The sequence below is a fragment of the Pleurodeles waltl genome, chromosome 2_2 (assembly GCF_031143425.1).
Source record: "Pleurodeles waltl isolate 20211129_DDA chromosome 2_2, aPleWal1.hap1.20221129, whole genome shotgun sequence".
Taxonomy (NCBI): Eukaryota; Metazoa; Chordata; class Amphibia; order Caudata; family Salamandridae; genus Pleurodeles; species Pleurodeles waltl.
In genome coordinates, this window is record NC_090439.1 from 291,411,835 (window position 1) to 291,483,923 (window position 72,089).

Below are 72,089 nucleotides of genomic sequence, written 5' to 3' on the forward strand. Positions count from 1 at the left end.
ACCGACTCGCAATATGTGAATGTGACTCGCAAATAGGAAGGGGTGTTCCCTTCCTATTTGCGACTCGCATCGCAATTCAGAATTGCTTTGTGACCGCGAATGCTGTCGCAAAGCAACTCGCAGTTACCACCAGTGTCACACTGGTGTCACACTGGTGGTAACTCATTCGCAAAATGGAAGGGGTCCCCATGGGACCCCTTCCCCTTTGTGAATGGCGTAAAAATATTTTTTCAGAGCAGGCAGTGGTCCTATAGCCCACTGCCGATTCTGAAAAAATGAAACCAAATGGTTTTGGTATTTTATTCATTTTGCAACTCATTTTCTTTTAAGGAAAACGGGCTGCAAAATGAAAAAAAAAAACTGCTTTATTTAAAAAGCAGTCACAGACATGGAGGTCTGCTGACTTCAGCAGGCCACCATCCCTGTGAGTGCAGGGACTCGCTATGGGGTCGCAAAATGCGACCCACCTCATGAATATTGATGAGGTGGGTCTTTGCGACCCCATAGCGAGTCGCAGACAGTGTCTGAGACACCATTCTGCCTCCGAGATTGCGACTCGGAAATTGCGAGTCAGACAGACTCGCAATTTCTGAGTCGCAATCTCGGACTTTACTACATGTGGCCCTTAATGTTTCCAATTGTATAGGTGTAGGAGGAGGTTTCATATCACAAAGTGTTTCTCATAATCTGTCTATAATTCTCAAATTAAATGTACCCCATCTAGGAAAGCTCAGTGAACCCTCTTTCTCGGTGATCTTGCACCATTGGAGAAGCCACACACATGTGTGTAACCCTTTTTCAATCATCACATGATAAGAAGGCTTACCCTCAGGAGGTGCCTCTTTACCCTCTGATACTACTATAGTCATTTCACCTCTTATTAGGCTTCTAGTAGCTTAATATATTTCATGATTTTGAATTTAAATCAACAAATGGCAAAAAATGAAATATAAATCTTCAATGTTTTGATTCTGTTCTGTATACGTCAGTTTTCAGTAAGCCTTTCTCCCAATCTCAGCATAGCTCTGTAACCCAACAAACCAATTACTGCACAGCTTTTCACACAGATATGCTCTATGATGCAACAACCTGCTCCTTGCAGTGGTTCACCCTCCTTTACAATTTCTTCATATTCACAATAAGCTACAATTCTATGCATAAATAAAAGTCTATGTCTGCTTCTTCTGTAGAAAAGAAAAAGAACATTTTTACAACTGGAATATTCAAGTTTTTACACACTCTGCCTATTCTCAATCAAAAAGATTTTTACAGGCACCATTAAATCTTGACCAGCTGGAAATCACCTAAATCAATGCAGTGTCACCTTTGCACATCAGGTTCCATTAACATTGACCAATATTAGTACAATCGCAAAAAACATTACTGTCCCTGTCTCAAAAGTGTAATCGACATCTCACAACCTGCACCACAAATCATTATCAGACCAAAAATCCATAAATCGAATATTGGTCTATTTCAGGGTGTTGGACTACTTCTTCGTCCAATAACCTCTTTATCTTCTTTAGCATAAGCATTAAGTCATCAGCTTCAATAAGTCATTCAACACACATACAGCAATGTAAATACTTAAATAAAACAATACTAATCAAGTTTCAATTTCGGAGCATAACTTTGTTGATACTCACACTTCCAATTCATCAGCAGCCTTAGAAAACCGCACTCTGCTAATCTTCAAACTCAGGTTTTGGGCAATGGGACATGGGCATTTATCCATCTTTGGGCATTGTTAAATTACTGCGCCTCCTCCAAAAGGTGTTAGGAGATAGATCAGTGGGCTGTGTTCACTAATGCACTTGAGAATGAGAACCGTAGGGCCTTTTGGAAGTTAGTTACTGCAGGTACTCAGGTCATAGACAATCATTTAGAGGCGGTAGCACTGCCAGATAAGTGGGTTACCAATTTTAAGAACCTTTATAGTGATTGGGGCCAAGAAGAGGAACAAGCAGTGAAGTCTTATCCACAAGAGCAAGAAAATGTAATTGGCTGTGGAGGGGGAGGAGATAACACTGAAAGAGTTGGATGCCTTGAAATTAATGAAGAAAATAAGGCTCCTGGGTTGTATGGTATTTTTTTGTCTCACCCTGAAGTGTGTGTCCCTTATCTTAACTTGTTGAGAGCTCTATTATGAGGGGAAATAAGATTTCTCCCACTTGACATGGGGCCACCATAATTCCAAGTTTTGAAAAGGGAAGCAGGGACTCGCCTTCCAATTATAGGCTCATATGCCTACTGGACATTAGGCAAAAAATCTTTATTAGGCAGGGTTTGGCAAGTCTACAAACATGGGCAATTGAAAACAATATTATAGAGGGTACACAGGCAGGCTTTAGGAAAAACGTGAGGTACTATCGACCAGGTCTTTTGATTCATGGTGATTTGCTGAAAGTATGTCAACCTTGAAAGAGACCATCTGTACATCACCTTCATAGGTCTGAGGTCGGCATTCGACCTGGTCCTGAGAGATAATCTGTGGAGGATATTGGATGCCCATGGGACACCTGGTGACCTTTTTGGATCCTTAAAAGTCTTCACTGTAATACTGACGCAAAGGTGAGGTGGAATAGCGGTGGCGACTTAACTGAAAGAATCCTAATTAAATGGGGGTAAAGCAGGGATGCGTACTAGCCCTGACACTTTGTAGTCTCTATATTAATGGGGCAGTTAAATGGCCATCCAACTGCAGGCATAATAGACCCAATTTAACAGGATTACCGGTCCCAATTGTAATGTTTGCGGACAGTACTCTTCTTCATTTAAGAACTCCAATGGGACTTCAGGGGGGACTGGACTCCTTTGCCGCTTTTCGTACAGGGAGGGGATTGGAAATAAATTCATCAGAAACTAAATATGTGGGAAAATATAGGTCCTTCAGATCTACAATGATGATTGAGGGTTCTCAGATAGAACAGGTCAAACAATTTGATTACCTAGGAATAAGATTGTCTGCCAATATAACCTGGGGGTCACCAAATGGATAAGAGCAAAACAGCCCTCAAACAAATGTATAAAGCCACGGTGGTGGTGGCTTCTACGTATGGGGCTGAGATTTGGGGGTATGCCTTACCTATGTGGAGTACACATTTATAAACTCCCTACGGGCACACCCTCTGCCCTGGTGAGATTAGTTTTGGCTTTAAATTCTATCCAACTGGTGGCTACTGTTAGGCCCTTACTAGACTGGATGAGGATTTGTTTTACCTTGGAGTTAACTCCTTATAGGGATTCACTAGCAGACCTAATTTCCTGCGACAAACAGTCCGCACTCCCTGGTTGAAAAATATAAAAAAGCAGTGCGAGCTGCTGAAAATTGGAGAAATTTGAAACTCGCCAGTTGCGCTTGCTATGGGTGCTAAGGGTGCTAAACAGAAATTTAGAAAAGTCCATTTGGGACAATGTTCTATTACAGATTTGGTCTGACCACAGTGATGGAAGACTAACAGGGCAGTTTTTAAGCTTTAAATGTATACCTAACTTTGAAGTATACATGGCTAGAATTTATCCGCTCCTAGCAAAACACCTGAATGTTCAGTTTAGATGTGGCACATGCCCCTTCTGTCTGTTGGTAAGGGAAACGGCAGAACATTTCTTGTTTTTTTGCCCTAGTTACACTTGGGTGAGTAAGAAGTGATAACTGATGTTTACAGATTGCAGGGTGTAAGACATTACTGGGAAGTGCTAAGAATTTTAAAAAGCAATGTAAAGGAATCAATAATGTTTGCTGTTGCAAGTTTTTTGAAGCAGGCTTGGGAGATAAGACTACAACGGTTATCTACTGAGTATCATTGATTGTGTTTGAATATTTAAAGACAGCATCTGATATGCTCTTTCCCAAGCTTAATGTCACTAGGAGGTACAGATGGAAAAGGACAAAATACACATTCTGAGAACGTATGGTAATAATATGCTTGTGGAAGCGCTAGCTTTTATTTGGGTTTTAGCTCACAATCTAATCTTATTGAGTTATATATATACATCCTCTTAATAGAAGTGCATAGTTACTATAATGGACCCTTCGTAGCCTATTATTAGGCTTTATTAGAGGTCCTTCTGTTTCTAATGTTCACATTTTGCATACACAGGGGGAGAGTCTAGGATGCGGGTTGTCTTTTAGGGTTTGATTTATGAATAGTGATTTGTGTTTGTTGATTGTCTTTTTAGCATGTTTCACCAATATATTTATATTTTGTGGTTTTTATTGTATGATGTACTTTTTATGGTCTTTTGACCGAAATAAAGTTATGAATAATACTAAAGCTCCTCTTTCTCATTATGTAAACCGTCCTCTCACTAGCAACTTTGGTGGAGTAGGGACTTTATATAAATATTTGTTTTACGTCATAATCTTACCAATTTATGAAATTAGCCGTCCCCACTGTTACTTGGGCTAAGACAACACACCTTTTTTGTAGATGAGAGTAACCAGGAGCTGCACATCAAATCAACTAATCATCACAGTTTCAATTTCAATGTCTTAAGAAACAATTATGAGAATTGGTGTGTGTTTCAAAGCTTTATTAAAGTCTCAAAATCTTGACTATTAGCAGAATCAGTATTAACTCTCATCAGTCCAATTAGATCAATCAAGGTAATCATAACCGATCAATAAAAGAGCAGTAGCATTTAAGCGTGTTCCACAAAGGTAAAATCCCTATTCTAATCTTGGGGAACAAGAGAAAGGTGTCAGTACTATCCCATAAAGAGCTCTCAATGGAGAGGTGAAAGCGTGAAGCTTTTAGCATCAAATCTCAAATCGTAATCCAGAACTTTGCATAGAGGTTCAAGAAACTCAGTAAAGTCACAGAGCACCATACATTTAAAGAGGGGAAATGAAAAGGTCTCTCAGAATGAATCTGAGAAGCATCTGCAAAAGGCTTTGCAAAGAAGTCTGGAAAGGGTCTAAGAAGAATTTCTGGGGACTGCAAAGAGAGGGATCTGCCTACTCTAGGCCCACACAGGCATATAATATTTTTATATCACTATTCGACCCAAGTTGTTTCCATCTTCAAGCAGGTCATCAAATCGGTTTGCAATGTCTCCATGGGAACAGGAAAGATTCCATGAACTATGCAGTCAAAGAACAATAGCTTCCAGCTATTAATATTCAACTGAAACATTAGGTGAAACATTTTGTATAACTCAGGAGAGTTTTCACCATTTTTCTCCTATAAGAAAAGTAGATTTCATGGTTAGGTTTTCACATCACACCATTAGATCATGGGTTGCTCACCTTTTTCAACTAATAGGACTATTGTTCATACAAAAATTACCTACAGAAATGAAACAGAACATTTTAATACATAAATATATTCTTCACAAAAAATGTCTATGCAAAGGTCATAATCAAACATTTTCTATTAGGTCACTCACTTCTCAGCACATTTGCATCATTGAAAGTTTAACATTGCACATTCCTGACTTTGCCACTATTCAGACTTAATACATGTAAATGTGAAAGTCTAGTGCTCTTACTTTCTATTAAAATATGGCTTTTTGTCTAAGGCCCACATGTTATTTTCGACATGTTAATTGCATTAATTTTCATTATTTAAATACACCTTCGAGCATGCATTGTACATAACATCACTACATTATCCCCTCTCATTAATACTAAGATCAGTTAAGGAAATGGAAGCCTAGAAAATAAGGAAACCATATTAATACAATGTTAACGCTGGAAAAAATCCTTCATTTTCACTTTAAGATTCCCCTCGCTCTAGTCCATGGGTTCTTCTGAACACCTTATATTTGCGTTCCAGCTCAACCATTATACTGAGTTAATGTTGGTCCAAGGCAACTGGATAATATTCAAATGCTGCCCAGTAACTCACCTTTTGTGCACTGCTTTCAGAAAAAAGTGCTAGCTTTGAGATATTCCACCTTTCTTCCCTTTCCTATGAAAACACAATTACTTTTGTCAACTTTTTAGAACTTAGGGCCTGATTTAGATCTTGGTGGTAGCAGGCCTGCCTTCAGTTTTCCATCTGAAAACCTGTCCACCACCATGACAGTCTGCCCTCGCTATTTAGATGTCAGCTGGAGCATGGGCAAAAGGCTGCTGATGGTCTACTGTTACCACAAAGAATCTCCACCCATGTCAATAGTGACTTAGGCAAAAGAGCCTGGCGGCACAAATTGGGACTAGGGCGGGGGAGTGGGAATGGGAAGTAGAGGGAGTGTCAGTGACTGTTGTACATGTATCTATTAATGCATGGGTGTGTGAGGGTCTGGTGTATATGGGTGTATGTTTTACTTTACATTTTTTACTGGGTGTCTGTTGTGTGGGTGAGTGTGGGCATTAGTGTTCGGTATGTGTGGGTTGTGAAGGTGCTGTGGGTGGTTTTAGTGCATGTCGGTTGTGGTAGGTATGGTGATTGGAGGTGTGCTGGTGGTGTGTGTCGGTGTTTGTGTCATGGTGGGTGTGGTGTCTGCATGTGTGCTGGTGGTGAGTGTTGGTGTTTGTGTCATGGTGGGTGTGATGCTGTGGGTATACTTGTGGTTGTGGTGGTGCTGGGGGGTGTGGTGTCTGCAAATGTATCCGAGTCCTCTCTTGTTGTTTGGGTGTGAGGATGTGTTACTTGTGTGTGTTGGAGTGGGTGAGTATAAAGGTGTGTGTGTGCTCTGGATAGGGCTGGAAAGAGGATTGCGGAAGGGAAAGGGTTGGGAGTTGGTGCACAAGGTTGGGGTGGGTGAAAGGCTGCAGTCAATGGGGAGGCCAGACACTGGAATGACCGCTGTAGGCCAGAAAGGGCATTGCAAATGGCCTCCAGGTAAGCCAGCGTCTGGGTATTCTGACCAGCAAGCCCCTGGATGCCATTGAATAGTGCGGGCGGGCCTACAGCGATAGTCCTTAAAGGATCAACAACCTACTGATTGAGCACAGGCTGGGACCAGGGTGGGGAGGAGGTGCCTGCAGCTAAGGTGATGCCACCCCTTTTAGGGGAGCGACTTCAGTCAACTGGGGGAAGCAAGAGGGAGGGTGGCGATTGGAATGTGGGTGGCAGATGACAATGCAGATGGAGTAGTCGCACTAGGGCCCACCACCACTAGGGACTGGTCATCTGTGGAGGCCTCCGACAAAGATGATAAGTCACTCGTGGCCTCTGTGGCACTGTATCCCTTGATGTCAATGGCGTCTGTACCAGGGCTACAGTGCCCAGCTCCTTCTCCACCTACGTGGCCGCTGTCCCCTCTGCCTTTCCTGGGTGATGCTGTAAAAGCAGATACAACAGTTTTAGGGTATCTGTGTAAATAGTGTTTAACATTAACTTTGCTCTGAAAACATTTGTCGAGTCTACAGATTGCACCAGCTTCAAGGCACTCCAACTTGGCATCTTTATCATAAGTATCTCATGCATGAGGGAAGAATTGCACAAACCATCTGCTCACAGTCTAGAAATTCCCATTGCTAGCTCCCATACCATGTATGCCTTTCGCCCCTTATCCAGTCTTATTTCTCTTCGTGACAAATGGATTTTACAGCAATAGTAAATATATAGGCCTAGATACATTCCTAAACCACTGCAGTACAGAGCAATAAACTCTTCAACATATCCAAAAGATACATGTTTTGGGACAGATATTGACACATCAACATGGGATATTCCAACGCTTCTGATGGTTGTTGACCTGTATGGATGACAAAAAATTACAAAAAGGTTTTGAGTGACTGTGGTTGTCTGTAGTGCAGTCACACAATTTAGTAGCAGTTCTCACAAGCCTTCCCAGAACAGATGTTACAGATTATCTACAAACATTTCAAAGTTCTAATTTGCAGTGATCTGTGAGGTAGCCCCAACATTTTTTACCTCATGTTACCAATACAGGACACAAACACCATTGAAGCCAGGGATAGGGAATTTGTCATGTAGTGAGGCCCACTTCACATTAGTTCAACTCATTGTGAGCTACTGAAGGTTAAACAACGTGTACATTATGTGCACATAACCACATGTACAGCTATGTTGGCTTAAAATCTAACCTTCTAAGAGTCAGATACTATGGTTTGCACCACATACAGTGACTAAAGGCAGTATGGGATGGCTGCCATGCATCAGTGAGGGCATGGTTTTGGGTGTTGTGCGAACAAATGTGTGTAGTAATGGAACATACCTGTATGGCTGATTATGAGCCTGTGTCATTTAGAATGGTGGCCCCATATGTGGCCCCATGACATATTTAAAACAAAACGTTACTCCAATTCCCAATTATGGCCTGTACATTCACTTGATAGAACAACAGAAGATAACTTCATAACTCTGAAATATCTACTTGGATTTTAGGTTTTTTACCATTTTGACCTCGGCTGTATGTTTCTACTAAACTAGTGGGACAGTGCCTACTAGCCACTGGAAGTAATGGGCTGGCATTTTGTCTCATTATTCCTGGAACTGTGAGCAGCATGAACTGAAAACTCTGCTAATTCTCACAGATGACTTTTCATTTCAATGCATAGACATTTCTAACAGCCGCAAACAACACCCTGTACCCAGCTAAAAAAAGAGGATGTCCTGTTGGATGCAGTTTTAGGAGGCAAGTAGGCTTTTTTCAATGCACCAAAGTACACGGTGTACGTGATCTGTGGCGGAGAGAAACACAGTTATTGGCTTTCATCACATAGCCGTCACATACGTTAGCCTATGACAGGGTCCGTCACAGACTGTTCCACCTACTATGCTGTCAACCTTCACAGACAGCCTTCAGGGATACAATGTCCTGATTGCAAGGTCAGGCAGCTGCCATTTTAGGGTGTGAAGCTGTGCATTTCATTTTATTAGTGCGTCACCAGTACTCAAAATGGAGGCTAGTGTCTATATAAATGTCAGATATGAACAACACTGTTTTTGGCAAGATATGACATTAAAAATTGAACTGTGGCTATGTTTGACATTGATAGTGCAGCGGGGAAAGTAATACCTCTGTTGACAGAATTTTGAAAAACAATCTAATTAACTGCAAACAATACATTTCACATGTATTAATTGCACATAATTAAAAAAATAGACATACAAAAAGTGAGTTTTGAAGTAAAAAAAGATTGATAATGTGTATACATGTATGACACAATGAGATTCCCAATGTTACCAAGACTTAAGATGTGTGTTAATTATAAAAGTATGGTATGACCATTTAAGCTGATATTTTCTTTTCCATAAATGCAGACATTTGAACTCAGGCATTGCTTGGAGACAACAGCCTCAGGTCTTCAGGCCATTTCCATACCTTGCCACCATGGAAATAAGAGATGTTATTAAGAAGTTTTGGTTAAATAGGCAAACAATCCTGGATTTGTGTCACCAGCAGGAGCCTCATCTCCTGCCTCACAATAGTGTTACAACAGCAATAACACCAATAGTGAAACCCATGGGAGTACTTCATTATGTGGCCACTGGCTCTTTTCAACACACTGTGGAAGTATCTGGGGCATGTCCCAACTAACTTTTAGTGGTGTGCTACGAGAAGTCCTTTCTTCAATGCTGAGACACGTCAACAACTACATCCAGTTCCCACCACAATAGAATTTGGCCACTATGAAGGTAGAATTGTATGCTTTGTGTGGACTACCACATGTGATTGGAGCAATAGATGGTACACATATTACCTTCATGCCACCACACGCAAGGCAACAGGTCTACCGCTATCGAAAGAACTTCCATTTCATCAATGTACAAGTTGTCTGCTTAGTGGATTTGTGCATCTCAAGTGTGTGTGCCCGCTTTCCTGGGACAACACATGATTCATTTGTACTACGAAACAGCACCATACCCCTGCAAAAGTCACTACTTGGACCTGAGCGGGCCTGGCTTATTTGGAAGGTACAATATGACTTGAGGATCATTTGTTTGAATCCTAATTTAGGAAGGCACAATGGCTTGATATGATATTAATCTATTGACATGTTGCTTCCATGTAGGAGACTCAGCTTATCCTAACAGACCATGGTTGTTACCACCCCTGAGTAATCCAACAATGCCAGGAGGAGTCCGCTTCAATGAAGCATATGGAAGAACATGGAGGCCAGTAGAGCGGGCTTTTCGGCTCCTCAAGGCCAAGTTTAGGTGCCTGGACAAGGCCGGTTGAGCCTTCCACTGCTCACCCAATAAGGTGTGCCAAAACATGGATGCATGCTGCATGCTTCACAACATCGCTCTGTGAAGGAACATCCGCGATCATTGTAGAGTACGTTTGCGTGTGAGATTGGGTTTTGGCGCTCTCTTGCGAGCACCATAACACTCCTGGGCCACTAGTGAGTGTGTGCAAGACTTTGCATTTGATCGCACTGTTTCTGGCCGCAGGCCAACACTTTGCGATCACTAGTGCTGCATCTGGCCGCGACGGCAGCAAAAACGGTCCTGCTCGTGAGTGCGCATTCACCTGGAGAAGATTTTCTACTCCAGATACATCTAAATGTAGTTAAAAAGTGGCTTTTGAGTGGATTTTCTTCTCCAATGGACCCTTCAAGTTTTTTTTTAGATTGAGAAGCCTTTTATTTTCAAACAGGAAGGAAGTGCCCAGAGACTCCAACTTCCTGTTTCTGTCCAGCAGGCTCCTCCCAGTACTTTATCCATCTCTTTGTCACTTTTCACTTGGATTTCAAGTATGAAGGATCACTCTCTTTGTCCCCTGGATCTACCTTTGGATTTGAGGAATTAGTTTTTGTGAAATCACACAAGTAAGTAAAAACAATATTGAATAAGGGTGTTGGTTTTTTTTGTTGCTTGGGCATGCACCAGTATTTCTTTGTACTTGAATTTGATTTTACAATTTTTATAGTGGTGGGCGGCCTAGAGTTTATATATTGGACTATTTATTTTGCATTTCACTTGATTTTTCATCTTTTGTAAAGGAACATTGTTGCACAACTCAGTACCTTTTCTACATGTTAGTAGAATTTGAGATATTTGACTATGTGGCCTAGATATCCAAAGGGCCATCTAGCCAGTAGGACCTGTACTAGTAATCAGTGCATAAAATACACGTTCAGCGATATATGTTTTTAAACTTTCAAGGAAAGGAATGGCATTGGATTAAATTAGAAATGCTAGGCATTTTTTGCATTTCATTTTTTTTGCAAAAAGTGTATATCTTGTGTGGTAATATATGATGCCATAGGAGGATGTGTGTACTGTTGTTGTGAAATTTTATAGCTGAGTTAATTTTCATATTTTGCATTGCTGAATTAATGTTAGTGTTTTCTTCAGTGTTACCATCATGTCTCCTTATGGCCAGTGTGTGTGTGTGTGTGTGTGTGTTTGTCATCCTCTACAATTTGTCTTTGTTCTCCAAGCCATGTGGCCAGGGGCCCTCTTGTATAGTCATGTCCCTAGATTTACATGTGTTCTTCGTTCTCCACGCCTCACTGTCCACAGTTGTTGTTTGACCATGGGGCTGGTAGCCATCTTCTGCATCCAGCCATTTTTTTTGTAATAGGCTTGCATGTGTTCTTCTTTGTTCTCCTTGCTCCTTGTTGTTGTTATTTGTGCACGTGGCTGACAGCCAGTTTATGTATGCAGCCAGTATTCCTTTGCCATAGTCTTGAATGCATTCTTTCTTTGTTCCCAATGCCTTGTTGTTGTTGGATCATGTGGCTGACAGCCATTTTGTGCATGCAGCCAGTGTCCCTTTGCCATAGGCTTGCATGTGTTCTTTGATTGCCATGTCTCCTAGCTCGTTCTTGTTGTTTGATCATGTGGTTGGCAGCCATTTTGTGCATTCAGCCAGTGTTCTTTTGTTATAAGCTTCCATGTGTTCTTTCTTTGTTCGCCATGCCTCCTTACTCCTTGTTGTTTGACCATGTGACTAGCAGGCAGTTTGTCCATCCAGCCAGTGTCCCTTTGCCATAGGCTTGCATATATTCTTTCTTTGTTCCATGTGCCTCCTTGCTACTTGTTGTTTGACCATGTGGCTAGCAGCCATTTTGTGCATGCAGTCAGTATTTCTTTGCCATAGGCTTGCATGTGTTCTTTCTTTGTTTGCCATGCCTCCTTGTTGTTGTTGTTTGACCACATGGCTGGCAGCCATTTTGTGCTTGCAGCCAGTTTACCTTTGCCATAGGATTGCATGTGTTCTTTCTTTGTTTGCCATGCCTCCTTGCTCCTTGTTGTTATTTGACCATGTGGTTGGAGTTCGTTTTTCCATCCAGCCAGTGTCCCTTTGCCATAGGCTTACATGTGTTCTATGTTTGCCATGCCTCCCTGCTCCTTGTTGTCGTTTGACCATGTGGCTGGTAGCCATAGTGTCCATCCAGCCAGTGTCCCTTTGCAATAGGCTTGCTTATGTTCTTTGTATGTCATGCCTCCTTGCTCCTTCTTGTTGTTTGACCATGTGGCTGGCAGCCATTTTGTGCATCCACTCAGTGTTGTCTTTGCCATAGGCTTACATACCAACATAGTTAATTATTGATCAATTGTTTATTTCAAGTTTCTATTTTTATTTTCTATTTTCATTTTTTATTTAAATATTTTTCTATTATTTTTAATTCAATTGTTTTTTTTATTTTTTTCAAATAATTTTTATTCAAACTTATTGAAATTTACCTGCAGGGTCCACTCGCTTTTTCTGGTTCCTCAGAACAGACCAGCCACAAATCTACACAAATCATTCCAGTTCTGTTTCTCTATTTATTCTTCAATAGCAGTGCACAGGTCTACTTTGCTTGGTTTGAGACTGGGGTGGAGTTACTCAGAATCTGGAGGAGGAGGATGGAAGGACTCATGGTAGGAATAATGCAAAAGCTAGAAGGAGAAAGTTATTGATCTCAAAAAGAAACAATGATGATGGCGAAGACTGCGGCCTAGGACTCACTCAGCTCTGAGAACTGGAGAGAGGTGCGTTGATTTGGAAATGCTGCTGAGTATGTGCTTTCTGCATTGCTGTCTCAAACGTGAAACTCCTCATATGTTCATGCTCTGCCTCTCAGTCATCGCGGTACACTCCTGACTCCTCATGAAGGTTACCTTGTTTCCTTTTGTCCTTATCCGTTACTCTATAATATAGTTACTGTTTATTTCAATAAGCAGGACTTCTTCTAAATCTCTCCTGTGGAAAGCTCAAGACTCCAGCTTATCTACCAGACAGGTACCCAAGAGTGATGGACATTCAAAGAAGAATGGAAATGATTTGCCAGTTTGGCAATACAGAATCATTTTCCTTTTAACAATCATAATTTTTAGAACTGGGTGGGTTAACTTCAATCTTCCATAATTTGTCATTTTCAAAACTAGAAGACATAACATTTAGAATATACTATCTGGGGTCTCTCTGGGACAGAAGGACTGCTTGCAATGCATTTAACAGAACTGTGTCATTTATCCCTTTGTTTCTTTCCTCAACAGATTCAGGATGGTGTGCTGCTCAGCGTCTCAATGATTAGTTTGGTTGCTTTTGTGTAGTGTTCGTCTTTGTCACACCTTTCCCGAAATCCCCTTTCCCATCCATTCATCAAGACCCTAGCCCTCTTCCCCCAGGCTGTGCGATTTATTGAGGTAGGTGTGACTTAATTTTACACCATAAATGAATCACACATTTGCAGGGGCGGATATGGTGAAAGAGACACTGACGCACTGCATGACCTTCTAACTTTCTAATATCTGAGCAATATTCCACACCGGCCCCAACAATATCATCATTCATGCCTTGTGTGTGTGTGTGTTTGTGTGTTCTGTAAACATTTATCCTGGTCTAACCACTCTTGAGTCTGAGCCAACTTCTTCTGACTTATTGCTCCCTCAAGTTGCTCAGCAGAAATTGATATTGCTAGATTTTATTAACATATCAGGTTTTCTTTTTGTGTGTCTTATGCTGGCATTGTCGCAGTCTAGTCTCAGTTTTCCTAAAGTTATGATATATGACCCACTCACTTTCTGTTTTCTTTCAATTTAGTGGACAGTGATGGATAGCCCTTTGATTAATCCTACAGTTGGAGTTCACATAGGTGCTGTCTTCTCTGTTAGTGCACTAGCCTGGTACGTCTACTACCTACCACCCTCTAAAGATGCCACCTTAGGAAAAACCCTGCCGTAAGAAGAATCCCTTGCTTCATCTATTTAGGTAAGAGACATACTATGGATTGAAGTGAAGTTGTTTAGTTAGTAAGCAACTCCTACTGAGGAAGATGTTTTCTGTCTGTACTAGGTTTTTAATAGGCATAATACGCAAATGGCAATTATCCCCTAGTGATCAATATATAGTTGTACACTTTTTTAGCAGATTAAAACAACAAGCTACACTAAAAGACAGCAGTGCAAACTAAAACACACAAAAAAAAGATTTGAGATGCAAATGAAGTAAAATAAAATCCCCTTTTATTATTTACAAATAGAAAACCCTCCCTCTCCACCCACAGCAGTCCCACCCCTCTCACTGAAAAGTAATAACCCTGTCCCCAAAAGGTCCAATGAAAAGTTCAAAGTCCATCCCAACTTCCTTCCTACCTTCTTCACTCACAAGTCCCGCCCGCCAAAACACAAAAAAAAATAAAAAAGGAGTTAGCAGAGGGGACTGTCAATATGGGTCCAAAGCTGGTCCAGCCTCTGCTCAATCCTGGCGAGCCAGCTCTCCATGTGGTCTATCCAGTGCACGATGGGGTCAGCAATGCTCTGTAGGAGCAGAAAGGTGCAGTAGCAGGTGCACTCAGGGACCCTGACTGCAGGTGCCGGCGATATACTGACCAGGAGTCAGAGGGCTGGCATGCTGCTGTGCTGGGTCCTGGGTCCAAGGCAGCTTTTTCTGCCTCTTCCTCCTCCAGGACCACCAGCTGCCAATAATTGGCCTAGGTGTTACCCATCCTCTGTTGCCTCAGACGGGCTGCTATCTCCTGCTTGGTTGTTTGTGATCGTCAAGCAGAAGTAGCTATAATGAGAATAAGAATAATAAAAAAGACAAATTGTAATCAATGCTCTGAAAAAAACACTTCTTCAAAAGTAGTTAGTGGGTGGCACAGTTGCACTACATTGCTGGTCCCCTAGGGACATAGGACTTTGATGTGATTATGAATAGGAGAGTCACAAGGCCATTTTTTATTTGTTTACTCACACATGCCTCACATAAAAAGCACCGACTGGTAGAAAAGAATTAAGGCAGAATAACACCAGATTAAAAAGACAGTGATTCAATTTCTTTTCTTTTGAAGGTTTTTCTAGTAACTAAAACAGGCACATTTAGTGGAAAAATAAAAATGAATTACCTCTTATTTGTGAGTAAGGCATTATGCGCTATGGAGTACAAGTTGTTGTGCCAAAATATTGGAGGCATGCTAGCCTGCCTTTTGAGTATTTTGCTACTGTCTGTAGCTGGGGTAGCTGTAGCTGACAATCTTTAATTCCAATGGCCCTGCTCTTCCCCAAATGCCTTTCATTTAGTTTCTATCCTTACTCCAAAGTGCCAGATGAATAAATAAGATACGTCACACATGTCATGCATAAAATGTGGATATATTTATCCTGCCTGCAGTAAGTAGACAGTGGAGAAAACAATGCACTGCACTACAGGGAAAGGAATAGGCTATATAGATTGTATTTGGGATGTTCATCAAAGAGTATCACTTAAGCCAAACTTTAAATCAAATTGGGCACTTACTACCCCCTCTTTACTCAATGGCCTCGAACACCACCACAAATCTTTTCAAATGTTCATTTGCTGGGCAGTAAAGAAATGACACTTGAATTACTCTACCGCAGAGAAAGGCAGAGTGATTAGGCGGGTATATAGAGCTTTTGCTGTAGAAGAATAGAGGGGCATCACTGATCATTAATTCATCATGTGCCTAAGCTTTGGCTTATTCAGTCACTGTATGCAAAAGTCTAAAGGGAAAAATCTGAACCAGTGTAAAATAAATCTGTTGTGGGAATACTGCAGTGCACTGCACTTCTTTGGTCATGGATTGCAAAATGCCATGGGCAGGAAGAGGTTGATGAATGATGATGGGATGGGATCCATATTTTCCTCATTTAACAAATACAGTGAGCCAAGAGACTAGAACACAAATTAAAATACACGCCACCTTTAACCATAGCTTTGATAACTATAAATGATAAAACACAAAGTAAGTGAAATAGGTGAGCAGCAGGCCCCTGTAAGGAAGAGCTCCCTTCTTCATTCATCCAAGCAATAATTCAATCATCCTTTCATTCTTCTTTTTATATTCACCCATCGCCACCATGATTTAAGCTTTACTTTCTCTCATCCAGTCTTTCACCCAAATTCACAATCCTTTATCCATCCATTCAGTACCCACTAACCACCCTTTCTTTCAAACATCATTTCACCCATCCATTTAACCAATACCCACCCATGCATCCTTTTTTTATCTACCCACTTAACCTTTTTCCTTTCAGTCTTTTACACATCCTTTCCTTTAACTTTCCATTCTTTCAAGTTTCCATCAAGCCACCATTTTCAGTGTACATTATGGCCCTCATTAAGACTTCGGCGGTCTAAAACATAGACCGCTGAAGTCCTGCCAGCCACAAGACAGCCAGAGATGGTGGTCTTCAGACCACCATATTATGACTGCTGGTGGCTCGCCTCCCTAAATTGGGTGGAGAGGCGCCAGCAGCCATACTGGTGGTTGGCAGTGCAGTGGAGGTTGCTATTATGACTTAGTAATAAGCGTGGCGGTGTTGTGGTGATAGGGCATTGGCGGCGGAGCAAGCGCCATTGACCCTGTTCCCTCCCGGATGTCCACCGCGACCACCAGGTAAGGCGATCGACGGACAGGGGAGGGGGGTGTTGGGTGTTGTGTACGTGAATGGGGGTTTGTGTGAATGGAGGGGGGTGGAGGAGCTGTGTGTGTTTGTGTGTATGCAAGTGTAAGTGTGCTTGTGTGAATGTGTGTATGCAGGGGTAGGAGTGTCGTCGCCATGTGTGCATGTGTGTGTGAATGAGCATGTATGTATGTATGTATGTGTGATGTGTGATGTGTGCCTGCGTGGATGTACGTGGGCTCCGAATGGGAATTAAGTGTGGGGGGCTTTGGAATGGGGATTGGGGGCAGGGTGTTCAGTATGGGGATTGGGGCGGGGGTTCGGACTAAGGATCAGGGGTGGGAGGTGTCACTGCTTGGGGTGGTGGGGCTTCTGATGGGGTGGTGGGGTCCTACATGGAGGGGGGATTGGGTAGTCCTGCAGTGGTGACAGGAATGAGTATTCCTGTAGCCAGTATCGTTACCGGCAGGGATTCCGTGGCGGGGCTGCCACCACGGAATCCCCGGTGGTAAGGATGTTCAAATTACTGTGGGCGGTGTTAGGTGGACCGCCGGGTCGAAGGTGGTCAACCTTCGGCCAGGTGGTCCCATCTCTCTAGCGGTACAGGTGGTGAACTGGCTGCAATACTGCCAGTTCACTTCCATTGTCATAATTTGGCGGTCCTGCACCGCCACGCTGTCGACGGTATGGCCACCACCACTGAAGTGGCAGAGCGGGACCGCCAGGGTCATAATGACCCCCTACATGTGCTTTTGCTGAGTTGCAAATAGAAGTGGCCATAAATAACCCAACCACCGTTGTAGCTATAATGCGGGGGGGTTCATGAATCCAAACACGACAATGTCCTTGTAGTTGGTGAGCAAAAGTAGTTGTCAATAAGCAAGCAATGTGACATTCCTTCACCTGCCCCTGCTGCCGCGTATTCCCCTGCTCCATCTGCTCCTGCAATGGTAAAACTTGAGCCGGCTCCACAGGCTGCACTGGATGGTATGGCTAGAAAAAAACAGTATACAGTTTTTAGTTGCCAAATACGCCTCTTCTTAATTTTTTTTGTCTAACAAATGCAACTGCAATACATCGCTATAGTTCATTTAGCACTGTAGTATCTTCTGTCAAAAATATAACTCTGGGCATTTTGTTGGAATGTTAGAAAAGCCCGGTAGCCAAACCAACCAAAAGCTTTACATAATTTATGGGAAGAGCTATAGCCTATGATGATGATCAGTCTGAACCATTCAAGCACAATGAAGGGGTGGAATACAAAATGGTCAATGAAAGAAAAAAATATAATGCAGAGATAACAGGAATTAAACAAAACTTAGACGAGCTAGAAAAAAGGGAAAACGTATAAAAATATAAAAAAACGCAAAATTAAAAGTAGTATAAAAGTGAGGATAGGTAAAAGTTAGGGAAATAATAATATTAAATAATAGGACTTACTGGGATGAGCAGAGCCATAAGCATTGGTGCTGGTGGTCAGCACCTTCCCAGCTCCTACCGGACCAGCCTGTGTAGTGCCCCTATTCTTGCCCTTGGGTGTTGTAAGAAATCAAGAAGATAAAAATACATTAGTAGTACCATTAGTCTCCACAAATGTAATATATAACATGCAAATGCAATAACATTGTACTTAAATCAGATCACCTATGGTACTAGCATAATCGACTATGGTTGAGTTGGCTATACTCCTAATTCCTATTCCAAATTTCCCTAACAAAAACTACATTTGGAACTTATGCAGAGAAAAGAATGATCTTTGATTCTTTTCCCATTTCTCCGCCCCCTTGACGGATCCACTCAGTCTCCCTTTTTTTCAATGCGTAGATGCAGAATCGCATCACTGTGAAATTGCTTGTAACTGTATGGCCTACATAAAGTCACAGAGAATGCTAACTCACTGATATCACTAATTCACTATGGAGACAGGAGGACAGAGGAGTCTGTATTGCAATGTCTTTTGAATTAATCATTCAAAACAAGTGGCTACGAGTACGATGAGGTAGCGCCGAGCACCTGCCTAGCTCTAACTGGATCACATAATAAATAATATTCTTAACATAAACTAAACATAACTTACCTCTGAGTGCAAGCCATATGCTATTCAGAAACAAAGTTAGCATTGTAGAACACAATAATATAATACTTACTAAGCCCCAGAATCACAATGCCTAGAAAGTTGAGCAGGTCCTTTTTGTGGTCAATTATATGTGCCCAGCGATGCATCAGTTGCTGGGAGGTGTGCTGAACCTGGGTGGTGGCCCTGACACACCGGCGCACCCTAAACCAACATAGCCGACACCCCTGCAGGAGGTAACTGCTGCCAGGCTTGCCATCTGTTGCCAGCATTGAGGGATGTGGCACTACACATAAAAGACCAGTGCTGCCACTTTCTTCCCAGAAAAGATTGGCTGGGGCTGCACCACTTGGAGGCACCACCACACACAAGGTAGGCAGCTGCTGGCTCTCTGGTAGAGCAGGGGTTCTGCAGCTCCCCTGATAGCCGGCACTGCCCTGCTCTGCCATCGTGCTGGGTGAAGAAGAAAATGATTTACAGGGAGAAGGAAGGAAGAAAAGGGAAAAATAACCAAACATACAAAAAGTCATGAAAAAGCACAAGCATGTTTTAGAGATGTACTGAAATGCTAAATGTTGTTTCTGAAGTGTATATTACATGTACTAGATGTTCAACCCAACACAGCGGTGAGTAGATTGGAGTATTAGACCATTCTAACGCCTAGCAGGATTAAAAACATTAGACAAACAATAGTTCAACTTAATAGCATAACTGGCATTTGTCATCATTTGAGCACTGCAAAGTAAATTGGATATCAATACTACATATATTCAGCATGCCACAGAACATGATTGGAACTCTTTGATTCAAGAGACTATGAATTATGTAAGCAATGACAACAATTCAATGGCATAAAAAGAGGGCGACAACATACTACATCACCATAAGAAATTACATTTGGCTGTATAGCATGAAATGGTGAATGAAAAATGCATAACACTGACATATGTGCGTGTATGGAAGATAAAGGAGGTTGAGCAAGATCACATTGCACTATTGTTTTCAAGAGACAAAAACAGGTCATCATGGCAGTTGTAGTCATTACTAAAGACCATTGACAATACTAATTCAAATGTGAGCTTAACAGACCTATTTCAATATCCCCATTGAAAATGAACATACATTTGCAATATGTACCCACGCAGATATGGGAATGATGTAAAAAGGTGAAAAGGGAACTTCCAAGCACTATTCCTTCATTGCAGACAGGTGGAGTTTGGAACCTGATTTTTTTAAGTACAACAACATACATTGAAATAAAGCAAGGAAATAGGCAAATGCAACGGATGATCCATGGAGAACAAATCACATCCTGACAAAACATATTCAGCATAGTTAAAAAGAGAGATACAACCATGATGCTAGTAATTTGAGTAAAACAGGCTGTTTTTGTGAATCAAGTTTAGATACATATGCTTAGATAAGGGTATTTTGCAACATCCTGAAGAGTTATCTTAAGGGCAAAAACTCCATTTGTGATTAGTGAGACATTGCTAAGTTCAACTTACTACTCTCCACTCCACCAGGGATTCCAGGCAAGCCTTCAGGATGTAGTATCTGCAAGACCTCCTCATCACAGGGAAAGAGTTGCAAGGGGGGGCTGGGAGAACCATCACTAGTCCTCTGGGTCTGCAGGTGAGGTTTGGAGGCCAGTGAGCGCACTCTCCCCCGCAGGTCATTCCACCTCTTCCTAATTACCTCCTGTTTGTGAAGATTGTTAGCTTAAACATTAATTCTGTCCACTATTCTGGACCACAATTCTCTTTTCTGAGATATGGTTGTATTTTGTACTTGTGCTCCAAACAATTGTGACTCTACTGAAAGGAGTTCATCCCACATGACAGACACCTCTCCCACTGTGAAGCATGGATTTTTCTTCCCTGCCATTGTGAATATTTGTGAAAAAATAACTAGTGGCCCAAAAGATAAAGGATAATCAAAAAAATGTACAATTAACAAAAAACAGAGAGGGGGAGAAACAGACAAAAAACTGGATCCTGTGTGGCAATTTCTGCTGGACAATGGTGTTCTGCAGTGTAATGGCAAAGGATTATGGTCTGAAATGGAGTGTTTTTTATAGTGTGTTTTGCAGATGTTTACATTCGTCCAATATACAACAGGTGTGGGCTGCTAGAATCCAGCTAATAGTCACAGCCGTAGTATTATACTGAACAGGTCCGCTATGGACTCCCGCCATCATGGGACTGCTGCTAATACACCACCAGCATGACTGTGTTATCTAAATAGGCTCGGTGATGGTGTGCTAATCATCAGCACTCAAGTCTGCTGCATCGGCTGCAGGATGTAGCTGGCAAGACAGAGTACACCCCGTTGTGGAGGTCTGTGGCTCAGTCTCAATAAATCTAAATACGGCAGGTGGAACACTGTCGACTTAACAGTCATTTTGGGTCTGCTGCAGCCGCGGACTGGCAGTAAGACAGACAAGCTCTATATCAGGCCCTAATTTTCCTAAATGAACAGTCTAAAAAATTATGCTTTTATTATTTTGCTCTTGACCAAGTGAAAAGATCACTTGTGTTTCCAGCCACCCACAAAACAACTACCTTTCTTTATGAGATCTTAAGGCTTCGTAAGCATGCCGAAGTGTCCCACACATTATAAGTAATAGTCAGCTGACCACCTAAAGGACAGCAGTTTGTCTTTCTACGTTAGGACAGGTATTTCCCTAATTGCTACTAGCTTGTCATATTTGGGGGAGAAGCCTTGTAAACTGATAAATCGCTTTTCTAATGGTGTGATTGCTCTAGATTCAGAGTTTAGCTTAATTTCATAAGCAGGTTTGATGTATGTTGAATACTGTTGCCACTCTTGCCATTAACGGCATCTGAATAGTATTTTGTTAAGTCAGCAATCTAAAAAGGATGATTGCATTGACACTCCATCGCTATGTTCTCATTGTCCCTTCCAGAAATCACAATTAGCTACAAAGAATTGTTGTGTTCCCCTTGCTCAATTACTACTCCCTTCTATGCATCTCTCAGCATGTTCTCTATTTCCTCTTTTAGAATAACTGTTAATCTTCTTAGAAGGTGTCTCACATGTATTGCTGCTTTTAGTTTTATTTTATGCTCACAACTTTGGAGGACAACAATGATTTTGTCAAAAACAAAATGTTGTGCTTCTCCACCACATCACTCATTCATTCACTCACAAACACACACACTCCTGACCTGGTTCAAGGATGCATTAAGGTGAAGTTGCCAAAATGTTAAACCAGAGGGGTCATTGAAAGATCTTGCTCTCCATGGTCTAGTCCTGTGGTGCTAGCACAAAAGCCAAGGTTTACTGATTTGTGGTTCTGTGTAGACTGTGCAGCCCTCAATTAGGTAACTAAAACCAATGCCCATAGAATTCCAATAGCAGATGAGCTTGTGGATCACTTAGGTGCTGCAAAGTAATTGAGTACCTTGGATCTGACCAGTTGATATTGGCAGATCACTTTACCACCAAATGACAGGGAGAAGACTGCATTCTGTATGCCAGAGGACTATATCAGTTCAAAGTGATGCCCTTTTTGGTGAACAAATCTCCTGCCACTTTTCAGCCCTTGGTGTACCATTTTCTCTCAGGGCTGGAAGAGTTTCGTGGGGCCCTCCTGGATGACACTGCGGTGTTCAGCAATTCAAGTCAGGACCACCTGAGACACCTAGAAAAGCTGTTGGTGAGGATACAGGAGGTGAAACTGACCATCATCGCATCCAAGTGTCAGGTGGGGCAGGCCTCTGTAGTCTACCTTGGGCATGAGGAATGGAACAGGAAGATTCACCAGGTGGATGCCAAAATTCAGTTTGTGTTAGAGCGAAAGGGTCCTACTACCCAAAGTAAGATTAGGTATTTTTTAGGACTCACAGGGTATTACAGGAACTTTGTGGTGAACTATGGAACTACAGTTACCCATTTGTCTGCTTTGACCTCCAAGAAGTAGCTCAGGAAAGTGATATGGACTGAGGAGTGTCACAAAGCATTTGAGGAACTGAAGAAGGTACTATCATTGCACCTGTTCGGAAAGCACATGACTATACTCAGCCTTTCATTGTGCAGTTGGATGCCTCTCCCAACAAAGCTGAAGCAGTGCTAGCTCCACTGGATGACAAAGGTAGAGAGAATCCGGGAGCCTTTATCAGCAGGAGTTTACTACCCAGAGAACAGAACTGGGCGACTATTGAGAAGGAGTGCTTTGCCATGGTGTGGGCCAATTTTCCTAACGTCCTTGTTTGACACTGACTTTGTTTTGCAAACAGACAATAAGCCACTGAATAAGCCGATGACCATGATGGGAGAGAATCCCAATTTGTTGAGATCTATTTCTTTGCATGGGTTATGCTTTGTAGTGGAGCACAGAGTAGGATTGAGGCCAAGGGAATGCTGATGGACTTTCTCACAGGTTTTAGCAAACTGAGCACCCAACCATTCCAGATTAGGAGTTGGTTTGGGGTGTTGTGGTCTGAGATGGGCATCTGTTGAACAGAAACATCCCTACTTGGAGATGAACATGTACCCTTGCCTGGAGTGCCCCAACTGTAATGATAGCTGAATTGCTGGTGCTGATTTTTGTTGTCATGGGCAAACATGGAACATATGTGTGCACCAAGACACAGGCATGTCTCACGGATTGCACTCTTTTAGGACTGGGAGAGGAGTCCAAAGCGCTACCATCCTATTGGTGAAAGGCTACTACATTTGCCATGAATTAAGCAGCACAAGTGTGGTGGTGGCAGAATTCCACGAGGTGATCAGTAGGAATGAACAGGTCCTTTTTAGGTCTCATGTTAGCCAAGACCTTTTGTTTTTGCTAAAATATGTATAATATACTTACGTATAGGGTCTTTTAGCCACCTCTCGTCATCTTACTGGCAAGCAGGTGCTGGAGCAATGCTGTAGAACAAAGACTGAGCCTATGCTCTCTCAGAATTAAATTAAATAACCATGTGTAATCATTTACTTTGTTGCCCGCACCCATCCATTCAGTGCCTTACTGGAAAAATCAAAACATTCCAAGTTTGTGTGGAGAGTTTGGTACAGTCCCTGAACCTCTGACGGTATTTCTCAGGAGTCAGCCCAAACTTGACAAGTAAAACGGTTTTCATGGGTGCATCTCTGTTTTGATCCCTAGGATCCAGTGTAAGAAGTGTGTCCTTTCCTACAGGTGGTACATACCACCACAAGGCCGCTCCCCATTGCTCCTTATGAAACCCATGAGCCCCAAGTGCAACTTCATAAGCAGCCAACCATTTATCAATGTCATCTCCCACCACATAACTGGGAACAACACTTTTGGGTAAACAAAACTTCCTTTGTCTAGCAGGTCCTGCACGTATGCTGCTGCCTGTTTTAGGTCTAGAGCTCGCCCCGCGTCCGCAGCACCAACCTGCTGTCTCCTGCCTCTGACCCCCGCCCACGCTGCTGCTAGCGTGTTCGAGGCTCTCTTGAGCCGTTGTGCCGTGTATTCCGCCGTCCTGTAAGTGGTTTCTGTTTTCTTCTGCGCCTCGCCTCTTGCGCGTCTGCCCCCGTTGTGCCCCTCTGATTGCTGTGCCCCGAATGTAGTTTGTGCCAATACTGTATTTTGTGACTGTTTTTCCGATTTTTGTGCCTTGTTTAAGTTGTTTTTTCGCCCCTTGGGCGCTCCCCCTTGCTCTCCGCTCCCTGCCGCTGCCTCCCTGCGGCCCCGCCCCCCTCGCGCCCCCATTCGCCGCTCCCTCCCGCCTCCCGCCTCCCAGCTGCTCCTCCCTCCCCCCTCCTTTCTTAATGGCTGGCGCTGCGCGTCGCGAGTGAGCGACCTCTGACCTGTTTTAGGTCTAGAGCTCGCCCCCCGCGTCCGCAGCACCAACCTGCTGTCTCCTGCCTCTGACCCCCACCCACGCTGCTGCTAGCGTGTTCGAGGCTCTCATGAGCCGTTGTGCCGTGTATTCCGCCGTCCTGTAAGTGGTTTCTGTTTTCTTCTGCGCCCCGCCTCTTGCGCGTCTGCCCCCGTTGTGCCCCTCTGATTGCTGTGCCCCGATTGTAGTTTGTGCCAATACTGTATTTTGTGACTGTTTTTCCGATTTTTGTGCCCGACTTTCTTGTGCCTTGTTTAAGTTGTTTTTCGCCCCTTGGGCGCTCCCCCTTGCTCTCCGCTCCCTGCCGCTGCCTCCCTGCGGCCCCGCCCCCCTCGCGCCCCCATTCGCCGCTCCCTCCCACCTCCCGCCTCCCAGCTGCTCCTCCTTCCCCCCTCCCTTCTTAATGGCTGGCGCTGCGCGTCGCGAGTGAGCGACCTCTGACCTGTTTTAGGTCTAGAGCTCGCCCCCCGCGTCCGCAGCACCAACCTGCTGTCTCCTGCCTCTGACCCCCGCCCACGCTGCTGCTAGCGTGTTCGAGGGTCTCTTGATGTTAGGGTTTGTACACAGCAAAGAGCATGTCCCCTCTCACTGCACTAGTGGGTTCTGTAATAGCTCCCTTTTAAACTTACTATTGAAAGCCTTTCTTGTTATCTCACCTTCCCCCCCCCCCCTAGGCTTCTGTGTATGTTGTTTAATGTGCTGTTTTGTTTACACATTGGGCCTTGCTTTTACCAAGGCTTCTTTAAAACACTCCTCCCTAGGCCATGTGTTAATCCAACTCATTTGCATAATAACTGAAACTCTGCACACCTTTCAAGAACATGTGCAGAATGTGAGGACCACACCCAGCTCTTCAAACCACACCCAGCTCTGCACGCCTTCCAAGAACATGTGCAGCATGTGAGGACCACACCCAGCCCTTCAAACCACACCCAGCTCTTCGAACCACACCCAGCCCTGTCTATAAAAGGCATCCCCCGAGCCTCACCCAGTACTTGTGCTCGTCTACCTCCCGCTTACCTGAGAACAGATCCCTCGGCGCTGGCACTCCTGCTCTTTACAGACTTTCTTTGACTTCAATGGGCGCAGCTGCTGGCTCTTCCTTCTTCTGGTTTCCGGTTCCTCCTTGCCTCAGCCTCTCTCCTACGAGTAACCTGCAAAAGAGAAAGAACACAAGGTTAGACTGATCAGTATCTCTTGCCAGCAACAAGTAAGTGCAAAACTTTTTATTACCTGAGGGAGCTTTGACGGCAATTTCTGGATTCGTGTATAGACAGTTTGAGGCGAAGTGCCTTCCACGAGCATTGTGATTCAGGCTCTTTGTTGCAGGAGTATTTTGCAGGACTTTGTGAAGCGGACATTGTTTTTTTTCATGGAACTTTTGGGAATCGAACAGTGGAAACCATTGACAGCAAGGCAAACAGTAAATCAAGGACTTGCACAAATTACATGCTGTATTTTGATGTAAAAGTACAGTATTTGTTTTATAAAAGATTCTGGAAATATGCGAAAAGTGAGTCTGCTATTGGGAATTTAGGCTTTAGTTATATTATGATGAATGTTTGATATTGGTAATTCTGATAATGGTATTTGTTTAATGTTTTAGAAGCTTTACAGTAATAGAAAACACATCCCAGAGCAGTAACACATTCCAAACCTGGAAACTAGAGACCAGGATCCAAGAGGTACTTTTAGAAGAGAATTTCTAATAAATAAAGGGATAGTTAGGAACCCATTTAGGAATAGGTTGCACTTATCTGTTCTTTGTTTATGTTTCATTAGGCACCAGTTTCTACAGAAGTCAGAAAGGGCCGCAGATTTGTGCAGCACTTCAACAGTGGAAACGCAAGAACGGTGTTGTCTCTTTTTTTTTTATTTTATCCACTTCCCCCCTTCCCTTGAGCTTCTGTTCTTAGTGCACTATTTTAAAAACTAGTGTGCTGGAACAAGCAGTTTCAGGGTGGGGTCGGATTGTCTTCAACCTCCATCAGAACTGAACAAGAACTCAGGTGAGCTGGGCTTTGACAGAAGCACAAGCCTTAAAAAAATTCAGTTCTGGTGGACGATGAATACCGGGGAAGAAATAGAGGGCATTGACGTCACGGATATGGCGCAGGCCCTAAATGAGGACTTGGCTCATAATGAATCAGTGTCTGGCATCTTGCAACATATGCAAGAGGAAATAGAGAGATTAAAGATGGAGAATACCTCTTTAAAACAGGATTTAAGCAGGTATAAATTTAGGGGATCTCAGTGGAACACAGCTTCTACGCCTTTGTTTAAAACCTCCTCAGAGACAGGGGCGCCATCAAAACATACAACTTTGCCTTCCCCGGTTGAGGTTACTGTTAATGTTCCTAATGTTGTGCCCTTAGCAGCACCTGAACGTTTTCATGGAGATAGTAACAAATTCCATGTTTTTATCAATCAATGTCAATTACACTTCATTTGTAAGCCACAACAGTTCCCTACTGATGATACGAAAGTGGCATTCGTCTTGTCTTATTTGGGAGGCACAGCAGCCAATTGGTCAATTCCTTTCGTGGATAGAGATGATCCCATCCTCCATAATTGGAATCAATTTAAACGTACCATGACCAGCCTTTTTGCAAAACACACTTTCATGCAGGCAAGTGATAATGAGCTTTTAAATCTTAAACAAGGTAACAAGGATTTATTGACCTATCTCACTAGTTTTAATCGTTTACTCACCGAGACACAGTGGCCAGAAGAAAAGCGTGTCTCCCTTTTTTATAAAGGTTTGAGAGACGAGTTAAAAGACGCGCTGGCTCATATCGTTGATTTGCCAAAAGACTATTCGGACTTTGTAGATTTAGTTGTGAAATTAGAACATAGACTAGGAGAAAGAAAGAGAGATAAATACAAACTGGAATCACGGTTAACTTTTATTAGACACAAGAAGAAAGACACAGATAATAAACTCCCTGAACCAGAGCCTATGCAAATAGGGACACTCAGAGGTCCACTCACATCAGAGGAAAAAGAAAGAAGGAGAAAATTTCAATTATGTTTATATTGTGGCAGGGCAGGTCACTTTGCCAGAGAATGTCCAGTAAAGCCTAAAACTCCACGAAAGGGTGCTGTTTCCTCCACCTCCTCAACTGAATCGGGAAACGATTAAGCTCGACAAGGGGAGAGGTTACTTGTTCGAGAAAACATCTTAATCAAACCTCTAATGCTGCAGCCTTCAGGGTACCGCACATACCTAGACATTTCATAATTCAGGTCGTTTTAATTGTTACTACCCAAGTGAGGCATTCTCTCCCTGTCCTACTGGACTCAGGCGCGACAGGAAATTTTGTGGATAATAAGTTAGCTGAAATCTTAGGACTTCCTATGTGCCTAAAGCCTTGTCCAGAAGCAGTATGTGCAGTGGATGGGTCAGAATTGACCTCTGGATTAATCACAAAACAAGTCCACTTGTTATGGTCTGTCAGAACGGGCACACAGAGGTGATTAGCTTTGATCTGATAGATACTCCTAATTTTGGTTTGATTCTCGGGGTACCCTGGTTAACAACTCATAACCCAAAAATTGATTGGGTGAATAGAACTGTTACTTTGGATTCCTCTTTCTGTAGAACCAATTGCTATCAAGAAGCAGGTACAGAACAGAGCACAGTATTACACTGTGCTAGTGTTACACAAGATGAACCAAGTCTCCCTCCTGAATATTCTGACTTTAAAGACGTCTTTGATCCAGTAAAGGCTAGTGTGCTGCCCCCACATCGGTCTTATGACTGCCGTATAGATCTTATCCCAGGGGCCCCTTTACCTAATAACAGAGTATATGCTTTGACTGACGAAGAAACCAAATACTTAAGAACCTACCTAGATGACCTACTACAGTCTGGGTTCATCCGTCATTCCACATCTCCAGTGTCATCTCCACTCTTTTTTATCCCGAAGCCGGATAAATCCCTGCGCGCGTGTATCGATTATAGAGGACTAAATAAGGCTACAATAAAGAATAAATATCCTCTTCCTCTAATACCTGTGTTGTTGGATCAATTAAGACATTCTACTGTATACACTAAACTAGATCTGCGGGGAGCTTACCACCTGGTCCGAGTAAAAGAGGGGGATGAGTGGAAGACAGCTTTCAAGACAAAGTTTGGTTTATTTGAGTACACAGTAATGCCCTTTGGGTTATGTAATGCCCCTGCGGCCTTTCAGTTCTTTATAAATGAGGTCCTACACGAATTCCTGGACGTTTGTGTCATAGTATACATAGACGACATCCTCATTTACTCTAAGAACTCAGAAGAACATACCCAACATGTTCGTGCAGTATTATCAAAGTTAAAAGAAAATCATCTTTTGGCTAAGTTAGAAAAGTGTACTTTTAATGTCAATAAGGTGGACTTTTTAGGATACTGCCTGTCACCTCAAGGAATAACTATGGATGTAAAGAAAATCAGTGCTATTGCTGATTGGCCAGAACCATCCTCTGTAAAAGATATTCAGAAATTTCTGGGTTTCGCCAATTTTTATAGGAGGTTTATTGCACATTTTGCAGACATTGCGGCCCCAATAACTACCTTGTTGCGGAAAGGGCAACGATTTCTTTGGACTGATGAGGCGGCACACGCCTTTCAACTCCTAAAACAAAAGTTCACTTCAGCCCCAATTCTGAAACATCCTGATCCTGACTTGCCCTTTTTTGTTGAAGCGGATGCTTCAAAAGTAGCTTTAGGAGGAGTTCTCTCTCAACGAGATGCAGTAGATGGCCAGTTACATCCTATAGCCTTCTATTCCAAAAAGTTATTGCCAGCTGAACAAAATTACACTGTGGCTGAAAGGGAACTACTAGCTATCAAAGTAGCCTTTTCAGAATGGAGGCACCATTTAATGGGAGCCAAGTACCCAGTTACAATCTTTTCTGACCATAAGAACCTACAGTTTTTTGGATCACTTAAAGCACTAACACCACGTCAGATGCGCTGGTTAAATTTTTTTAGCACATTTGACTTTGTTATAACCTATAGACCAGGTGCACAACAAATTCAATCTGATGTGTTATCTAGATACGGACATACCTCAGACATGAAACAAGATAAAATAGGAGAACCCATTATTCCTCCCCAAAAGTTTTTGGCACCAGTACAACAGAAGGATTTCATCACAGATCTATATAATGCACACATGCAAATAGCACCTCAGGATTGGTTAAAGGATTCCCATAACACAATACAACGAGGTTTATTGTATCACGACAACATGCTGTTAGTGCCCACCTCTGAATTACAAACACAGGTGATAATTTGGCATCACGCCTCACCGTTGGCAGGTCATCCTGGTTGGGTAAAAACCCTGGAAAATGTGCAAAAACACTTTTGGTGGGACACTATAAGAAAGGACATTAAGCAATTTGTCACTACCTGTCCAATTTGTGCAAGACATAAATCTTCTCATAAGGCTCCTGACGGCTTGTTAATACCAATGCCAACACCCAAACAACCTTGGCACACTGTGAGCGTAGACTTTATTGTAGGTTTACCACCTGTAAAATCCTTCACAACAGTGTTGGTTATAGGGGATTTTTTATCTAAAATGGCACATTTTGTACCATTACGGAAATTACCCACGGCGGCAGATTTTGCCGATATTTTTATAAGGGAAATTGTGCGTTTACATGGTTTGCCAAGCAAAGTGGTGTCAGACCGAGGGAGCCAGTTCAACTCCAGATTTTGGAAAAAATTATGTGAAAAACTGAAAATAGATGTGGCCTTATCCACTGCTTTCCACCCAGAGACAGATGGACAGACTGAACGACTGAACCAAACCTTACTTCAAACGCTACGTTGTTTATTGGCTGATTATTCTAGTGAATGGTTGGAAGCTCTTCCTGTAGCAGAGTTTGTTTATAATAATACTGAGCATTCAGCTCTACTTTGCTCACCATTCTATTTCTTGCAGAGGTATCATCCAAGAGCTATACCCATTTTGTTAGAAGATTCCCTGTTGCCTACAGTAACGGATAGACTAACGAGGTTAGGTGACATACAAGACAAAGCCAGGAAACATTTATTAAAGTACAAGGAAAGCATGAAAAGACAAGCAGACAAACACAGGTCTGAGGCCCCAATGTATAAAATTGGTGACAAGGTATGGCTCTCCACAAAAAACCTAAACATAGAGGGATCCCGAAAGCTGCAACCACGTTTCATTGGACCCTTTAGTATAACTGCCATAGTAAACCCGGTAACAGTAAAATTACATTTACCAAAAGAATATCCAGTACATACTACATTCCATGTGTCCTTGCTTAAGCCGTACAACTCAAAAACCCGACCTGAACCACCACCTCCACCCATACCAATTAAGGGAAATCTGGAATATGAAGTGAAAAGCATAAAAGACTCAAAAAGAATTAGTGGACGTCTGTTTTATTTAGTAGAATGGAAAGGATATGATGAATCTGAGAATTCATGGGAACCAGCATCATATGTACATGCCCCACAGCTGATTAGACAGTTTTATTTAAAAAATCCAGGAAAACCCCGTCCTGTAGGAGGGCCTTTGAGGGGGGCAACTGTTAGGGTTTGTACACAGCAAAGAGCATGTCCCCTCTCACTGCACTAGTGGGTTCTGTAATAGCTCCCTTTTAAACTTACTATTGAAAGCCTTTCTTGTTATCTCACCTTCCCCCCCCCCCTAGGCTTCTGTGTATGTTGTTTAATGTGCTGTTTTGTTTACACATTGGGCTTTGCTTTTACCAAGGCTTCTTTAAAACACTCCTCCCTAGGCCATGTGTTAATCCAACTCATTTGCATAATAACTGAAACTCTGCACACCTTTCAAGAACATGTGCAGCATGTGAGGACCACACCCAGCTCTTCAAACCACACCCAGCTCTGCACGCCTTCCAAGAACATGTGCAGCATATGTGAGGACCACACCCAGCCCTTCAAACCACACCCAGCTCTTCGAACCACACCCAGCCCTGTCTATAAAAGGCATCCCCCGAGCCTCACCCAGTGCTTGTGCTCGTCTACCTCCCGCTTACCTGAGAACAGATCCCTCGGCGCTGGCACTCCTGCTCTTTACAGACTTTCTTTGACTTCAATGGGCGCAGCTGCTGGCTCTTCCTTCTTCTGGTTTCCGGTTCCTCCTTGCCTCAGCCTCTCTCCTACGAGTAACCTGCAAAAGAGAAAGAAGACAAGGTTAGACTGATCAGTATCTCTTGCCAGCAACAAGTAAGTGCAAAACTTTTTATTACCTGAGGGAGCTTTGACGGCTATTTCTGGATTCGTGTATAGACAGTTTGAGGCGAAGTGCCTTCCACGAGCATTGTGATTCAGGCTCTTTGTTGCAGGAGTATTTTGCAGGACTTTGTGAAGCGGACATTGTTTTTTTTCATGGAACTTTTGGGAATCGAACAGTGGAAACCATTGACAGCAAGGCAAACAGTAAATCAAGGACTTGCACAAATTACATGCTGTATTTTGATGTAAAAGTACAGTATTTGTTTTATAAAAGATTCTGGAAATATGCGAAAAGTGAGTCTGCTATTGGGAATTTAGGCTTTAGTTATATTATGATGAATGTTTGATATTGGTAATTCTGATAATGGTATTTGTTTAATGTTTTAGAAGCTTTACAGTAATAGAAAACACATCCCAGAGCAGTAACACATTCCAAACCTGGAAACTAGAGACCAGGATCCAAGAGGTACTTTTAGAAGAGAATTTCTAATAAATAAAGGGATAGTTAGGAACCCATTTAGGAATAGGTTGCACTTATCTGTTCTTTGTTTATGTTTCATTAGGCACCAGTTTCTACAGAAGTCAGAAAGGGCCGCAGATTTGTGCAGCACTTCAACAGTGGAAACGCAAGAACGTTGTTGTCTCTTTTTTTTTATTTTATCCACTTCCCCCCTTCCCTTGAGCTTCTGTTCTTAGTGCACTGTTTTAAAAACTAGTGTGCTGGAACAAGCAGTTTCAGGGTGGGGTCGGATTGTCTTCAACCTCCATCAGAACTGAACAAGAACTCAGGTGAGCTGGGCTTTGACACTTGAGCCGTTGTGCCGTGTATTCCGCCGTCCTGTAAGGGGTTTCTGTTTTCTTCTGCGCCTCGCCTCTTGCGCGTCTGCCCCCGTTGTGCCCCTCTGATTGCTGTGCCCCGATTGTAGTTTGTGCCAATACTGTATTTTGTGACTGTTTTTCCGATTTTTGTGCCCGACTTTCTTGTGCCTTGTTTAAGTTGTTTTTCGCCCCTCCGCTCTCTGCCGCTGCCTCCCTGTGGCCCCGCCCCCCTCGCGCACCCATTCGCTGCTCCCTCCCGCCTCCCGCCTCCCAGCTGCTCCTCCCTCCCCCCTCCCTTCTTAATGGCTGGCGCTGCGCGTCGCGAGTGAGCGACCTCTGACCTGTTTTAGGTCTAGAGCTCACCCCCCCGCGTCCGCAGCACCAACCTGCTGTCTCTTGCCTCTGACCCCCGCCCACGCTGCTGCTAGCGTGTTCGAGGCTCTCTTGAGCCGTTGTGCCGTGTATTCCGCCGTCCTGTAAGTGGTTTCTGTTTTCTTCTGCGCCTCGCCTCTTGCGCGTCTGCCCCCGTTGTGCCCCTCTGATTGCTGTGCCCCGATTGTAGTTTGTGCCAATACTGTATTTTGAGACTGTTTTTCCGATTTTTGTGCCCGACTTTCTTGTGCCTTGTTTAAGTTGTTTTTCGCCCCTTGGGCGCTCCCCCTTGCTCTCCGCTCCCTGCCGCTGCCTCCCTGCGGCCCGCCCCCCTCGCGCCCCCATTCGCCGCTCCCTCCCGCCTCCCAGCTGCTCCTCTCTCCCCCCTCCCCCCTCCCTTCTTAATGGCTGGCGCTGCGCGTCGCGAGTGAGCGACCTCTGACCTGTTTTAGGTCTAGAGTTCGCCCCCCGCGTCCGCAGCACCAACCTGCTGTCTCCTGCCTCTGACCCCCGCCCACGCTGCTGCTAGCGTGTTCGAGGCTCTCTTGAGCCGTTGTGCCGTGTATTCCACTGTCCTGTAAGTGGTTTCTGTTTTCTTCTGCGCCTCGCCTCTTGCGCGTCTGCCCCCGTTGTGCCCCTCAGATTGCTGTGCCCCGATTGTAGTTTGTGCCAATACTTTATTTTGTGACTGTTTTTCCGATTTTTGTGCCCAACTTTCTTGTGCCTTGTTTAAGTTGTTTTTCGCCCCTTGGGCGCTCCCCCTTGCTCTCCGCTCCCTGCCGCTGCCTCCCTGCGGCCCCGCCCCCCTCGCGCCCCCATTCGCCGCTGCCTCCCGCCTCCCAGCTGCTCCTCCCTCCCCCCTCCCTTCTTAATGGCTGGCGCTGCGCGTCGCGAGTGAGCGACCTCTGACCTGTTTTAGGTCTAGAGCTCGCCCCCTGCGTCCGCAGCACCAACCTGCTGTCTCCTGCCTCTGACCCCCATCCACGCTGCTGCTAGCGTGTTCGAGACTCTCTTGAGCCGTTGTGCCGTGTATTCCGCCGTCCTGTAAGTGGTTTCTGTTTTCTTCTGCGCCTCGCCTCTTGCGCGTCTGCCCCCGTTGTGCCCCTCTGATTGCTGTGCCCCGATTGTAGTTTGTGCCAATACTGTATTTTGTGACTGTTTTTCCGATTTTTGTGCCCGACTTTCTTGTGCCTTGTTTAAGTTGTTTTTCGCCCCTTGGGCGCTCCCCCTTGCTCTCCGCTCCCTGCCGCTGCCTCCCTGCGGCCCCGCCCCCCTCGAGCCCCCATTTGCCGCTCCCTCCTGCCTCCCGCCTCCCAGCTGCTCCTCCCTCCCCCCTCCCTTCTTAATGGCTGGCGCTGCGCGTCGCGAGTGAGCAACCTCTGACCTGTTTTAGGTCTAGAGCTCGCCCCCCGCGTCCGCAGCACCAACCTGCTGTCTCCTGCCTCTGACCCCCACCCACGCTGCTGCTAGCGTGTTTGAGGCTCTCTTGAGCCGTTGTGCCGTGTATTCCGCCGTCCTGTAAGTGGTTTCTGTTTTCTTCTGGCCTCGCCTCTTGCGCGTCTGCCCCCGTTGTGCCCCTCTGATTGCTGTGCCCCGATTGTAGTTTGTGCCAATACTGTATTATGTGACTATTTTTCCGATTTTTGTGCCCGACTTTCTTGTGCCTTGTTTAAGTTGTTTTTCGCCCCTTGGGCGCTCCCCCTTGCTCTCCGCTCCCTGCCGCTGCCTCCCTGCGGCCCCGCCCCCCTCGCGCCCCCATTCGCCGCTCCCCCCCGCCTCCCAGCTGCTCCTCCCTCCCCCCTCCCTTCTTAATGGCTGGCGCTGCGCGTCGCGAGTGAGCGACCTCTGACCTGTTTTAGGTCTAGAGCTCGCCCCCGCGTCCGCAGCACCAACCTGCTGTCTCCTGCCTCTGACCCCCGCCCACGCTGCTGCTAGCGTGTTCAAGGCTCTCTTGAGCCGTTGTGCCGTGTATTCCGCCGTCCTGTAAGTGGTTTCTGTTTTCTTCTGCGCCTCGCCTCTTGCGCGTCTGCCCCCGTTGTGCCCCTCTGATTGCTGTGCCCCGAATGTAGTGTGTGCCAATACTGTATTTTGTGACTGTTTTTCCGATTTTTGTGCCCGACTTTCTTGTGCCTTGTTTAAGTTGTTTTTTGCCCCTTGGGCGCTCCCCCTTGCTCTCCGCTCCCTGCCACTGCCTCCCTGCGGCCCGCCCCCTTCGCGCCCCCATTCGCCGCTCCCTCCCGCCTCCCGCCTCCCAGCTGCTCCTCCCTCCCCCCTCCCCCCTCCCTTCTTAATGGCTGGCGCTGCGCGTCACTAGTGAGCGACCTCTGACCTGTTTTAGGTCTAGAGCTCACCCCCCGCGTCCGCAGCACCAACCTGCTGTCTCCTGCCTCTGACCCCCGCCCACGCTGCTGCTAGCGTGTTCGAGGCTCTCTTGAGCCGTTGTGCCGTGTATTCCGCCGTCCTGTAAGTGGTTTCTGTTTTCTTCTGCGCCTCGCCTCTTGCGCGTCTGCCCCCGTTGTGCCCCTCTGATTGCTGTGCCCCGATTGTAGTTTGTGCCAATACTGTATTTTGTGACTGTTTTTCCGATTTTTGTGCCCGGCTTTCTTGTGCCTTGTTTAAGTTGTTTTTCGCCCCTTGGGCGCTCCCCCTTGCTCTCCGCTCCCTGCCGCTGCCTCCCTGCGGCCCCGCCCCCCCTCGCACCCCCGTTCGCCGCTCCCTCCCGCCTCCCAGCTGCTCCTCCCTCCCCCCTCCCTTCTTAATGGCTGGCGCTGCGCGTCGCGAGTGAGCGACCTCTGACCTGTTTTAGGTCTAGAGCTCGCCCCCCGCGTCCGCAGCACCAACCTGCTGTCTCCTGCCTCTGACCCCCGCCCACGCTGCTGCTAGCGTGTTCGAGGCTCTCTTGAGCCGTTGTGCCGTGTATTCCGCCGTCCTGTAAGTGGTTTCTGTTTTCTTCTGCGCCTCGCCTCTTGCGCGTCTGCCCCCGTTGTGCCCCTCTGATTGCTGTGCCCCGATTGTAGTTTGTGCCAATACTGTATTTTGTGACTGTTTTTCCGATTTTTGTGCCCGACTTTCTTGTGCCTTGTTTAAGTTGTTTTTCGCCCCTTGGGCGCTCCCCCTTGCTCTCCGCTCCCTGCCGCTGCCTCCCTGCGGCCCCGCCCCCCTCGCGCCCCCATTCGCTGCTCCCTCCCGCCTCCCGCCTCCCAGCTGCTCCTCCCTCCCACCTCCCTTCTTAATGGCTGGCGCTGCGCGTCGCGAGTGAGCGACCTCTGACCTGTTTTAGGTCTAGAGCTCGCCCCCGCGTCCGCAGCACCAACCTGCTGTCTCCTGCCTCTGACCCCCGCCCACGCTGCTGCTAGCGTGTTCGAGGCTCTCTTGAGCCGTTGTGCCGTGTATTCCGCCGTCCTGTAAGTGGTTTCTGTTTTCTTCTGCGCCTCTTGCGCGTCTGCCCCCGTTGTGCCCCTCTGATTTCTGTGCCCCGATTGTAGTTTGTGCCAATACTGTATTTTGTGACTGTTTTTCCGATTTTTGTACCCGACTTTCTTGTGCCTTGTTTAAGTTGTTTTTCGCCCCTTGGGCACTCCCCCTTGCTCTCCGCTCCCTGCCGCTGCCTCCCTGCGGCCCCGCCCCCCTCGCGCGCCCATTCGCCGCTCCCTCCCACCTCCCGCCTCCCAGCTGCTCCTCCTTCCCCCCTCCCTTCTTAATGGCTGGCACTACGCGTCGCGAGTGAGCGACCTCTGACCTGTTTTAGGTCTAGAGCTCGCCACCCGCGTCCGCAGCACCAACCTGCTGTCTCCTGCCTCTGACCCCCGCCCACGCTGCTGCTAGCGTGTTCGAGGCTCTCTTGAGCCGTTGTGCCGTGTATTCCGCCGTCCTGTAAGTGGTTTCTGTTTTCTTCTGCGCCTCGCCTCTTGCGCGTCTGCCCCCGTTGTGCCCCTCTGATTGCTGTGCCCCGATTGTAGTTTGTGCCAATACTGTATTTTGTGACTGTTTTTCCGATTTTTGTGCCCGACTTTCTTGTGCCTTGTTTAAGTTGTTTTTCGCCCCTTGGGCGCTCCCCCTTGCTCTCCGCTCCCTGCCGCTGCCTCCCTGTGGCCCTGCCCCCCTCGCGCCCCCATTCGCCGCTCCCTCCCGCCTCCCGCCTCCCAGCTGCTCCTCCCTCCCACCTCCCTTCTTAATGGCTGGCGCTGCGCGTCACGAGTGAGCGACCTCTGACCTGTTTTAGGTCTAGAGCTCGCCCCCCGCGTCCGCAGCACCAACCTGCTGTCTCCTGCCTCTGACCCCCGCCCACGCTGCTGCTAGCGTGTTCGAGGCTCTCTTGAGCCGTTGTGCCGTGTATTCTGCCGTCCTGTAAGTGATTTCTGTTTTCTTCTGCGCCTCGCCTCTTGCGCGTCTGCCCCCGTTGTGCCCCTCTGATTGCTGTGCCCCGATTGTAGTTTGTGCCAATACTGTATTTTGTGACTGTTTTTCAGATTTTTGTGCCCGACTTTCGTGTGCCTTGTTTAAGTTGTTTTTCGCCCCTTGGGCGCTCCCCCTTGCTCTCCGCTCCCTGCCGCTGCCTCCCTGCGGCCCCGCCCCCCTCGCGCCCCCATTCGCCGCTCCCTCCCGCCTCCCGCCTCCCAGCTGCTCCTCCCTCCCCCCTCCCTTCTTAATGGCTGGCGCTGCGCGTCGCGAGTGAGCGACCTCTGACCTGTTTTAGGTCTAGAGCTCGCACCCCGCGTCCGCAGCACCAACCTGCTGTCTCCTGCCTCTGACCCCCGCCCACGCTGCTGCTAGCGTGTTCGAGGCTCTCTTGAGCCGTTGTGCCGTGTATTCCGCCGTCCTGTAAGTGGTTTCTGTTTTCTTCTGCGCCTCGCCTCTTGCGCGTCTGCCCCCGTTGTGCCCCTCTGATTGCTGTGCCCCGATTGTAGTTTGTGCCAATACTGTATTTTGTGACTGTTTTTCCGATTTTTGTGCCCGACTTTCTTGTGCCTTGTTTAAGTTGTTTTTCGCCCCTTGGGCGCTCCCCCTTGCTCTCCGCTCCCTGCCGCTGCCTCCCTGCGGCCCCGCCCCCCTCGCGCCCCCATTCGCCGCTCCCTCCCGCCATCCGCCTCCCAGCTGCTCCTCCCTCCCCCCTCCCTTCTTAATGGCTGGCGCTGCGCGTCGCGAGTGACCGACCTCTGACCTGTTTTAGGTCTAGAGCTCGCCCCCCGCGTCCGCAGCACCAACCTGCTGTCTCCTGCCTCTGACCCCACCCACGCTGCTGCTAGCGTGTTCGAGGCTCTCTTGAGCCGTTGTGCCGTGTATTCCGCCGTCCTGTAAGTGGTTTCTGTTTTCTTCTGCGCCTCGCCTCTTGCGCGTCTGCCCCCGTTGTGCCCCTCTGATTGCTGTGCCCCGATTGTAGTTTGAGCCAATACTGTATTTTGTGACTGTTTTTCCGATTTTTGTGCCCGACGTTCTTGTGCCTTGTTTAAGTTGTTTTTCGCCCCTTGGGCGCTCCCCCTTGCTCTCCGCTCCCTGCCGCTGCCTCCCTGCGGCCCCGCCCCCCTCGCGCCCCCATTCGCCGCTCCCTCCCGCCTCCCGCCTCCCAGCTGCTCCTCCCTCCCCCCTCCCTTCTTAATGGCTGGCACTGCGCGTCGCGAGTGAGCGACCTCTGACCTGTTTTAGGTCTAGAGCTCGCCCCCGCGTCCGCAGCACCAACCTGCTGTCTCCTGCCTCTGACCCCGCCCACGCTGCTGCTAGCGTGTTCGAGGCTCTCTTGAGCCGTTGTGCCGTGTATTCCGCCGTCCTGTAAGTGGTTTGTGTTTTTTTCTGCGCCTCGCCTCTTGCGCGTCTGCCCCCGTTGTGCCCCTCTGATTGCTGTGCCCCGATTGTAGTTTGTGCCAATACTGTATTTTGTGACTGTTTTTCCGATTTTTGTGCCCGACTTTCTTGTGCCTTGTTTAAGTTGTTTTTCGCCCCTTGGGCGCTCCCCCTTGCTCTCCGCTCCCTGCCGCTGCCTCCCTGCGGGCCCGCCCCACTCGCGCCCCCATTCGCCGCTCCCTCCTGCCTCCCGCCTCCCAGCTGCTCCTCCCTCCCCCCTCACTTCTTAATGGCTGGCGCTGCGCGTCTCGAGTGAGCGACCTCTGACCTGTTTTAGGTCTAGAGCTCGCCCCCCGCGTCCGCAGCACCAACCTGCTGTCTCCTGCCTCTGACCCCCGCCCACGCTGCTGCTAGCGTGTTCGAGGCTCTCTTGAGCCGTTGTGCCGTGTATTCCGCCGTCCTGTAAGTGGTTTCTGTTTTCTTCTGTGCCTCGCCTCTTGCGCGTCTGCCCCCGTTGTGCCCCTCTGATTGCTGTGCCCCGATTGTAGTTTGTGCCAATACTGTATTTTGTGACTGTTTTTCCGATTTTTGTGCCCGACTTTCTTGTGCCTTGTTTAAGTTGTTTTTCGCCCCTTGGGCGCTCCCCCTTGCTCTCCGCTCCCTGCCGCTGCCTCCCTGCGGCCCCGCCCCCCTCGCGCCCCCATTCGCCGCTCCCTCCCGCCTCCCGCCTCCCAGCTGCTCCTCCCTCCCCCCTCACTTCTTAATGGCTGGCGCTGCGCGTCTCGAGTGAGCGACCTCTGACCTGTTTTAGGTCTAGAGCTCGCCCCCCGCGTCCGCAGCACCAACCTGCTGTCTCCTGCCTCTGACCCCCGCCCACGCTGCTGCTAGCGTGTTCGAGGCTCTCTTGAGCCGTTGTGCCGTGTATTCCACCGTCCTGTAAGTGGTTTCTGTTTTCTTCTGCGCCTCGCCTTTTGCGCGTCTGCCCCCGTTGTGCCCCTCTGATTGCTGTGCCCCGATTGTAGTTTGTGCCAATACTGTATTTTGTGACTGTTTTTCCGATTTTTGTGCCCGACTTTCTTGTGCCTTGTTTAAGTTGTTTTTCGCCCCTTGGGCGCTCCCCCTTGCTCTCCGCTCCCTGCCGCTGCCTCCCTGCGGCCCCGCCCCCCTCGCGCCCCCATTCGCCGCTCCCTCCCGCCTCCCGCCTCCCAGCTGCTCCTCCCTCCCCCCTCACTTCTTAATGGCTGGCGCTGCGCGTCTCGAGTGAGCGACCTCTGACCTGTTTTAGGTCTAGAGCTCGCCCCCCGCGTCCGCAGCACCAACCTGCTGTCTCCTGCCTCTGACCCCCGCCCACGCTGCTGCTAGCGTGTTCGAGGCTCTCTTGAGCCGTTGTGCCGTGTATTCCACCGTCCTGTAAGTGGTTTCTGTTTTCTTCTGCGCCTCGCCTCTTGCACGTCTGCCCCCGTTGTGCCCCTCTGATTGCTGTGCCCCGATTGTAGTTTGTGCCAATACTGTATTTTGTGACTGTTTTTCAGATTTTTGTGCCCGACTTTCTTGTGCCTTGTTTAAGTTGTTTTTCGCCCCTTGGGCGCTCCCCCTTGCTCTCCGCTCCCTGCCGCTGCCTCCCTGCGGCCCGCCCCCCTCGCGCCCCCATTCGCCGCTCCCTCCCGCCTCCCGGCTGCTCCTCCCTCCCCCCTCCCTTCTTAATGGCTGGCGCTGCGCGTCGCGAGTGAGTGACCTCTGACCTGTTTTAGGTCTAGAGCTCGCCCCGCGTCCGCAGCACCAACCTGCTGTCTCCTGCCTCTGACCCCCGCCCACGCTGCTGCTAGCGTGTTCGAGGCTCTCTTGAGCCGTTGTGCCGTGTATTCCGCCGTCCTGTAAGTGGTTTCTGTTTTCTTCTGTGCCTCGCCTCTTGCGCGTCTGCCCCCGTTGTGCCCCTCTGATTGCTGTGCCCCGATTGTAGTTTGTGCCAATACTGTATTTTGTGACTGTTTTTACGATTTTTGTGCCCGACTTTCTTGTGCCTTGTTTAAGTTGTTTTTCGCCCCTTGGGCGCTCCCCCTTGCTCTCCGCTCCCTGCCGCTGCCTCCCTGCGGCCCCGCCCCCCTCGTGCCCCCATTCGCCGCTCCCTCCCGCCTCCCGCCTCCCAGCTGCTCCTCCCACCCCCCTCCCTTCTTAATGGCTGGCGCTGCGCGTCGCGAGTGAGCGACCTCTGACCTGTTTTAGGTCTAGAGCTCGCCCCCGCGTCCGCAGCACCAACCTGCTGTCCCCTGCCTCTGACCCCCGCCCACGCTGCTGCTAGCGTGTTCGAGGCTCTCTTGAGCCGTTGTGCCGTGTATTCCGCCGTCCTGTAAGTGGTTTCTGTTTTCTTCTGCGCCTCGCCTCTTGCGCGTCTGCCCCCGTTGTGCCCCTCTGATTGCTGTGCCCCGATTGTAGTTTGTGCCAATACTGTATTTTGTGACTGTTTTTCCGATTTTTGTGCCCGACTTTCTTGTGCCTTGTTTAAGTTGTTTTTCGCCCCTTGGGCGCTCCCCCTTGCTCTCCGCTCCCTGCCGCTGCCTCCCTGTGGCCCGCCCCCCTCGCGCCCCCATTCGCCGCTCCCTCCCGCCTCCCAGCTGCTCCTCCCTCCCTTCTTAATGGCTGCCGCTGCACGTCGCGAGTGAGCGACCTCCGACCTGTTTTAGGTCTAGAGCTCGCCCCCCGCGTCCGCAGCACCAACCTGCTCTCTCCTGCCTCTGACCCCCGCCCACGCTGCTGCTAGCGTGTTCGAGGCTCTCTTGAGCCGTTGTGCCGTGTATTCCGCCGTCCTGTAAGTGGTTTCTGTTTTCTTCTGCGCCTCGCCTCTTGCGCGTCTGCCCCCGTTGTGCCCCTCTGATTGCTGTGCCCCGATTGTAGTTTGTGCCAATACTGTATTTTGTGACTGTTTTTCCGATTTTTGTGCCCGACTTTCTTGTGCCTTGTTTAAGTTGTTTTTCGCCCCTTGGGCGTTCCCCCTTGCTCTCCGCTCCCTGCTGCTGCCTCCCTGCGGCCCCGCCCCCCTCGCGCCCCCATTCGCCGCTCCCTCCCGCCTCCCGCCTCCCAGCTGCTCCTTCCTCCCCCCTCCCTTCTTAATGGCTGGCGCTGCGCGTCGCGAGTGAGCGACCTCTGACCTGTTTTAGGTCTAGAGCTCGCCCCCCGCGTCCGCAGCACCAACCTGCTGTCTCCTGCCTCTGACCCCCGCCCACGCTGCTGCTAGCGTGTTCGAGGCTCTCTTGAGCCGTTGTGCCGTGTATTCCGCCGTCCTGTAAGTGGTTTCTGTTTTCTTCTGCGCCTCGCCTTTTGCGCGTCTGCCCCCGTTGTGCCCCTCTGATTGCTGTGCCCCGATTGTAGTTTGTGCCAATACTGTATTTTGTGACTGTTTTTCCGATTTTTGTGCCCGACTTTCTTGTGCCTTGTTTAAGTTGTTTTTCGCCCTTTGGGCGCTCCCCCTTGCTCTCCGCTCCCTGCCGCTGCCTCCCTGCGGGCCCGCCCCCCTCGCACCCCCATTCGCCGCTCCCTCCCGCCTCCCGCCTCCCAGCTGCTCCTCCCTCCCCCCTCCCTTCTTAATGGCTGGCGCTGCGCGTCGCGAGTGAGCGACCTCTGACCTGTTTTAGGTCTAGAGCTCGCCCCCCCGCGTCCGCAGCACCAACCTGCTGTCTCCTGCCTCTGACCCCCGCCCACGCTGCTGCTAGCGTGTTCGAGGCTCTCTTGAGCCGTTGTGCCGTGTATTCCGCCGTCCTGTAAGTGGTTTCTGTTTTCTTCTGCGCCTCGCCTTTTGCGCTTCTGCCCCCGTTGTGCCCCTCTGATTGCTGTGCCCCGATTGTAGTTTGTGCCAATACTGTATTTTGTGAATGTTTTTCCGATTTTTGTGCCCGACTTTCTTGTGCCTTGTTTAAGTTGTTTTTCGCCCCTTGGGCGCTCCCCCTTGCTCTCCGCTCCCTGCCGCTGCCTCCCTGCGGCCCCGCCCCCCTCGCGCCCCCATTCGCCGCTGCCTCCCGCCTCCCAGCTGCTCCTCCCTCGCCTGGACCGCGCCCAGCGCCACCCCCCCTGGTCCTCACGCCCCCGCAACTCCTACTTCCGATACTCTGCCAGCGATCTCCTCGCCCTCAACCCTGGCCCCTCCATAGAGTGCTTCCTGGCCACCCCGAAGCACACCAATGGACCTTTTTCCTGCCGCACCTGCAACTTCTCCTGCTACAGAACAATGAAGCCAGCAACAAACAACACTAACCACCTGCACTGCATCCTCCTCAACACACGCTCCGCACGAAAACACACCATCGAGCTCTGGGACTTGCTCGACACCACCGCCCCAGACGTGGCCTTCCTGACCGAAACCTGGTGGAACGACTCTTCGGCCCCTGACATCGCTATCGCCATACCGGACGGATACAAGATCACCAGAAGAGATCGAACCAACGGAATCGGCGGAGGAATAGCCATCACCCACAAATCCACCCTCAAGATCCACACCCACACGGACGACACTCTCAAGACAGCCGAACACCTCCACTTCCAGATCCACACGGACCCCAACACGACCCTCAGAGGAACCCTCATATACCGCCCTCCAGGACCAAGAGCCCCTTTCAGCGACACCATCTCCGACCTCGTAAGCACCCACGCCCTCGCCTCTCCAGACTACATCCTCCTGGGAGATCTAAACTTCCACCTTGAAAACAACAACGACGCCAACACCGCTTCACTGACCACCAACCTCCACAACTTCGGACTCCACCAACTGGTCAACACTCCCACCCACATCGCCGGTCACACGCTTGACCCCCTCTTCACCTCAAGCAACCACATCTCTTTCAGCCACACCTCCGAACTCCACTGGACCGACCATCACTGCGTCCATTTTACCTTCAAGAAAAACACCGAACACCACTGCATCCCTCTACCACCTCACCGCCGCTGGGGAAAAGTCACCAAAGACCAACTAACCAGCTCCCTCGTCAAACACCCACCACCCGACTCCAACGACCCGAGCGCCGCCGCCATCAACCTCCATCAATGGATCCTCGACTGCGCAAACACCTTAGCTGCACTCAAGAAACCCACCACCAACCAAGGAAAGAAAAAACCAGCCTGGTTCACAGAAGAACTGACCACCTCAAAACGCACCTGCCAGAAGCTCAAGAAGAAATGGATCCTCGAGCGCACTCCCGACAACCTTGCCACCCTCAAAGACGCCAACCGTGATCACCACCAACGGATCCGACTCGCCAAGCGCGCCCATTTCACTGAACGCCTCAACAACAACGCCCACGATTGCTAAGAACTCTTCGGCATCGTGAAGGAACTCTCCAACCCTAACGCCAACATCAACGACGTCCCACCCTCCCAGAAACTCTGCGACGACCTCTCCACCTTCTTCCACCAGAAAATCGCAGCCATCCACGACAGTTTCAACACCGCTCCTCCGCCAGACCACACCCCTGACGACGCCGCCCACGCCTGCCGCCTCACCGCCTGGACCCAAGTGGACGACGCCGAAACCCTAACAACCATGAATTCCATCCACTCAGGCTCTCCCACGGACCCATGCCCACATCACGCATTCAACAAAGCCGACGCCACCATCGCCCCCATACTCCGCAAGATCATCAACCTCTCCTTCAACACCGCCACCTTCCCGGACAGCTGGAAGCACGCAGAAATCCAACCCCTCCTCAAGAAACCCAAGGCTGACCCCAACGATCTCAAAAACTTCCGACCGATCTCTCTCCTCCCTTTTCCAGCGAAAGTCATCGAGAAGATCGCCAACGCACAGCTCGCCCACTTCCTAGAAGTCAACTCCATCCCAGACCCCTCTCAATCTGGATTCAGACGAAACCACAGTACCGAGACCACACTCCTCGCCGCCACTGATGACATCAGACAACAAATAGACAACGGCGAAACCTCAGCCCTCATCCTCCTCGACCTATCAGCCGCCTTCGACACAGTCTGCCACTGCACCCTACTGGCCCGTCTCCACGAAGCCGGCATCCAAGACAAAGCCCTCAACTGGATCTCATCCTTCCTCTCCGACAGAACCCAGAGAGTCCGGCTCTCCCCCTTCCGCTCCAAAGCCACCAACCTCATCTGCGGCGTCCCCCAAGGCTCCTCTCTCAGTCCAACGTTGTTCAACGTCTACATGGCCCCGCCTTGCAAAAGTGGCCCGTCAACACAACCTCAGCATCATCTACTACGCCGACGACACCCAGCTCGTCCTCTCCCTGACCAAAGACCCTCTCACCGCCAAAACCAACCTCCACGAGGGACTAAAATCCATTGCCGAGTGGATGAACAACAGCCGCCTAAAGCTCAACTCCGACAAGACGGAAGTCCTCATCCTCGGACGCTCCCCCTCGGCCTGGAACGACTCCTGGTGGCCCACTGCACTCGGACCCCCACCCACCCCAGCCAACCACACAAGAAACCTCGGATTCATCCTCGACTCCGCTCTCACCATGTCCAAGCAGGTCAACGCCGTCTCCTCTTCCTGTTTCAACACCCTCCGAATGCTCCGCAGAATCTTCAAGTGGATTCCAATAGGAACCAGAAAGACGGTAACTCAAGCCCTCGTCAGTAGCAGACTTGACTACGGCAACGCACTCTACACAGGCATCCCAACAAAAGACATCAAACGACTCCAGCGCATCCAGAACGCATCCGCCAGCCTGATCCTCGACATACCCCGCCGATGCCACATCTCCCCCCACCTGAAAGACCTCCACTGGCTCCCCGTGGAAAAAAGGATCACCTTCAAACTCCTCATCCACGCTCACAAGGCTCTACACGACACCGGACCCACTTACCTCAACACCAGACTCAACTTTTACGTCCCCACACATCAACTCCGCTCTGCCAACCTCGCCCTCGCCATCGTCCCCCGAATCCAGCGCAAGACATCTGGCGGCAGATCCTTCTCCTTCCTCGCCGCCAAGACCTGGAACTCTCTCCCCACCTCGCTACGCCAGACCCAGGACCTCCTCACCTTCAGGAGACTCCTCAAGACTTGGCTCTTCGAACGCTAGCAGCTCCCTCCCCCCCCCCCCTCAGCGCCTCGAAACCCTGACGGGTACATAGTGCGCTTAATAAGTTCTCTGATTGATTGATTGATTGCCACCACTACTGCTAGACTCAGACTGCTTTGTCTTAAGATCCAGCTCCTTGAGACTCAGCTCATGAGCCAACGAAAGTTTCTTTTCAGCCAAGGCTCTCTCAGCTGCAGCATCAGCTCTCTCAGCTTCAATTTGCTTGGCTGCTCTCTCAGCATCAGCCTGTTTGGCTTCTCTACCTGCCCTCCTCTCCTTCAGATGAGCTTCAAATTTTAACCTTGTCATTTGTAATTGGAACTCTCTCTCCTCACTCATTTCCTTTGCGGTCCGGCCACGTCAAAGACACTGCTCCCTGGATTGGCAGGGGGCAAATCACAGTGGTAACATTCTCCACTAATGCCAAAACATCCTCTGAGGGGCCATCCTCTGGACCCTCCTCTTCAACATTCTCATCAGAATGGGCTTCTGCCTAGGCCCTCAGCACCTTTTGGTACTCCTCCTTTGTGGAGGCACCCCAGGTAGGTACTCCCTTCCCCTTGCACAACCCCTTTGTTGTAGTTTAGCAGCGATTAGATTAAGCATTAGCAGAAGACATCTTGTATTTAGTAACTATTGTGAACATTTCGCGGAATCCATTTTGTATTCATGGCAGCCATTTTCTCTGCCACATGCTGGCATGTGCTCACCATGTGCTCTGTCCTACCTTTCTGTTAACTACTCTTGAAAATCTGCCTAGTGACAAGTTATATTTAGCATCTCCCACTTTCGCACATGCTCAGTAAGGTCTGCAGCTGTTAGTCCTTGAAAACTGTTAGCTCCTCCTACCCATTGACTGTGTATTTCCACATGACCTTACATGTATGCAAGTCTTGCTTCTATACTTGTACCACCTCCTTTTAGCCCCTGCATGGGTATGAAAGGACCATGCTCTCTCAGTTCAGTGTGCTACTTCAAACATTACCGAAGGGTGCTGTTTGAACTGTGGTACCACCTCATGAGGTTAATAAACTTTGTCTTTTATTTCAGTTTCTGTGCCAACTTCTTCCTACATGGTCTGAGAAAGGTGAACCCCTTGCACTAGTAGGCCTTGCTGAGGCTTACTTCAACAAATTGGCACCCGAACAGGGACTCATCGGCGACTCGGATGCCCAACGGATTGGTCGCGACGAAGGATTGGGATCTCACTGTGGACGATCAATGCCTGAGGAGACCCGAGTCTTGGCAACCACGGCGTTTTTCCCTTCTTTCTGATTTGACCATCCAGGTGGCACCGGTCCTCGACTGAGATCCTTTTTGTTCATTCGTCATGCAGTGACCATTTGGTCGATTTTAGAACTTGGCAGTTGGAACCTGGACACCCTGTGATTGGTATGAGCCGTTTTACGGCACTTGCTGTGGGTTTTGATGCCTTTGTTTGGTAATGTAATTTAGCACTACTTACTGTGGCTCTCGTGTTTTGGGTGACTAGTCAATTTGCATCTTTTGAATTGATATATAAATTGCAATTTATGTAGGCAGGTAATGAGGAGAATTTTCTCCAATTTAATTTTGATTTGAACGGCACCTTAAGTGCTACTTTGATTATAATATTGCATATTCTGCACTATTTTTGGCGTGCTGTTTTTAGCGCACTTCGTAGGATGTGTTGCTTTTGTAATGGTACCAATTTGAGACTGGAAGAATCGCAACCGGCACACCCAGAGGAGATGCCAAATAGAGATATGTATGTAAAACATGGTCTTTCTTCTTTAATGTACAGCACATTATGGAATAAATACACTTGTGCGGATCCTGAGTTACGTTGGCCTATGCATGGGTCATTTGATTTGCGAAAGATTGAGTATGTGGAACAATGTATGTGTAAGCGAAAGTCTAGGCAAAATATGTTTGACTGTGTACGAATGTGGGAGAAAGAAGTGCGTGGACGAGTGAAGCGTGAGCAAGCCTTGCTTGAGAAAGAGCAGCGGAAGAATGTATATGTGAAAGCATTGGAAATGAGAAAGAAAGAAATAAATGACTTAAAGGAGCTAGAAGAGAAAGAACGTAAATTACAGGTAACTGGCCAATACACCGTTAGGCAACCTCTCTATCCTATCCTTAATAAACCACATGATGATTTTTTGTTACTAGATCGCCCTCCACCTCCGTATGTCGTTCCTTGTGCCCCTCATGAGTTAGCTAAGGCCTCCAGTTCGGAGCAACAGAAGATGAGAGACAGTCGCCCTATGTTGCCTGCTGACCGTGCGTCTGAACTTAGATCTATTGCTCGTAAAACAATTCGTAGCGTTGTCTCTGCTTCTGAACTTTTAGACAACATGAAAGGGTGGACGGAAAAGGAACAGCTATATTTTACTGAGGCATTTGGCTCAGAAGTTATTGAACTATATCGGAAATATTGTGATGAGTTAGAGCCCGATGATGTAGCAGCTGATCATAAGCAAACGCGTGATGGTCTTTTTGTTTTCTCCCAGGTGGCTGATGCAATCAGGCGTTTGGTGAAATTATGTGTTACGGCAGTCCGTTTGCAAGAGGAGAAAAGGGCTGTGGACGTAGTTGCACGGACATCTCAGAACGGTGGGGTGCAAGCTTCCATCTTCGGAACAGATAAGACTATGATAGTTCACGCGAAACCAATGCGGGAGTCTGCGCCTTTGTATGTTCCTCCTAAAGGATTGGGTACAAGTGATGATAAAACTTCTGTTGCTGCTAAGGGTTATTTTATTTAAAATTGGGTGTATACTCCTTGGAATAGGGCTGATGTAATGGCACTTAAAACAGCATTACCTGACCCGCGGAAAAATCCAGCCGCCTTTTATGAGGAAGTTGAGGGAGCAATTAGTTCTTGTACTATGACTTTGGCTGACATTGATTTATTTTTCAGATTGATATTACTGCCAGATATGTGGAGAACTGTTCGTAAAATTGATGATCGTGCAGTTTTTGGGGCGTCATGGAAAGAATTAGAACAGATGGACGGGGATAGAGAACCTGCAAAAAAAAATATCAGTTGATTCTAGATCTTCCTGCAGCCATATTAGTTAAGTTAAAAATTATTATTCCCCCTAAAAAGATAGATTGGACTGTTTTAGCGTCTTGTAAGCAAAAGGCAGATGAATCGGTCTCTGATTTCTTTACACACTTTGAAGAAGCATTTCATGATTTTAGCGGCCAGTTATTGTCAGATGATACGGGCAGACATTTGTTTGTCGATAAATATGTCGCAAATCTGTTACCAGGAATAGCTAGTCGTCTAAAAGCTAGTGAAAGTTCATGGACTACCTCTACTCCGGTTTCTCTTTTGACTATGGCTCAGTATTATGAACGTCAGGAATTAGAAGCAAAAGGTAGCGAGGATAAAAAGATTAAAGAATTAAAGACGAAGGTTATGTTGGCTCAAGCTTATGGTCCGCCTTTTAGAGGTAGTGATAGAGGTGGACGTGGATTTTATGGTTCTTCTTACACTTGTTCGAATTTGTCTGTTGATCAGTGTGCGTATTGTTAGAAATTTGGGCATTGGGCTGCCGATTGTCCAGCACTACGTGTTCAGCAGTGTTCACGTGGTCGGGGACAAATGAGAAATCGCTCAGGATATTCAGGACCTAGAAGAAGCACGAATGATCATGCTAGGGTTGATGTTAATGTACGAGGGGAGGATGGGTTTAACACTTTTGATAGACTGAACCAATATCAGATGTCTAACCATGTGCAGCCTGATTTCCAAGATTCTGCTTATGCATAGGATTGCCTACGATGGGGTAAGGAATCAGTTGAAGTTCCAGTAGATCAGAGGGGTCCCTATGTTACAGCACATGTTTTGGGTTCTACTGATCCGTTTCTGGTTGATACAGGAGCTACTCGTAGCGTCTTGTCTAAACAATCGATTCCAAGTGCTCCCCTGTCTGGCTTAACCATTACATCGATAGGTTTCGATGGAATACCTTCCCCTAGCCCATTGTCACAACCACTTGCATTCCATGTTGATAAATTTACTGCTCCATGTCCATTTTTGCTTTCTCCAAATACACCAGACAATATTGTGGGTCTTGATATGCTCAAGTATTTCAAGGCTACAATACGATGCTCTCCTGAAGGGGTGCGTGTTATTTTAAATGATAATCATCCTGTGATGGAAAGAGTTTGTCTTGTTAAAGAGGATATTGCATTAGCTTCACTCCCTAGTACTTTGTGGGCTACTGCAGATACTGATGTGGGACAAATGATTATTCCACCGGTACATATTAGTGTCAAGGAGGGAGCTGTATTGCCACGTTTGCCTCAATACAAAATTTCACAGGAGGGTGAAGAAGCACTCACACGAATTGTGCATGATCTTATTGCAGATGGAGTTGTTGAGGAAGTTCTGTATAATGTTTGTAACAGTCCGATTCTTCCTATTCTGAAAAAGGATACTGATACCAGGATTTACCGATTCATTATTGATTTACGAGAAGTCAATAAGATTGTGATACCACAATATCCTGTGATATCTGACATCACAACACTTCTTACTTTGGTTCCCCCGACAGCAACTACGTTCTCTGTGATAGACTTGAAGAATGCTTTCTTTTCGATCCCTATTCATCCTGACAGCCGATATTTGTTTGGTTTTACTTTGAATAAACAATCATATAGATTTTGCAGAGTTCCTCAAGGCTATATTGAGAGTCCAAGTATTTATAGCCAAGCGTTAAAACGACAACTTGATTCTTTTGTTTTGCCTGAAGGTGTGGCTCTCATACACTATGTCGATGATATTTTGTTGGCGGCTGATACCCCTGAGCAATGTGAAAAGTGCACTCTGTCCTTACTTTCTTTTCTTGCTTCACACCATCATAAAGTGTCACAAAAGAAATTGCAATATTGTAGACCAAAGGTAACCTATTTAGGTCACCTTTTGTCTAAGGAGGGCCGTGCACTTACATCAGATCGTATTCAAGCTATTTTAGACACACCAGTACCCTCTACTCAGAAAGATGTTCATGCATTCCTTGGTCTTACTTCATTTTGTAGGCAATGGATATTAGGGTTTTCACACATTGTCAAACCTTTGCTAGCACTTTTGACTAAAGATACTCCAATGCCGCTCCCATGGACAGATGAATGTGAGACTGCTTTCCGGCAGCTGCAACAAGCCCTTTGTTCAGCACCAGTGTTAGGTACTCCAGATTACACGAAGCCTTTTGCACTTTACGTACATGAGAAAGATGGATGTGCATTGTCAGTTTTAGTACAGACACATGGCGATAAGCACCGTCCCTGTGCATATTTTTCAGCAGTACTTGACCCTGTCGCTCAAGCGTTGCCTGGGTGTTTTCGTTCAGTTGCCGCAACAGCTGTGTCAATACGTCAGAGTGAAGGGATAGTTTTGTCACATAAGCTGTTGGTGTTAGTACCCCATGCGGTTGATGCTCTTTTAAATCAAACAAAGACACAACATTTAACTAGCTCTCGTATAACAGGATATGAGTTGACATTGCTGGCTCCTCACATTACACTGAAGAGATGTGCAACACTAAATCCAGCCACTTTGTTACCATATCCGGTGACTCAGCCTCAGTCACAAGAAACACATGATTGTATATTTCTTACCGAAGAACAGACAAAGGGTCGTATTGATTTACAAGATACGTCCCTTCCAGATGTAGACGGGGAACTGTGGGTTGATGGGTCTTGTTTGAAGTTGCCAGATGGTACGACCTCAACTGCATATGCAATCACCACAATACACACGGTAGTGGAGACAGCTCATATACCACAGAAGTCAGCTCAAGCAGCTGAACTAATAGCTTTGACACGAGCATGTGAGCTTAGTACTGACTTATGTGTGAACATTCATACAGACAGCCGCTATGCTTTTGGAGTGGCTCGTGATTTTGGTTTGCTTTGGAAGGAGAGAGGCTTTCTCACATCCCACGGGATGCAGATAATGCACGGAGAATTAGTGCATAACCTCTTGACTGCACTGACATATCCAAAGAAACTAGCTATTGTGAAATGTAGTGCACACAAGAAAGTGACGGATAAGATAGGGCAAGGTAATGCTCTTGCAGACCGCATAGCACGTGAGACTGTGATGCAGCGAAGTACTACTTCTATGTATGTAGTGAAGTCACAAGCTGAACGTTGGCATAATGCTAGACAAGACGTATTAGATATACAGAAATCTGCTTCTGTGAAAGAACGTGAGCAATGGTCTGAAAATGGAGAATTGGATGATGAGGACTGTTGGCGGAATAAGCAGATGGATAAATGGAAATTGCCTATAGCTTTTGTACAACCTATGGTTCAGATGGCACATGGGCTGGCACATGTTGTAGCTTCAACAATAACGAAATTGCTTACGCAAGTTTGGGAGCATCCGGAAATTTCCAGTACAGCTAAGAGAGTAGTACAGTCTTGTTTGATCTGTTTACAATACAATCCTGGAAAAGGGACACGTACTCCTGCGGGAAGGTTTGCTACACCAACTGCACCTTTTGAAGTTCTACAAATGGATTATATTCAGCTTGAACGCTGCAATAATTTAAAGTATGTCTTGGTGGTGGTATGTGCCTTCACTAAATGGATAGAGGCGTACCCCACAAAGGATAATACTGCCATTACCACAGCGAAGGTGCTTTTGAAAGAATATTTCCCTAGGTTTGGTGTTTGCAGACTTTTATGGAATGATAACGGACCTCATTTTGTTGGGGAAGTTATTAAGTATGTCCTGAAAGGATTAGGGATCAAACAGAAGTTCCATGCGGTTTTCCACCCACAATCAGCAGGGTTGGTGGAAAGGTATAATGCTACTTTGAAGCTGAAGTTAACGAAGATACAGGCTTCCACATCCTTAACTTGGCTGGATGCATTACCGTTGGCATTATTGTCTATTAGGTCAGTGCCACACTCTCGACTCGGCCTTAGCCCATACGAAGTGGTTTTCGGGACGCCAATGAATATTTGGGGAGTTCCTAAGCCAAATTCTGTATATGATATACCTTGTGTCCTGATGAATGATTATTTGGCACAGTTAACCGACAATTTGGTTTCTATTCATCAACAGGTTCGAGAAGCACTTCCTGACAGATCTACAGGGGAAGGCCATAAACTCCGACCTGGTGACCAGGTGATGATTAAGTCCTTTGAAAGATCAAGCAGCTTGGAACCAAGGTGGCGAGGCCCAGAACAGGTGCTCCTTGCGACAAGTACAGCAGTTCGAGTGACGAACCGAAAGAATTGGGTCCATAGTACTCACTGCAAGAGAGTGCTACCTACCTTGGTGGAACCTGCTGTGCTGATCGATCATCAAGAGATTTTGACTACGGAGAAAGGCCGTGCTATATCACCTGACAAATCTGCAGAGGTCTTCCCGGATAATACGACTTCTGGAGTGTCGAGATATAATTTGAATCTGACATTTTTTGGGAAAAAACTGGTTGAGCTACCGCCCTGGCTTATTGAAACGGAGAGCCAATGTGGCAAGGGGGGGGGAGGGATCAGCCATGCATTAGAGTAGTGACACCCATCTTGGCCCGTGGTGAAGAATTCAGGGGCTGCCCAGGGATAAGAGCTCCAACAATTGTTTTTAATTCATTTCTGAAAGGGTCGATTATCACTGTTGCTAAAATGAATAAAAAACTGATCATTAGTACTATGGGATTTGTTGTTGTTTTGGTGATTATAGCAGTAATCACTTGGTTTGTTGAAAAGAAGGCTCCTGCTCATGAGTTTTTTGTTGCCACCACTCCAGTTCCAGAGGATCACTATTATTTTACGCTTCCCTATCAGGAGCAGAAGCACCGTCAATCGTACTTCAATAATACTTTCATTCAGATGTTGCATTATACTCATAATGCTACAAATACTACTAACTGTTGGGTATGTGGAATGATACCTGCGCATCAAAAGAAAGGAGGAACACCTTTCATTCCTCTTCCTTTTTCACACAATGGCTCTTGTCAAGCTTGGTATACGCTTTTGTTTGCATCTGGAAAACGTACAGAGGGCGGGCTTCTTTTTCGCCTTAATAAAGTATGCTACCAAGACAAAGATGGGTATCCCCAAGCCAAAGGAACTAAATGGGAATGGGAAGAGTATCAACCGGACAATGTTTCAATACCATACATCTTCACAACTATAAGAGACTCTGACAAGAAAGAACAATTTGTGATTTCTGTTACAAAAACTAAAGCAGATTTATGTATACGTAGCACTGGGTGAATTCCAGTAGGGATAAGCGATTGTACCTTGATTTTAACTATTGAGGGTGTAAATAATAGTAGTTTTACAGCTTCACATAATACATATTTGGTTTGTGGTAACTATGGATATTACCAACTACCTGTTGGGTGGTCAGGTGTATGTTATGTATCTTTTCTATTACCCCCTGTGTTTTTGGCCCCTGCATCGTATCACCGAGATTTTAAACTGTTCATGACATCATTAACAATAGATATAAAAGGGCAATAAGTACAAATGAGGTAGACCAAACGTATACTAGCCTGCAACAATATGTTGATTTTAATTTAGGGTTATTCCCCTTTGTGGGTGCTGCGTTAAACAGTAGGAAAGTGAGACGATTGACTAGGGTTGTGGAAGCTGTTACCAATCAGCCAGCTCTGGCACTTGGGAGTATTACTGAGGAGCTCCCAATTGCGAGGATTGTAGCGCTCCAAAATCGTATGGTACTAGATGTGATATTAGCTATCCGAGGTGGTGCATGTCGCATCATCGGTAGTAGTTGCTGTGTTTTTATTCCCGATCACTCACCTTCAGTATATGATGCAATATCTAAATTGCATAAAATTGCTGCAGAAATCCACACAGAGACTGGTACTTGGACTTTTTCTGGATGGTTTTGGGCTCTTGTTTCCGCCTGGGGCTGGAAACTACTGACTATCCTGTGTGTAATGATTGCAATATTTTTCACATGCTGTATCTGTATTCAATGTGGTCCAATGTTCTGCTCCATGTGTATTACTGCTTGTATGCCTACCAAAAGAAATATTACACATATTAAAGCACAACATATGTTAGATAAGGAAATAGCTGAAATGATGAGCATAAATATACAAGATTAATATTTAGATTATCCTAGAAAGACGAATGTCTTCAGCTAATGCTGAAAGGGTCGTCTGTTGTAGTTTAGCAGCGATTAGATTAAGCATTAGCAGAAGACATCTTGTATTTAGTAACTATTGTGAACATTTCGCAGAATCCATTTTGTATTCATGGCAGCCATTTTCTCTGCCACATGCTGCGATGTGCTCTGTCCTACCTTTCTGTTAACTACTCTTGAAAATCTGCCTAGTGACAAGTTATATTTAGCATCTCCCACTTTCGCACATGCTCAATAAGGTCTGCAGCTGTTAGTCCTTGAAAACTGTTAGCTCCTCCTACCTGTCGACTGTGAATTTCCACATGACCTTACATGTATGCAAGTCTTGCTTCTATAGTTGTACCACCTCCTTTTAGCCCCTGCGTGGGTATAAAAGGACCATGCTCTCTCAGTTCAGTGTGCTACTTCAAACATTACCGAAGGTTGCTGTTTCAACTGTGGTACCACCTCATGAGGTTAATAAACTTTGTCTTTTATTTCAGTTTCTGTGCCAACTTCTTCCTACATGGTCTGAGGACTTTGTGCAGAGAAAGGTGAACCCCTTGCACTAGTAGGCCTGGCTGAGGTTTACTTCAACACCTTCAGCTGGTTAACAGTAAATGTCTCCAGCTTGGCTAGGTCAAAATCTTCAGCTCCTGCTTGAGACCCAGTCAGAGACATGTTGAGTGAGGATTTAGTTAAAATATGTCAAGTAGAAAACGAAATTGCAGAAAAATATTAAAAATCAAGTTGACCTCAACTGTGGGTAGGTAGTGAACACTTAGGTATTGTATGTCACTGCACAAATACAAGTCCTATCCTCACCGCTGATCATTAATGTTAGAAATGGGGTCTTTGGTTGGCAGTCAGGTTACGCCCTGTCCAAGCAAGGACCCTCATATATAATCCAAATTATCCTGTGCCCACCCTCTGGTAGCTTGGCACTGAACAGTCAGGCTTAACTTAGAAGGCAATATGTAAAGTATTTGTGCAATAAATCATGCAATAACACAGTAGAACACCATAGAAATACATCACACAGTGTTTAGAAAAATATATAATATTTATCTCATAAGATGCAGGTCAAAACGATTAAAATGAAATAAGTATATGTTGAGATATCACTGTAAAAGTGATATAAAGTGTCTTTAGTCTTTTAAAAGCAATAAATGTCTCTTTCAAGTACAAAGTACCTGATTTGCATTCAAAATCTCTGCAAAGAACCGCAGACAAGGAGATACGTGGAAAACAGGGAGGTGTGCGCTGATTTCTCGGGCCGCACATGGCGATGCGTCATTTCGTTTTCATGCAGGGACGGCTGTGCGTTGCTTTCTGGCACTCGTTCGTGGATCCTCTTCGGATTGCTGAGTTTTCGGATGCCCCAGGGACGATGCGTGGAGTTTCGGCGCTGACAGGACAAAGTCACAGGGGCTGCGTCGAATGGGTGGGCGTTGGGTGGAAACTTCTACTGCACGGCAGGCGCTGCGTTGATTTTTCTCTGGAAGTCTGGCTATATCATTCTGGCTCAGCTGTGCATCGATCCAGTGGGCCGTGCGTCGAATTTCCGGTCGCTACGCTGGCGCTGCATCGATCTTCTAGTTGCAAAGTCGCGCTGCATTGTTCGGGTTCAACGTGCGGCTGTGCGGCATTTCTGGCAGGCTATGCGTCGATTTTCACTGCACAAGGAGTCCTTCTTGTAGAGATTAAGGGCCAGATGTAGCAAAGGGTTTTACCCATTCTGTGTCTATGGGAAAATATGTTCGTACATATGGCCCTAAGTCTTTTTGGTCCTGAGACTTCAGGGGTCAGGAGGCAAGCTCTATCCAAGCCCTTGGAGAGCACTTCTCTCCACAGCCAGAGAGCAGCAAGGCAGTAGGACAACAGCAAGGCAGCAGTCCTTCAAAAAAAAACAGTCAAGTGAGTCCTTTGGCCAGCCAGGCAGGTCTTCTTGGAAGGATGCAGGTTAAGGTTCAGGTTTCCTTCTCCAGGAAGTGTCTGTGACAAGAGTGTCTTGTCAAGAAGTGTCTGAGTTGGTAGGTGCAGAGGCCCTGTTTAAATACCCAAATATGCCTTTGAAGTGGGGGAGACTTCAAAGAATGGCTTAGAAGGTCCCCTTTCAGTTCCATCCTGTCTGCCAGGGTCCCAGTAGGGTGTGTGGAAGTCCTTTGTGTGAGGGCAGGCTACTGTCCTTTGACATGTAAGTGTCAGACCCTCCACCCTCCCAGCCCAGGAAGACCCATTCAATATGCAGATGTGTGCAAGTGTGACTGAGCATCCTGTGTTTGGGGTTGCCTGAGTGAATGCACAAGGGAGCTGTCAACTGAACCTAGCCAGATGTGGATTGGAAGGCACAGAAGGATTTAAGTGTAGAGAAATGCTCACTTTCTTAAAGTAGCATTTCTAAAATAGTAATATAAAATCCAACTTCACCATTAAGCAGGATTTTGAATCGCCATTCTGGCCTTACTAAATATGACCTGGCTACTCCTTTCAGATCAGGATCTACCACTTAAACAGTATATGTGGGTAGCCCTAATGCTATCCAATGAAAGGAGCACGCCTCACAGCAGTGTAAAACGAATTTAGGAGTTTTAAACTACCAGGACATATAGAACACACATGTTCACGTCCTGCCTTTTAGCTACGTAGCACCCTGCCCTAGGGGCTACATAGGGCCTACCTTAGGGATGACATATGTAGAAAAAGGGGATTTTAAGGCTTGGCAAGTACTTTTAAATGCCAAGTCGAAGTGGCAGTGAAACAGCACACACAGGCACTGCAGAGGCAGGCCTGAGACATGCTTAGGGGGCTACTTATGATGGTGGCACAACCAGTGCTGCAGCCCACTAGTAGCATTTAATTTACAGAACATGGGCGCATGTCGTGCACTTGACTTGGGACATACAAGTAAATTAAATAAGCCAATTGGGTATAAGCCAATGTCACCGTGTTTTTAGGAGAAAGCATATGTACTTTGGCACTGATTAGCAGTGGTAAAGTGCACATAGTCCTAAAGCCAGCAAAAATGAGGTCAGAAAAAGAGAAGGAGGAAGGCAAAAGGTTTGGGGGTGACCCTGCAGAAAGGTCATTTCCAACAGCATCCATCCACTACAGCATATAGCATGGGGCAATGGGTCAGCCTACTAAAGCCACTGGTAGACCTTTTAGGTCTGTGTTAACAAAGACCTTTGGGTTTTACTAAAGTTAGGTCTGTAACATAGTTACTTCTAAGGGTTTCAGTCGGACGTCATCCATTAGTCTGTGGTTGGCATCATTCACATTTTTCTTTCACTGACCCCCAGCATGCATTAAGAGGCAATGTATCACCCCACTTCAGCCACTGGCTGACTTGACTATAAGTTATACCATGCTGCCCTTTCACAAGGAACACATCTTCCACACAAAGTAGTTTCCTTCAGTGATAAAACACAAAGTACTATGGTAATGTGTGTGTTTTCTTTACTAAAAAAACTTTTTTTTGCCTATAGCAAATGATTTCTTTTTTAGATCGATGAGGGCCTAGCATATTCCCAAACAATAAAGTTTTGCAACAACCATGGTGAAACAAACCAAGAATTGCCAGAAGACTGGCGGCCAACATCAGACCTATTGGCTTTGCCAATGGTTTTAATTTGTGTCACTGGAGTGAATCTAAAGTTTAGCTGCTTACATCGGGTTGGTGTTTAGTGCTGCGCAGCGCATGAGCATTATACGTGAGCTGGGTGTATGAGTGCCTGTGGGTGGTATAATACCGGCATAATGCAGTGCTGTTTAATGTGTATAATATTATATGCATTTGCTGAGTGTTCATGTGCCCGTGAATAGAACAATATATGGGAGACTCTGGGTTCCAATTTGGAAGACCCAGGGCTAACTGGAGAAACGTTAGGAGAGGAGGTATGGAATATTCCAGACAGATTTGTGGATTGCTACATTCCTGTAAACTGGGAGGGACACACTGGAGGAATGGCTAGCCAGATTCTTCAATACACTTCAAAGAGTGCTTCTTAATTCAGAGAGAGGTCACTGGGAAGGGCCCTGGGCACATCTTGGGAAGGACATGGAGCTGACAACAGAATCATAAAGAGTAGTGCTGAGATCCTGGGGCAAACGTTTGATATACATATCACTGTGGTTGACATCCACATTTGAACATCTAGTCATTCCCTTGGCCTGAGCTGTGGGGCTATAAGATTTGGAGTTTCGCCAGTTGTAAGAGATTGCTTCCTGAAGCAAGGGCAAAGTAGAGGAATGGCGCATCAAAAGAAAGCATAGCACCAAAATGGATTTTCAGATTCTAAATCACATATGATGTCTGGAAATGGACTATAAGAAGGGGAGCTTGACAGCCCCAAAATTATCAACTGTGCGAGGGCAAAAAGCTCTGCAAGACTTCTGCCTGTAACCAAAACTGGAGACAAGGACTGCTAGTTTCTCAGCTGGGTGAGGTGATATCACCCACAGAATCCAAGACCACCTTCCCCTGGAGCACCAGTCCCTACCTGCTTGCCAAAACCAGTGTGATCTTTGAGGGAAAGGATAGAGTTGGAGGGAGTGAGGTCCAGTGCGGGATGCTGGCGATTGGATTCCTGTAGCGAGGTGTTAGAAGATAGCTGTTGCATCAATCAGGTTGTTTCCCATGTGCAGGCATAAGTTGGCGACCCCTGTATGCCCGAAGGCTGCAATTAAGTGAACCATGACTTGCTGTATCAATCGGATCAAAACCTTGTGCAGGTTGTAAATTGGAAACCCTGCATGCCAGGAGTGGTTTCCGTGAAGATTGATGTCATGCAGATCGGGCTGTAGCCATAAGGGGAACAAAGTCAGCAACCCCGTATGACAGATGGGGCCAGCGTCAAGATTGGTAGTGTGCTGGTCAGGCCATAACTTGTGTGTGAACCTAAGTCAGCTACCCTATATGCCTGGAGGGGTGAGCATGAAGATTTCTGCTGTGACGATTGGACCGTAGCCTGTGTACAGAAGAACAGTGATCTTCTATGTGGAGGGGTGGGCAGCAGGACAGTGCAAGGAACATGGTCTGGTTGAGACCATCGGAGGAGAACAAAGGCTACCATGGTGACCTGAGTGCGACCAAGAAGGTCACAGCGCCCCCACCAGTAGAGAGGATCCTAAGAAACGTACCAGCATCAATAACCAGTCCCCAGCTGTTGCTCCTAAAGGCCCGCGTATTAGGAACTCTTTAACAGCTGACCACAGCCCTTTCCCGGGCCTCATGTGAAAGATTTATCAGGAGCAGCCGCAGCATTTCAATGTCCACGAAGGGGGACCACTCAGAAACTCTGATCCTGCTGGTGTGGGTAATAGTGGTTTATGGGCTAGACTGCCCCAGGGGAGCTTGCCTGCCAGAAAGCTCTTGGACCCTGGAACACTTGACTTTAATAAAGGGTCAGAGTGGGACTCCTGAGACTCAGATTACTATTGGGGCCTAACATGAATGTCTCCTATAGTGAAAAGGAAATAACCACTAATGGTAGAGAGAGGGGGAATGGGACTCAGGGATCCACCTACGATACATTAGAGCCCTGACCTCAGTGACTGTATTGTTTATTAATGACGTATTTTAATTTTTGTTTGTATAAAAGTATTTGACTAGACAATCATTTATTGCTGCTTTTGAGCATATTTTGAGTTGTAAGCCTGTGTTTATCCCCTGTGTCTACCTCACCAAAGAAACCTTGAACTGCTCAACCTGCAGCAATATTGAGAGTCAATTGCTGAAGGAGTACTTGACCCAGCTGCTCAGGATTAAGGTCTGGCCCCGGACATCAGGAATAAAAAGGCTCAACCCCAATGATTGGACTAAGTAGCTCCTGCCTATTGTGTGGCCCTTTGAAGGGGTTTAGACAATTGGTAGCAAGTAAGGTAACTAGCTTTTAGGAGCCTTGGGTACATGTATGGAATTGGACATTTCCAATTTATTCCAGTGGTACAATAAATCCAATTTTTAAGCACAAAGTCAGCATGTATAGACAATGGAAAACACACGTTTGGAAACAGATCTCAGCACTATGTCCATAGATCAGACGAAGGATTTATGTAGGCACAGAGGGTGGACGGTTCTCAGGCATAAGGACAGAGGTATTTGCTACCTTCATTAGGTACCAGTTTGAGACACTGTGCAAACGGGATGAGGCTGTAGTTGACTCTGGAGAGGGAACCATGGTAGGAACAAAGGAAGGGTGTGGTGTGAAGTCAGGCTGTAGTATCTCTATAAGACAGATCAATCCCAGACACAGTGTGTCCCTATATGCATTTTCCAGAAATTCACCAAGACATTTGCCGCCTTTAGTTTCTAAAATACCTCAGGTGTATACACCACCTTGATTTCTAGGGTACCAATGGCACCAATTCCAGGAGTAAATCCCTTGGGTGCGTTAAGTCCATCAGAGACCCTGAGCTTGCATCTGGTGCTTCAGAAAGCTAAGGCTGAGGAAGAATAGAAGGCAAGAGCATTTGAGAGAGAGAGAGGGAGACACTCACTGGTAACAATAGGAGAGGAGGTGGGACAGACAGGAAGAACGGGACTGGGAAGAGAGATTCCAAGAGAGGAAAAAGAAGAAAAGGGAAAGGTAGGAGAAAGAGAGAGAGTGGGAGAAGAATCAGAAGGAAAAAGAAAGAGCTGGAGAGGGAAATGATGGATAGAAAGAAACGTGGGATGGCAGTAATGACAACTCCTTCTGTGATAAGTGACTACACCCAGTACACCGCAAATTGTGGCCACGTTTCCACAAGATCTAGGGCATATGTATGAAGAAGGTCAAGACATCTGGAAATGGTTTGTGAGCTTTGAGATTGCTTGTAAGGTGAAGGCTATGAATGAGGTGTCTAAGACAACTGCCTTAATGGGGCAAATGCCTTTGGAAGGGGCAGCCATCATTGGAAAGATGCCTGTGGCAGACCAGATGGTCTACGAGTGAATGAAGAGGATCTGGTAGGACAGTGCTAGAAATGGGGTCTCTGGTTAGCAGTCAGTTTGCACTCTGTCCAAGCAGGGACCCCCACTCTAGTCAGGGCATTGGAGATACACAGTTAGATAACCTCTGCTCACGCCCTTGGTAGCTTGGCACAAGCAGTCAGGCTCATCTTAAAGGCAATGTGTAAAGTATTTGTACCAAAACACACAGTAATACAGTGAAAACACTACAAAATGGACACCACACCAGTTTAGAAAAATAGGAAATGCTTATCTAAATCAAACAAGACCAAAACAAAAAACATCCAATGTACACAAGTAAAGTTATGATTTTTTAAACTAAAGAGTCTTACTCCATAGAAAACAATGGAAACGTTTTTACATAAAGTACCTGGTTTGCGTAAAAAATAAAGCTGCACAGACGAAAGTGCATTGTAAAAGTCAGTGATGCATCGATTTCTTACTCACAAGTGAGGCCGTGCGTCGTTTCTTCTCCTTTTGGGTAGATGCTTCCATTTGTGGGCCGGGGTCCTCACATCCGCGCAGGTTCATGATGATTCTGACGCCCAGTGACTATGCGTGTGAAATCCGGCCAGACAGTTTCAGAAAAACCATGCTGCGAGGGGTTGCGTTGTTTTTACCGCCGCAATGCAGGTGGTGCATCGAAATTTTCCCAGCACAATGTCCTTTATGGGGATTTTAGCCTTTTACTACCAGCTTCACCATTCAAGGGCCTAGGGATTGGGTAGGGCACCACTTGGTAGGACAGGAGTCTCAGTAGGCTCCAAGTGGTGGCAGAGGAAGTCTTTGATAGTCCTGAGACTTCAAAACAGGAGGCAAGCTCAGTCCAAGTCCTTGGAGATTCTTCACAAGCAGGAATATACCACAAAGTCAAGTCTTTGTCCTCTTTCAGGCAGAAGCACCAACTGCAGGCCAACCCAGCAAAGCACAGTCACAGGCATACACCTCCTCCAGCTCCTTAGCTCTTCTCCTTGGCGGTGTTCCTCTTGGTACCAGAAGTAATTTGAAAATCTGGGGTTTTGGTTCTACTTCTTATACCCCTTTCTGCTTTTGAAGTAGGCAAACCTCAAAGGAAAGTCTCTGTTGTTCACAAGATCCTGCCTTGCCCAGGCCTGGCTCCAGACTCACACCACGGGTTGGAGACTGTATTGTGTGAGGGCAGGCACAGCCCCTTCAGGTCTAAGTGACCACTTCTTCCTCCACTGTAGCCAAGATGGCCCATCAGGCTATGAAGGCTACACCTCACCTCCCTTTGTGTCACTGTCTAGAGGGGATTCACGAACAGCCCAAGTGTCAGACGCAGACAGGGAATACACAAGCAGGCAGAGTCACAGAATGGTTTAAGCACGAAAATGTCCACTTTCTGAAAGTGGCATTTTTAAAAGTGGCTTTTTCAAACTGACAATTTAAAAAACAACTTTACCAAAAGATGTATTTTTCAATTGTGAATTCAGAGACCCCAAACGTCTCATCTCTCGGCTCCCAAAGGGAAACTGCACTTAAAAGATATTTAAAGGCAGTCCCCATGTTGACCGATGAGATAGATAGGCCGTGCAACAGTTAAACCCAAATTTGGCAGTGTTTCACTGTTAGGACATGTAAAACACATCAGTACATGTCCCACCTTTAACATCCACTGCACCCTGCCCATGGGGCTACCTAGGGGTGCCTTAGATGTATAAAAGGGAAGGTTTGGACCTAGCAAGTGGGTACACTTGCCATGTCGAATTGGGAGGTTACAACTGCACACACAGACACTGCAATGGCAGGTCTGAGCCATGTTTACAGGGCTACTCATATGGGTGGCACAAACAGTGTTGCAGGCCCGCTAGTAGCATTTGATTTGCAGATCTGGGGCATCTCTAGTGCACTTTGCTAGGGACTTACTAGTAAATCAAATGTGCCAATCATGGAAAAGCCAATTACACATACAATTTACACAGTAAGCACTTGCAATTTAGTACTAGTCAGAAGTGGTAAAGTGCCCAGAGTAACAAAACAGAGTCCAGCACACAGTCAAACTATGGGAAGGAGAGGCAAAAGAAAGACAGGGGAGACAACGCCAAGGATGCCAGGTCCAACAGTTTGAGCTGAAGCCAGCTTAGTACCTTCAGAGATTGCAGGACAGCAAGAGAGCAGATGGGTTTCTGTTTGAGACTTAGATTCATGGTGTGTAGCTTGATTGAACTGAGTGGCAGAGAGGGACAAAGGTCAAGGACTTTCAGTTCTTTAACAAGATGATGGTGACATAGCAACACAAGGAGTGCTCTACACCACGCAGGCAACACCTGCCTGGTTTGACAGAGAGGGATCAAGAGAAACCTGCAGTATTAGCTGACAAATGGTTACCAAAGGGATAGAATGTCACAGATCCAAGCTAAAGAGGGAGAGGTCCTCTCCACAGACTAGTTGTAAACCAAAAGGTAAGGGCTAGGTAATTCCCATGAAACATGAGAAGGGCATAGGAAAGAATAAGAATGATAATGGGGTGTCTGGGAAGGAGAATCTAGAGAAGGGAGGACAGGGAGGTTCAAGTCCAAGGTGCTGACTTGTTACAAGTGATATCAGGTGGGACACTTCAGGAAAGATTGTCAGGCATAAGACCCTGACGTAACAACACCCCTGGATAGCTAGCATGTTACATGTGGGTAAAGGGACCAAGAGGACCCGGTTGTGCTCAACCTACTACTAGGTATGGAATCTGGAAGAGGGACCCAGATGCTCTTAAGGGCATTCATCTTAACACAATGGGGTTTAAGCATGAAGTTATTATTAATGGGAAGAAAGTGCCTGCCTTGTGAGATACTGGAGCCTTTTGCATTATGTTTGAGAGGAAGAAACTTAAGTCTGAGATAATACTCCACATGACCAAGGATGCAGGTTTGGTAGCCAGTGGAAATAGCATGTAGCATCTACTTGCAAAGGTTGAGATTGAGCATAATACCAAGGTGGCCATGTTTGATGTCAGGGTAAGGGAAAAGTGAGGCGCTGGATGTCTCTTGGGCAACGATTTGATTGCCCCTGGTTTAGTGCCAGTGCAACAGCTGTGCTAATCTGACCACAGGCTCCACATCAGTCTCAGAGTGGGACTAGAATCTTTCCAGGTTTGCAGGGACCAGGACAAGGAAGTTTGCAGGAAAAGGCAAATCCCAGGAAGGGAATGGCCGAGGAGGTCTCCATTTCTGCTCACGAGGGAGTGGAGGCTGAAGCAGAACAGGTGCTGGAGTCTAGTTTGCTTCCAGAGCTGCTGAAAGGCCTACCTGGGAAGAGTTCCACAAGACACAGGAGTGTCATATCCTTGTAAAACATCAGAATGAACAGGTCTGCAAACAAGTGTTCTGGGAAACACTTTGTGGCTAAGAAGATGGCCTATGTTATAGTGAGCTGGTAAATCCTGAGCCGGGCACTAGCAAAAGGCTACTAGTTCTATTAATGCACAGGATTTTCAAATTGTCACTGGCCAATAAAGTGCTCTTAGCAGGACACCCTGGGAGTAGATATACGTAGGATAGGTTGTATCCTCTGTTCTACTGGTCAGTGATGCACATGGACACAGCGAGATTCTGTAGAACCTGTACTGCTTGCAAAATGAGTGGCAAGTCAGGAGGAAGGACCAGAGCATTGTTAGGGGGGGGGGGGAGGATTAAAGTACATTAGTACTTCTACTAGCTGTAGGAATTCAGTTTGAGCGGGGGAGAATAGACATAATTCAAACATTTCCCCTTCCCCCTACAGTCAGGGAACAAGTATATCTTGATTGAGGCACATCATGTCACCAGGTAATTGGAAGCTGTAGCTCTAAGGAGCATGGCTGCTCTTGTGATAGTGAGAGTTCATCTGGGATCTTTTCTAGGGTCAGATTTCCAAGGATGATAATTTCTGACAGGGGAACCAACTTGATCTTGTCATACATGCGAAAGATGAGGGCGCAAGCTGGTGTGATATACCACTTCTCCTCTACCAACCACAAACCACTTCTTCATGGTTTATCACCTAAAAACCGATGGTTTGGTGGAGCGGTTCAACAAGACACTAAACAGCATGATAGAAGGTCTGTCAGAGAACCTCAGAAGGAAATAGGACCTTTTACTCCCATGTATGGTATTTGCCTACAGAGAAATTCCAGAGAAGGGGTAGGGTTCAGTCTCTTTGAGTTTCTCTATGGACACACAGTTAAGGATCCACTCACCTTACTCAGAAAGAAGGGAAGGATTCAGTCTCCACAGAATGATGTGGTAGACTATGTAATTAGCCTCAGGAGGTTGATGGTACAATACAAGACTCAGTCAAAGGAAAACCTTCAGGCCAGCAAAGCTATTATGAAGGAATGGTACCAACATACAGCTACACTAAGAAGGTATCAGGAAGGTCCGGAGTTGTTGGTGCTGAAACCTTTTTGCCCTAGGGTTTTTGGAGGTCACCTGGTGTGGCCATACATGGTAGTTCAGAAGATACGAGGTTAACTACTTGGTGGACACAGGTGCCAAAAGGGATCCAAGAGGGTGTTCTATGTGAACAGGCTGAAGTCTTACCTTTTGAGAAAGATTACAGAGTGAATATAATGGCTATGGCAGAAGAAGAAGAGGAAGACAGTGAGCCTCTTCCTCACTCGCTACACAGCAACATTAGAGACGACACCGTAAAAAGGGTTCTGCTAGCACCCAGAGTAATGCCTGAGCAGCAGAGGGAATGTAGAAAGGTGTTGGGACAGGTTGCTATCCTGTTCTTGCTGACTCCAGAGATGACTACTGTCTGTGTGCGTGACAGACACAGGAGACATTCTGCCAGTGAAGGGCAGCATGTAGAGAATGTCTGACCGGGTTCAGGGATGTATGCAGGTGTAAGTTGCCAAAATGTTGAATTTGGGGGGGTCACTGAGAAATCTTTCTCCGTGGTCTAGTCCTGAGGTGCTAGCACCAAGGCAAGGTGTAGTGATTTGCGGTTCTGTGTGGCCTACACAGCTCTCAAAGTAACCAAAACCAATAGCCATTGAATTCTAACAGTGGATGAGGTTGTGGATCAGTTAGATACTGCAAAGTTCTTGAGCACCTTGGATCTGAACAGTAGATATTGGCAGATCACTTTGCCACCAGATGCCAAGGAAAGACTGCATTCTGTATGGCAGATGGACTATATCAATTAAAGGTGATACCCTTTGGGGTGAAGAAAGCTCCTGCCACTTTCATCACTTGGTGAACCATTTTCTTGCGGGCTGGAAGAGTTTTGTGTGGCCTACCTGGATGAAAAATATGGTGTTCAGCAATTCAAGACAGGACCACCTCAGATACCTAGAAAAGGTGGTGGTGAGGATACAGGAGGTGAAACTGTCCATCATGGCGTCTAGTGTCAGGTAGGGGGCAGGCCTCTGTAGTCCATCTTGGGCATGAAGAAGGAAACAGGAAGATTCACCAGTTGGATGCCAAGAGTCCGTCTGTGATAGAGAGGGAAGTTCCTACTACCCAGACTAAGGTGAGGTCATTTTTAGGACTCAAAGGGTATTACAGGAGCTTTGTAGTTTGACCTCCAAGAAGTAGCTCAGGAAAGTGATACAGGCGGATGCCTCTTACAACGGAGTTAGAGCAGTGTTAGCCCAACTGGATGACAAAGATATAGAGCATCTGGTAGTCTTTAAGAGTAGGCGGTTTCTCCCCAGACAACAGAACTGGGTGGCTACTGAGAAGGAGTGCTTTGTCACAGTATGGACCAAAGTTCCAACCTTACTTGCAAAAAGCAAGATTGAGCCAAGAGAATGCTTATGGACTTTCTCACTGGTTTTACTCATCTGACCACCCAATCACTCCAGGTTAGGAGTTGGTTCAAGGTGATCTGATCTGGGAGGGGCATCTGTTGGACAGAAACGTTCCCCCATGGTGATGGATGTGCATCACTGCCCCAAGTGCCCCAGCTTTAATGATTTCTGGATCCCTGGTGCTGATTGCTGTTGTCACAGGTGAACACAGACAATGTGTGTGCATTATAACATTGGCCTGTCTCAATGATTGCGGTCTTTTGGACAGGGAGAGAGGCCTGAAGTGCTACCATCATAGTGTTGAATGGCTACTGCCTTTGTCAGGAGGAATTCAGCACAGGCATGGTGGTGGCAGCATAACGTGTGGTGATCAGTAGAAGCAAAGAGGCCCTTTTTATCTGTGTCACTGGAGTGAGGCCTACTTGCTCACTCATTTCAAGTTCCACCGCGTTGTGCTTAACTCACTCTTGGAGTACATTGGGCTGGTGTGAAGTGCTGCTCAGTGTGTGTGTTATACATGTGCTGGGGGTATGTGTACCTCTGAGTTTACAAATTAGGGATAATAGATTGTTGTTGACTGCATATATATTATATGCATGTGCTGGGTGTATTTATGCCTGTGAATAGTACAATACATGAATGACTCTGGGTTCCATTTTGGGAGATCCAGGGCTGACTGGAGGAACATGAGGCGAGGAGGTAAAGGAATCCCTCAGATTTGTGGATTGCTGCATTCCTGAAAGGTGGGTGGGACATATTGGAGGAAAGGAGAGCCAATCTCTTCAGTGCACATCAAAGGGTGCTCTTTGGTTCAGAGAGAGGTCACTGGGAAGGGGCCTGGGCACATCTCAGGAAGGGGATGTGGCTGATAAGAGTCATAAAGAGTAGGCCTGAGGCCCTGGTGTAACCTTTTGATTCACATATCATTGTGGCTGAGATCCAGGTGTGAACTTCTAGCCACTACCATGGCCTGTGCTAGAGTCGAGCCTGCAGTGACAGACTGCTTTCTGGAGGAAGGGTAGACCCCAAACAAAAACTTCAAAGACAAACTCTAAATCACATTTGGGGTCTGGAAATGGATGATTAGAAGGGGAGCTTGAAACACCCAAAGTTGTCAACTATCAAGCAGATAGGCCGTGCGAGGAGGAAAAGCTCTGAAACACTTCTGCTTAGACCAAGTCCCACTAGTCTCCCAGCTGGGTGAGGGACATCACCCAGGGAATCAAAGACTACCAGACCCTAGAGCACCAGCTACTGTCTGCTTGCCAAGACAAGAGTGCCCTGTGAGGGTGAGGACAGCTTTGGTGGGAGAGAGGTCCAGTGGGGGATCCTGACAACTGAATCCCTGTAGCAAGATGCGATTAGACAGCTACTGCATTGATCGGGTTGTTGCTCATGTGCAGGAAAAGCCAGAGACTCCGTATGGCAGAGGACAGCTGCCTTGAAGTGGGCCGTGACCATTGCTGCACTGATTGGGTCATCACCTGTGTGCGGTTTTATTTCAGCATCTGGTAGGCCAGGTGGGGCTGCCATGAAATGCTGTAGCTATGCCGACCAAGCCGTAACCTGTATGCGGAACTAAGCTGGCAATGCCATATGCCAGACTGGGCTGACAAAGATTGCTGCTGTGCTGATCAGACCGTAGCCCACGTATAGGATAACAGTGACCCCGTATGCCAAGGAGGGCCAATGGAACAAGGCAAGGAGCACGGTCTGGTCAAGACTATCTGAGTAAGACGGAAGACGCTGAAGTAAGACCAGTTCCAGGAATGTGGCATCCCACTCTACCGGTGGGGAGGATTCCAAGAAACTTACCAGCATCAGAGGAGCATCAAGAATCCCCCAGCTGCTGCAGGGCCACATGTGTGTTACTTGAGGACACTCAATCGCAGCCCCTCCAGAGCCACATGTGAAAAACTAACTGGAGGTAGCCACTGCAGCTTCAGCGACCTACAATGGAGGCGAGGAATGCCTTAAGCGCGAGCCGAATTGCCTGCCATTCCAGCAGGTTGATGTGAATAACCCTCTCCTCTGGAGACCAGAGGCCTCTGATCTCCAGATGAGCTCCCCATCCTAGGATGGAAGCATCCTTAACTACTATAGTCATGGTCAAATAGGAAGTGAAAGACATCCTTCAAGTGGGGTTTACCTTGTTCCCTGACAAAGGCACTAATGCCGCAGGGCCGGGAGAGATCATGATAGATCCCAACAGGTCTCCCCCATATTAGAGCCACTGCCTGCGGGTGCCTTGCTGGAAACATAGACCGATTGCCTGGATGTACTTGATTCTTTGTGGTGGAGGAAAGGCATGGAGGAAGGTGGTGTCCACTACTGACCCTATGAACTGGACTGCTGGGAGAGACTCAGGTAAGATTTAGTTTCATTGATGAAAACGCCCAGGTCGAACAGCAGGGCTGCTATTGACTGCAGATGGTGCAACATCACCTCTGGCTAATTGGCTTTGATGAGCTAGTCATCCAGGTACGGGGAAATGGGCATATTTGGCCATTTGAGATGGCCAAGAACCACTGCCATCACCTTTGTGAAGACTTGAGGTGTCTATGTTATTCCAAAAGCTCAGTTGTAAGCAAATACTTTTTCGAATTATTGTCCCATATCGCTTCTATCTCCTCCATAATTTTGGAGAACCATGTTAATGCACAATTTACTGCATTTAGAGGCCCACAATGCTGTGCACAATTCTCTGTCAGACTTTCGGGCTGACCACAGCATGGAGTCCACCCTTTTGGGTGTGGCTGAAGACCTGAGGCAGCGCCTGGATGAAGACAGATCGGCTGCACTCATCCTGCTTGATCTGAGCGCGGTTTTCGATACCATGTTTCATTCTGTCCTGCTAGACAGATTGTTGTCATCGGGACTCAAAGCTTATTCCCAGGCATAACGGAGCTCCTTTTTACAAGAATTTTCATTTAAGGTCTTTTCGGCAGGGGTCAAGTCCAGCTCTCAAGCTCTAAAGTCTGGAGTCCACAAAGGTTCATTCCTAAGCCCACTGCTGTTTAACTTGTACATCTGTCCTCTGGCGAACAAAGTGAAGAGTTGTGGTCTGACGCTATTTAGCTACGCTTTCAACACAGATTATTTTTTCATTGTCATCAGCTCAGATTCGTGTACCCCCTGATCCTAACCTTGGCTTGAGTTGTACTACTTCATGGATGAATAAAAACATGCTCAACCTTAATGGGGACAAGACGGAGGTCTTGATCCTGAACAAACACTGTTCTTTATGGGGCTTGCAACACTGTCCGGCCTCTCTTGGGGCTCCTCCTGCTCCCTCCTCAAAACTTAGGCTTCATACTAGATGGTACACTATCTATGCTGCCTCACGTGATCAAAGTGACAGCCACATGTTTTGCTGTGCTTAAATGGCTTAGGAAGATTAGTTGGATGATCCTGTCTTCGGTTTTAAGAACTGTGATTTCAGCCTCAGTGCTGTCTCGGCTGGATTATGGAAATGTACTTTACTTGGGATAAGATAAGGCATCTGTGCGTCATATGCAGGTGGTACCATAATGTGGCAGCCAGACTACTTTTCTGCCTGCCATAATACGCCTCCTTTTCCCAACGTTTCCATAAGTTGCACTGGCTTACAATTTCCAAAACTATTACTTTCAAAGCTGTATGCTACATGTTTAAAGCCAAAGCTGGCTTAGGTACCAACTATATTCAAAACTTGGTGGTACCCTACATCCCTCTCAGTCTTTGAGATCCTCCTATTGCACTCTGGTCTATATACACATTTTCTGCCTGTCGTGAATGAAATGCACTGTTTCTCTTATCTGGGTCCCAAGTTGTAGAACTCTCTTCCAAAGAATATTAGAACGTGCATGTCACCTTCCGTAAAGGCCTGAAGACCTGTTTTTTTAAATTAGTTATCTCTACTGCTTCTGTCTTACCACTTGCGCTGGGAAACTGCTAAAGGTAGCTGTGCGCCCTACAAAATCCACTAAAAATAATAAAAGGTAGTACTGCAAACTGGTAGTGCGTTTAATCCACCACAAAATGCAAGTACTTCCGGTGTGACTGCACGACAGGGATGTGGAAGTATGCAGGTCGAGTGACACAATCCAGTCTCCAGATTCCAATGTTAGTATAAATTGAACTAGGGTCAGCAACTATAATGTTTACTTTTTGAAGAAGTTCAGGTACCTGAGGTCCTGGACAGGATGCAGAACCCTATCCTGATTGGGTACCACTAAGTAACATCAATAACATCCCTGGCCATGTTTCTCTTCTATCACTAACTCCACTGTTCCTTTGAAAAGAAGAGCTGCCACCTCTTGCTGAAGAATGGCCAGAAGGTGGTGGGGAGGGATGGCAGAATCTGAAGGCAGGGAAGAAAGTAACCCTTTTCAATGCTTTGTAGGACCCACTGGTCCATAGTAATGGCCTTCC